The sequence below is a fragment of the Moschus berezovskii genome, chromosome 3 (genome assembly GCF_049115385.1).
Source record: "Moschus berezovskii isolate FMDL1 chromosome 3, NW_MosBer_1.0, whole genome shotgun sequence".
Taxonomy (NCBI): domain Eukaryota; kingdom Metazoa; phylum Chordata; class Mammalia; order Artiodactyla; family Moschidae; genus Moschus; species Moschus berezovskii.
This window is the reverse complement of record NC_142462.1, coordinates 97,717,471-97,784,353: the sequence shown is the minus strand read 5'-3', so window position 1 is coordinate 97,784,353 and position 66,883 is coordinate 97,717,471. Positions and strand designations below refer to the sequence as shown.

General features: G+C 40.5%; 2 protein-coding genes across 3 annotated transcripts; both read right to left on the bottom strand.

Annotated features, from left to right (window-relative positions):
- Positions 1 to 3,256: 3,256 nt before the first annotated feature.
- On the bottom strand, positions 3,257 to 12,640 carry LMOD2 (leiomodin 2). Its single transcript, XM_055421198.2, has 3 exons — positions 12,231 to 12,640; positions 4,985 to 6,340; positions 3,257 to 3,721 (listed from the first exon to the last, which is right to left on the bottom strand). The coding sequence occupies exons 1-3, from the start codon at positions 12,501 to 12,503 to the stop codon at positions 3,695 to 3,697; spliced, it is 1,656 nt and encodes a 551-aa protein (XP_055277173.1). The 5' UTR covers positions 12,504 to 12,640; the 3' UTR covers positions 3,257 to 3,694.
- A 17,397-nt stretch (positions 12,641 to 30,037) lies between these two features.
- ASB15 (ankyrin repeat and SOCS box containing 15) lies at positions 30,038 to 66,416 on the bottom strand. 2 transcript variants are annotated; one of them, XM_055421193.2, is made up of 11 exons: positions 66,283 to 66,416; positions 60,077 to 60,145; positions 51,892 to 52,028; positions 50,174 to 50,226; positions 49,956 to 50,087; positions 48,697 to 48,855; positions 41,337 to 41,582; positions 37,676 to 37,847; positions 35,556 to 36,126; positions 34,884 to 35,037; positions 30,038 to 31,112 (listed from the first exon to the last, which is right to left on the bottom strand). In XM_055421193.2, exons 3-11 carry the CDS (start codon positions 51,996 to 51,998, stop codon positions 30,940 to 30,942), a joined length of 1,767 nt encoding a protein of 588 aa, XP_055277168.1. In that variant the 5' UTR covers positions 51,999 to 52,028; positions 60,077 to 60,145; positions 66,283 to 66,416; the 3' UTR covers positions 30,038 to 30,939. The 2 variants fall into 2 exon arrangements, with proteins under 2 accessions (XP_055277168.1, XP_055277167.1); XM_055421192.2 differs by lacking the exon at positions 60,077 to 60,145 and having other exon boundaries at positions 66,283 to 66,369.
- Between the last annotated feature and the right edge of the window lie 467 nt (positions 66,417 to 66,883).

Below are 66,883 nucleotides of genomic sequence, written 5' to 3'. Positions count from 1 at the left end.
ACAGTGGCTGGCTCACAAGTCAAACCCATCCAATTCTTCTACTGTCCAGTCTGCAGACTAAAGAGAGTATTAACATTTTTTAATGGTTGAAAAAATGTTCAAAAGAAGAATACGAACAACACATGAAAATTACATGAAATTTGAATTCTAGTGTCTACAAATAAGTTGTATTAGAACACAGACATGCTCATTCATTTGCATATTATCTGTAGCTGTTTTCACCCTATAATGGCAGGGTTGAGTAGTTGTGACAGAGACCAAGTGGCCCACAGAGTCTAAAATGTTTAAATATGTTATACAATATTTTAAATATTTCTGGCCTTTTATAGAAATTTGCTAACACCAGTTTTAGAAGATTATGCTTCCTCGGTGCTCACAAAGGACTCTATGCTGCTGTTGCTAAGTCACTTCAGTCATGTCCGACCCTTAGTGACCCCACGGACTGCAGCCTACCAGGCTCCTCCGTCCATGGGATTTTCTAGGCAAGAGTACTGGAGTGGCTTGCCATTGCCTTCTCTGAAGGACTCTATACCTACTACAAATTCTGGAAGGAACGAGGATCCTCACTGTTTGGAAGTGAAAGACTTTCTAATTCAATTTGGTCTCCCCAGCATCAAGTAGAGAGCCTCATCCACAGGAGGCATCTGATAGACACACAGTGCCTGAAGGAATGGTGTCAGTTCCCTCGCCTAGACTTGTAAGTGACATGACAGGCAGTTTTATCTCCTTGTTCACTGCACATCCTCGGTGTCCAGAAGTATTTGGAATGTGGCAGGCGCTCAGAGGACAATTGTGAAAGTTCAGTGCCTCAGTATCAGTGCAATATTTCTGAGTTTTGTAATTCTTAGGTCAGGTCTTTGACTTTTACATCTCCTATTTGACGACTGATGGAAACAAAACCCCACCTTCCAAACCTCAGAGAAACAAAGAAAAGACAGTGTGAACTTCTTACGAAAGGAAGTAGTTAAGAGGTCTTTTCAAGAACATACCGATTTACCCCTGTCTACGGTGCCTCTCAATACACGCACTGCAGTCTGTCTTTACCTCTTTCTCTCCCTCACTTGGAGCAACTGCATCAGGGCAGGTATTAAATCACGATCCTGCTGACACTGAGTTATTGAATACCTGTGGCAGCAGGGCTCCAGACACAGAGTGAGACTCAGCATTTTGGCCCTGTTTCAACCAGGATGAGGTGTACTTCAAGAGATTAATGTGCAGATATAAATCATGGTCTAAACACTTCATCTGGTCTTGGACAGCCCCTCTCCCAGTGAGCTGAACGCTCTTTATAAGGGATGAACTAGCTAGCTTTCATACTGGCTCTGTGAGTTTGCAGGAACGGTGAACTTGGGATTCCTGTTCTGTGCTGAAAAGTCATGACACCTTGCCTGGCTCCAGTGCTGTCTTCTAAAGTCACATTCTAAAAATGCTTTCCTTGAATGAAAAATATGCCAATTTAGTGTCTGACTATATCATACTTGTCTTATTAGGAGCTTTACAATGTTTTGAAGGTTGAGTATGGGGATGTGGATGCTTATTTCCATTTTGTTAAGTGTCTTATCAGTGCATGCTCCTCTCTCCCAAAGCCCAAAAATTTCCAGCAAGGCCAAAATCTGAAGGAGGAGATATTTGTCTCCCAAACACTCTCGTCTGGTGAGAAGGCCTAGCCAGTCCCCACAGCCTAGTACCTCCTGGCAACCCAGGAACTAGCCTCTTCCTCTTACCTCTGCACACCCCCTTTTTTCTGGGATTTATACATGGTTTTATCAAAGGATCTATTTATCAGCAACCATTTACTCCTTTGCTTCATCACGGTGGAGCTGAAAGCTCTTCACATTCAGAAGAGCCCTGTTCTCATGCACACACAGAGGTCAGGGGAAAGGAAGGTCAGTCTTGGCTTTCTGTGCTAATTCACTACACACACACACACACACACACACACCCATGCTTGCCTTTTAAAAACCTATATTTTAGCTTTTTTTTTTTTTTGCACAACAGTAACAAGCACGATTGCGAACACTCATGAAAAAGGGTAAACTACTGAAGTCACTGCTAAAGGAAACTGACATTCCCACTGTCCTTCTAAGCACAGGGAGCCTTAAGACTCTGAGTCCAGATGGAAGCAGAGACATGCGGTGATGCAGAAGGAGCATGCATGGGCTTCTGAAACAGTCTCCTATGCATCCCCAGCCCCTCTGAACCTGGTTTGCCTCGTGGATTAAATGTGAAGAGCACCTTTTAATGTTGTTGTGAAAAGTATACAACTTAGTTCAGAAAATGTCAGTCACTCCCCACACAAAGTCAGGAAATAATTATTAAATGGGTGACCCAATAGCTCACTAGGACCTCTGTCATACTGTGTAGGACACAAAGGAAACATTGCTAATCAAAGATAATACGAAGGACTTCAGAGGAGAATTGTAGCTTTCATAAGCTAGAGTGCAGCACCAGGTGGAATGAAGGTAATCTCTGACAGATCTTTCTCTTATCTGAAAATCCAGATCTTTCTTGAATGACAGAGATGGGGTAGGATGATTGCAAATGCATGTGCCCTTGTCCGTGGATGTGTGTAGTGGACCCTGACTTGACCACTATGTAGGCAGAGCACAGAGACGCACTAAACTCAGGGTCCCCAACCTCCAGGATATAATGCCTGATGACCTGAGGTGGAACTGATGTAATAATAATAGAAATAAAGTACATAATACATGTAATGCTCTTGAATTATCTGGAAATCATCTTCCCCTCCCCCACCCCCTTCCATGGAAAAACTGTCCTACATGAAATCAGTCCCTGGTGCCAGAAAAGTTGGGGACCGCTGCACTAAACTAAAGCTTATCACAGGAGAGCTCAAAGGAGACTTGAGTGGTGACTCTTTAGCATTACTCTCAAGACAGCTCTGAATGCAGGGAGCCTATCTTCCAGGTGTTCTCTTAGCACTTGTTTCATCTCTACCAAGAAACTTTCTAATTTGCCATTTTTTTCAGAAATGGTTAACTTTAATTATAAATGATTGAACAACTTCTGGGTGTCTATCAGCCTTATGGGAATGGGGGAGTGTCTGTTGACATCCTGGGTCCAATATTCATGCCTCTAGGATGACAATGGTCAAGTTGGGTCTTTTCCCAAGCTTTTATTAGTATCTCACTACCAAAAAGAACTTTAAAAGGGTTCTTGATTCCAGACCTTTAGAGAGAGCTCTGATCAGATTTTCTTAGACATGAGAAAACAAAGGCAAATGCTAAGTACCCAAACCTTTTTTGCGGTGAGAATGTAATATGTTTAATATTTAGCAAAGTTACATACACACCTGACAGATGTGATTATCCACTTACAAAAAATATTAGTTTGCTTTTAAAAAAAAACCTTCAATCCAAATTTATTAGGATTACAAAAATAACAGCACATTTCATGAACTCATTACAGCTCAGAGTTACCAACACATCCAGAGCATGTTTAAATAAACTGCTTCTTGTCAATACAAATCTCATGACATAAAAAAGAAGTTTATTTTCATATTTACAGAAGAAACATGCCGGTAGTTTCTGAACATTCTCTTTGGAATTAATGGGTGAGGCTATTTTTAAAGTCAGAGAACATCTCAAATTGAAGAAGGTATCTTAGAAACATCTCACAATACATTTTATCTAATACCAACTGAATAATTCTGCATCCTCTTCTAAAAATCAGGCTTTTATCGCAGAGCTTCTGGAACTTCCACCTACAAAAATAGGGGATTCTCTTTGAATAAAAACAATGCAAATGATAAAGTGAAAAAAAAAAATCTGTAGAGTATGACTTTAGCAGTATTTTCCAGAAAGAACTCAGACGGCTGTGAGTATGTGTATGCTAAATTGCTTCAGTCGCGCCCAAGTCTTTGCAACTCTATGGACTGTGGTCCACCAGGCTCCTCTGTCCACGGGATTCTCCAGGCAAAAATACTGGATTGGGTTGCCATGCCCTTCTCCAGGGGATCTTCCCCAGGGATTGAACCCAAGAGGTCTCTTACCTCTCCTGCATTGGCAGGTGGATTCTTTACCACTAGTGCCACCTGGGAAACCCAGATTATTGCTGGGTGATGTTCAAATTTTTTATTATAAATTAAGTGTTAAGTCACTTGCAAGAAAGAAAGAAAAGAAAGTGAAGTCGCTCAGTCGTTTCTGACTCTTTGTGACCCTGTGGACTGTAGCCTAGCAGGCTCCTCCATCCATGGGATTCTATAGGCAAGAATACTGGAGTGGGTTGCCATTTCCTTCTCCAGAGGGATCTTCCTGACCCAGGAATCGAACCTGTGTCCTGCATCGCAGGCAGACGCTTTACCCTCTGAGCCACTACTGCTGCTGCTGCTGCTGCTGCTAAGTCACTTCAGTCGTATCCAACTCTGTGCGACCCCATAGACGGAAGCCCACCAGGCTCCCCCGTCCCTGGGATTCTCCAGGCAAGAACACTGGAGTGGGTTGCCATTTCCTTCTCCAATGTGTGAAAGTGAAAAGTGAAAGTGAAGTCGCTCAGTCGTGTCCGACCAGTAGCGACCCCATGGACTGCAGCCCACCAGGCTCCCCTGTCCATGCGATTTTCCAGGCAAGAGTACTGGAGTGGCTTGCCATTGCCTTCTCCGTCTGAGCCACTAGGGAAGTCCAATCACTTGCAACTCGGTGGTAAAATTTTTGTCAAGTGATGAATCTGTTTTGGAGACATATACCCTGATTTCTTATTAAGGAAATTGGGATTTTTTTTTCTTCTTTTTTAGGTTGGAATGTCTTAAGATGAGCCTGGCCCTTAAAAGACTGAGATGCCAAGAAGGTGGAACAAGCGCATCTCTCAAACAGAAATGTGCTGTCTCTATTGAGCTGCTCTTGATGCTCCAGATTTGGCAGCCTGCTCTGGCGTATACTGATGAGTGTTAGGTGATTTGGTACCCGAGTGCGGTGGAGGCTGACTCCTACGCTAGATGCTGGCCCCAGTCTGCCCTTGGGTTACTTACCCGCCTGAGCTGTTTTATGCTGCTTCCCCGAATAGCTTCCATGAGATTCTCGTGAGCTGATCTCTGTGGGGTAGAAGGTCGGGAACTGTCTTCCATTTTCTTCTCCTGCACCGACCTCAGGGAATTTTTAATTTCCTTTAGGATATTGTTTGGCTGTTTCTTAGCCTTTTTCCCTTTTTTCTTTTTCTGTCCGTTTTGCAATGCCCGCTGGGCACTCTCCTGCTGTTTGATGACTTCCGCAATGTTGCGGGTGATGAGCTTCTTATCCGGGGGCGGAGGCGGGGGAGGCGGAGGCGGGGGTGGCAGCCTTTGGGGAGCAAGAGGGGGCGGCGGGGGGGGCGGCGGGGGGGGCGGGGGCGGGGCCGGGGGCGGGGCCGCCGGAGACGGGGGCCGGCTCCGCACAGTTTGGACTTTCTTGGGGAGTTTGGGGGACGACCACGGGGAGTGCTTGGGAGACGCGTACGGTGAAGAGCCCGGCGTGCCTCTCTGCCAGACTTTGGTCCTAAGGTTGGCTCCTCCGTCGTACCCCTCCTGCTGTTTCTGCTCCTGCATCCGCTTCTGCCGCTGCTTATCCATGTTTCTGGTCAAGAGGCTGGTCATGCTCATTCTTGGTCCTGGCAGCTCGAAATGGTAGCCCAGCCTCAGCAGCGTGGTGTTCTCCCTCAGCAGCTTGACGATCTCCATCTCCACCTGGCTGCCCATGATATGCCTCTGGTTGTGGAAGCGCAGCTCGGTGAGCACGGTGTTGTGCTGTAGCGCCCTCATGATGGCCAGGATGCCCTTGCCCGTGATGAAGTTGGACTCGATGTTGACGTTGGTGATGTGCCGGTTGACCCGGAGCATGTCCGCGATGGCCGTGGCCGCGCTGTCGTCGGCGCGCGTGTTGGCCAGGCTGAAGGTCTTCACCACCGTGTTGGCCTTGAGGGCCTCGGCGAAGCGGGCGAGGGTCTGCGAAGTGATGTTCTCGATGTTGTTCAGATTGACTTCCGTGGTGTCGGGGTCGTTGTTTTTAATCTTTTCCAGAGCATCCTCGATCACTGTGGGGTTCCCGCAGGGGTGAATGGCAGCCGCGGGGGACTCCGTGTTCCTTCCACTGTGGCCGTTAGTCAAATGTATGTTTTCGATTTGACTTTTAAATGTCTTTGGCCTCGCGTTGTCAGAATGGACACTGTCGGAATGCACAGCTCCGTTCATTCCTTCCTTGTTCGCAGCTGTTCTTTCCTCTCCTTCGCTGTCTTCCTCCTCCTCGTCCTCATCCTCCTCCTCCTCTTCCGTGCTCACATCCTCAGAAACCTCACTGTTACATTCTGTAAAGACCAGCTCTTCCTCACTCTCCTCTTTGTCCTCTTCTGCAACCTAAAGAGCAGAGTATCCTCATGAAGTTTGCCGTTTTAAGCACATTATTAAATTTTACAAAAGTAGCACATGGTTTTGCAATATATACATGTATCAGATCATCACGTTGGTCCCTCCAAAACTCACACAATGTGATATGTCAATTATATCTGAATAAATTCTTTAAAAAGTAACACACAAGCAAGTAAGACAAAACTTTCTAAGAATAAAATGTTCGTCTCCAACTACTAATCTCCCTAGTTCAGGTGACCAGGGTTAACATTTCCTTGCATAACTTTCACCAGCTTTTTCTGTATTCTGCAGAAATTTTTTGTTTTCTGCAAAATAAATATCCAGAATTCAGTTTATGGAATAAGAGTTTGCTATCATTTTGCAGCTTTTAACAAAATAAGTGGGAGCTTCTGCTCTGGAAAACCCTTAATAGCATTTTTATTCTCTTAACTCCCTCTCCTGAATGACTTGACTTCTGGTCTACTTACAGTTTAGCAGATTCAGCCGTCCCTTGGGGAATCACCCTTATGTCCTTCCTTATTTCTCCATCCCAAACATACAAACGACAACAAAAATACATAACACGTTTATGAGTTCCCTTTCTTTTCTTTAAGATTTTTTTTGAGGGGACCATTTTAAAAAGTCTTCATTTCAAATTTTGTTCTGTTATTTCTTCTGCTTTGTGTTTTGGCTTTTTGGCCTTGAGGCATGCGGGATATTATCTCCCTGACCAGGGATCGAACTCACACCTTCTGTATTGAAAGACAGTCTTAACCACTGAACCATCAGGGAAGTCCTTGGGTTCCCTTTCTTAATGTTCAGAAATTCTTCCCCCAGTCTGCCTCCTACAGTCTCTGTGACAGGAGTCCAGAGCCCTCTGCCATGTCCTATGTGAAGTGCATACAGAGGCTGGGCACCTCCCTCTAAGTAGAGCCTGGCATGGAGTCTCAGAGACCATACCACCTGGAAGCTGAGGCTGTCTCTGTCTTTCTTCTGGGGAAAGAAACCAAGGGAGCAGGTCAAAACCCATCTCTATGCAGAAACTCATTCGGGTCACCCTTTGCAGCAAATCAGCTTGAAATCTCATGTTATCACAGGGTTAAATGAGACGGGACTTTAGAAGACACGAGGTGGGAAAGATAATTGCCTTTGGCATTAGCTACATTTCTACCGTCATGTGGAACAGCAGAGAAGTTAGAAAAATCTTGAAGCAAGCCACTGCCTCAGCGTGATGGTCTTAAATTATTTACCAGGTAGCAATCATGAAAGACTTTCAGGCAAACACAGTTTCACTTCATCTTGGTCTTTCCTGTTTACAAGACTTTGTACTGAGAAGTTTAGCTGACCCCCTTTTCTCTCTTCCTCGCTACCTTTTCTGATAAAATAAAAATTTGGCAATTGCTGACAGAGTCTGATTTTCCCTAATGCTATCTTTTTAGTCCTTTAGTTTCTTTAAAGCCCAGAGACACTTTCCTGTCCCCAAAGCCAGAATTCTTCCTTCTACATGGGAATGTTTTTGACCCCAGCCTCCTGCTGCCTGAGGCACGTGAAATGAGCTTTGGAAAACACTGCGCTGGTCTCCTGGTTTGTTTGCCCAGTTGCTGTCACAAAATAGCCTCCAGTTATCCGCTTGTTTGGAGTGGCAGGCACCAAGTGATGGCCTGGGGAAGAGGTCAGCCACTCCTGGGATGGCATGTCCAGTCTTAATTTACTCACTTGTTCAGGAGCAGGAGGGAGAGTGACACTGTGTGTGTGTGTGTGTTTAGCTGTTGGAGGAAAGAGGCCTGTCTCAAAATTCAAGGTATACTGCCTGTCACACCACTGTTAAATGGTACCCCTCTAGTTTTTCAAAGACCTTTAGGCTTTATCTGCAAGAGATGTTTTCCCCTTAAATATATTTGCAGAGATCATATCTGAAACTCTTGTCCAGCAATGAGTTGTCCTGTGACATCTCAATGACATTTCCTCCAGAAAGCCTTCTTTGACATCTCCTCAAATTATCTTTGTGATGTGATCCCACGATGCTGTAACTCCTCCAATAAAGTACCTCTTTAATTATTTGTTTTTTCTCCCAAAAGACTGTCTGCAGGGTGACAAAAAGGATCATGTCTGTTCTCACCTCTCACAGTGCTTGGCAGGTAGTAGGGGCTCGGTAAAATTTGTTAACTGAATGGCTCTAAATTGACATTGGTTAACAGCCTCTGGTGTTAACAGCCTCAGGCTTCCCTGGTGACTCAGTTGGTAAAGGAACCCATCTGCAATTCAGGAGACCTGGGTTTGATCCCTGGGTTGAGAAGATCCCCGTGGTGGAGGGCATGGCAACCCAGTCCAGTATTCTCGCCTAGAGAATTCCATGGACAGAGAAGCCTGGCGGGCTATAGTCCATGAGGTCACAAAGAGTCGGACACAACTGAGCAACTAAGTACAGCACAGCATAACAGCTTCTGAGTCAGGGGAGGTCTTGGAGAAGAGTACGGATGGGGTGGATGGGAGGAAGGTGATTGATTGTCCTGGTTTGCCTGGGGCTGTATGCCAGGAAACAGAGTTTTGCATTCTACCATCTACACAGTCCCAGACAAGCCAAGATGGTTAGCCACTGTAGTTGGGGGACATCTCAGAGAAGAACAGCAGAAGGGAGAAAGGTATCCAGAGAAGAAGGAAGAATGATGTTAAAGCAATCATTGCCCACTTTCAAAATTATTCTCACATTTGGACTGACTGCAGTGTTCCTGATCACCTATCTGCAACTGCCCTGGAGTTAACCCAGATCCTTGCAAGGGCTTCCCTGGTGGTTCAGATGGTAAAGAATCTGACTGCAGTGCATGAAACCTGGGTTTGATCCCTGGGTTGGGAAGATCCCTTGAAGAAGGGAATGGCAACCGCTCTAGTATTCTTGCCGGGAGAATCCCCATGGACAGAGGAGCCTGGTGGGCTACAGTCCATGGGGTCACAAAGAGTGGGACATGATTGACTAACACTTGCAAGAATCAGGGTTGAAAGGTCGGGGGTTGGGTGAGGCAGGGAAGCTTGAGGCACTGAAGGGGGTGATAGGGAGAAGCAAATACGGGTACACTTAGGGAATAAATAGGGCAACGAGAAGAGGGTGGCCAACCATTTCTCCTCATTACTTCCCTGGCACCATTACATGAAGAAGGAGGCGGTAAGCGTGGTTTCCCTTTCTGGCTCTGGTTCTACCCATGAAGAGCTGGTTTTGTTTGTCGTGTTAGTCACTAAGTCATGTCCTACATGTGGTCACAAAGATGTGACCCCATGGTCTATAGCCCATCAGGCTCCTCTGTCCATGGAATTTTCCAGGCAAGAATACTGGAGTGGGTTGCCATTTCCTTCTCCAGAGGATCTTCCCCACTCAGGAATCGAATCCGTGTCTCCTGCATTGGCAGGGAGATTCTTTACCACTGAGCCACCAGGAAAGCCTCAAAAAGAGCTGGCTGATTTTAGACAAATCACTAAATCCCTGGGATAGAAGGTCTCAAGGAAACTGCAGTAGAGTTGAACGGTTCTCCAACCACAGGGTATGGCAAAAGCACCAGGAGGGCTTGTGAAGCCACACAGTGCTGGGCCCCACCCCCAGAGTTCTTCATTCAGCTGGTCTGGGGGAGCCCTAGAATGAGTTGGAAGGTCCCAGGTGATGCTGATGTACCCACATTCTGAGAATCGCTGTCTTTGTGCCAACAGGACTTGGTTTGAATTTCAGCTAGAAGCTGTTAATCTCAAATGAGTTTCTTAACCTCTCCCAGTCTCACTTCTCACATCCAGAAGGTGAGAGTTCAGTGAAGTAATGTGAATGTACTTATTGGCACCTATACCTGACACCCAGCAGATATTCAAGCTCAGGGAGATGGACCTTTGGGTCTCCAAGGCCTCTTGGAGATGTTTAATTCAGGATAAGTTTGTGGAAGTCCAGGTGGACAGAAGTTGTCATTCAATAGGTGTTGAACATGATTTTCATAAATATTTACAGAGCCAACAGTAGCCTGATAAGCATGAGCTCTTCTCCTTCTCATGGTCTACTTTGGGCTGCTCTTCACTGACACTGTCACCCCTTCCCCCACCCACCGCCAGTCAGCTGCTCTGAGCTTTTTCCTGGAGTTGAAATGGATTGACACCCTCCACTGGCAAACTTCTGCTCAGCACTCCTTGTGACTCTAGAGACAACTTGCCAGCAGGGAAAGGGTAGGGGGAGAAAAGTTAACTAGCTGAGAAAGGAATCAAAGTTCATCAACACACAGCCTCTCTAATTGAGCTGATAAGCCATTGGCAGGGCTCAGGGATCAGCAAAACCTTTGGCAGGAGCAGGTGGGTTTCATCAACAGCTGACAGCAGGCTTTGTCCTTTGTTTTCCACTCATCTCAAGACGTTATGACATTAAAATGCCTTTGTTGGGTGATTACTCCAATGGCTGTCTGTCCTAGACATTATGAGGCAATTTTAATCTTTTTTATTAGGGAAAATCTTTAAGAACTGTTAGGAAAATGTGATACTTCCTATATTTGACCAGACTTCTGACACACATTTACACATCAAAAAATAAATAAATAAATAAATAAAAGGCCTTATGTTTGTGGAAGAATTGACCAAGCCAAATCCTGGCCCATTTTGTGTATCCTTCCTTCTCACCACCCACCTTCAGACCCTCAATGCAGGCTGCCGCTGTGGCCTTGGCGAACCCTGGCCTGATTCTGGTGGCCCATTCTTCAATGATTGACATGGACAAAGCTCACACATATCTTGCTACAAATGTGGCCCACACACTCTATCATCAAGATCATCTAACAGTTCCTGGATTAGTACTATGAAAGTCTTGCCATCGGCTTCAGGCCATTTTGATCTTAGATGATTCCAGTAGAGCACAGAGGTTTTAAACTATGCTCCTGACCAGTGTTCTTCTACAAATTCAGGAATTTGTTATTTAATATTCTTATTGCCATAACTATATTTCCAGAGCTTAGTCTTTTGAACTTCCTTCTATGAATGATTTATTTGAAAAATTCAAATTAACTATTTACTGGGCAGAGAGCACGAGCTTAATAGACCTGACCTCTAATATAAACACATTTTCTGGCCTCAGAATCACCATTATAAAACAGGAAGGAATCTTAGAGATCATCCTAGCAGGGATGCTTAACCTGGAGCCTTAGGAGGGTTTCAGGATGTGTACCATCATTTTGAAATTCTATGTAAAATTTTGTATGTTTAGACAAGCACTCATACATTTTCATAGGAAAGTCTTTAACATAAAAATCTCAAAATGGTGTCTGAAGAACACCCTCCATTGATGTGAAAGAGAACTCTGCAGAACTGACACTCTGTTCAAGGTCTTACAACTTCGGTGCAGAGAAGGGATAAGAAATAAGGTCCCCTGACTCTTAGCCCCATATACTACTCACCACCCCATGTTTCCGGGTGTTGGAAAAAGGAATTAGTTTTATTGTAGCCACCATCACAGTCCAAGCAACAGATTACCCACTATTGTCTTTATAGAAGAAAATAAATTTACTTAGCTGCCATATACATTTACATAACTGCCATATATATATATATACATATATATATGTATAAAACAAGAATTATGCCTTAACTTATAACTTAAATTAGACTTTTGTTTGGCAAAATATCTAAACCTGTGCTTTGCTAGTGAATTATTTTCCTCTTGAAGATCCCATCCTTGTCAATCATGGGACCCCCCACTAAGAATCATATAATCCACTAGGTTGTCATAAAAGATGACTATTTCAGCCTGAGAAAAATTTCAATAGCAGGTGCAAGTGGATTATAAGAAAAGCAATGAGGAATGAAAATTTAGAAAAAAATAAAAAAGATTCCTGGGTTTGGGGTTGGGGGATTGGGAATAGCTAAGGAAAAAAATCCGAGAGCCTACCTTTCCACACTCCCCCAGCCTCTCCTTCTCCAAGAGTTTCTGGGACTCCTTTTCCCAATAGGCCATCAGTGCCTCTCTGCTGAATGTCCCTGTGGGGGTTTTCTCGGTCAGACTCTTTTGTCTCATCCCCACCGGGAGGCTGTGATCAGGTTCAATGTCGTCCAGCTCCCTCTCTAGCTCCTTCAGCTCCTCGGCTGACAGGGAAGCCAGGAGTTCATCCTCATCGATGGATTCATATTTGCTAAGTCCTCTCCTGTAGCCAAAGGTAGACATGGTCCCTGCTTTGTCAGACCCACAAGGAGCTTGGGGAACCAGGCATTCAAGGCAGCCAGCAGCAGGCAGGGAGGAGAGTGGGCAGTCTGGTTAGCAACTGGTGCTGGGAGTGCCTGCGATAGCCTTTTAAGAGTGGTGATACAGGCTGTGACAATGCAGAGAGGGGTGAAGGCATGGGCTGTTTTAAGCATCAGACGTCAGCTAGACATTTGAACACAAAGAATGTCACATCAGTGGTGGATGGAGGTCTCAGAACCAGTGGGGATTATTCACATACTGGCCAGGGACATATTTAGCTGAGCCTAATGGCTCATGAGGACAGGCAGACAGGGCTTCAGATAGGAAGTAACTGACTTCTTTCTTTGTTTTCAAACAACAAGAGGGTAAAAATGTATTTCTAAAATGGCTCACTACCACCACCATGGTAATGAAAAGATTCTCTTCTTATAATCTTCTAGGATGAGAAATGACTACACATGCCTTTAGAGTAGTTAGTCTGGTTCTCCTAAAAAACATATCATGGGTGGCATTGATGAGGACAGAAGGTTATAATGATATAGCACTTTTCCATCATCATTGCGTTTTGCAGTTTACAAAGCTCTTGAATGTAATTTTCCTAATCGTAAGTCCTGAGAGATGACTTACATTAATTATCTTCCTTTACAGATTTTGGCAAGTGAGGCTCTGAGAAATTAAGTGAAGTCAGACAGCTAGAAGGGCGGAAGCCTTTACACTCTCTCTCCTCTGCACAAAATGGCTTCCTTCTCCTCACCCCTAAGTATTAGTAAACAACTTGATTCGCAAACAAAACTCCCCAAAAGACAAATAACAATATTGGACAAGATTTATTACGAACTGACACTACACCAGTCTAGTGCTAAGCATTTTAAACATTTATCTCACTTAATCCCACAGTCCCATAAAGTGTATACTATTATCCAGATTCAGAGAGGTTAAGTAACCAGCCCAGGACCAGAGAGCTAAGAAATGGTGGAGCCAGAATTTGCAACTGGATTTGTGTCTGGGCTGAAAACTGAAGAGATGCTAATTTGAAATTATATACTTGCCCGCATTTTTATGAATGTGATGAAATGCACACACAGTTTTCAGGGTTTCATAAATATATCATTCTAGCGTACAAATACATGAACACCTGTTAAAATGTATTTTGTTTATACATTCAGTAGTTGTGAATGTTTCAGTTGTTTCCAGGTTTGGGGAGTTATAATCAATGCTGGACATGAGTTTGAGTGAACTCCGGGAGTTGGTGATGGACAGGGAGGCCTGGCGTGCTGTGATTCATGGGGTCGCAAAGAGTCGGACACGACTGAGCGACTGAACTGAACTGAACTGAACCAATGCTGACCACTTACTGCAAGTCTATGTAGCCACATGTTTTTATTTCCCCTGGGTAGCTAGTTGGCAGTAGTGGAATTACTGAGTTACATGGTAAATTTACTTTTCATGAAACTGCCTTATTATTTACCAAAATAGCTGTACCTATTTACTTTCCCACCAGCAATGAGGAGCACTCCAGTTTCTCTACATCCTAACATGTTTTTGCTGAAGTGTTGGATTATAGCTATTTCAGTGCCTATGAAATAGTATCTCATTATTGTTTTAAATTTCATTCCTCTAATAACTAATGATGTGTGCTGTGTTTAGTTGCTCAGTGGTGTCCAACTCTTTGCAACCCCATGGATTGTAGCCCGCCAGGCTCCTCTGTCCATGGGGATTCTCCAGGCAAGAATACTAGAGTGGGTTACATGCCTTCCTCCAGGGGATCTTCCCAACCCAGGGATCAAACCCAGGTCTCCCACATTGCAGGCAGATTCTTTACCATCTGATCCACCAGGGAAGCCCATAACTAATGATACTGAGCATCATATCATATGTTTACTGGCAATCTTATGTCAACTTTGGTAAGATATTAATTTAAATCTTATGCTCATTTTTAAATCGGGTTGTCTTATTACTAAGTTATAAAAATTCTTTTTGTATTCTGGACTTTATCAGATTTGAAGATATTCTCTGTCATTCTGTGGATTGTCTTTTGAAATGTAAACATTTAATTTTGATGAAGTTCAGTTTATCTATTTCTTCTATTGCTTGAGTTTTTGGTATTATAACTAAGATATCTTTTGCTAACACAAGATCTGAGACTTTTATGCTTTCTTTTAGAGTTTTATAGTTTTGGGTTTTCATAGGTATATTACACATTTTGATTTAATATTTGCGTCTGTGTAGGGTAATGGTCTAAATTCATCTTTTTGTATACAGATGTCCAATTATCTTATGATTTTTTTATTGAATTGCATTGGTGCCTTTGTGGAAAATTAATTGGTCATAAATGTAAGGGTTTATTTCTGGACAGTAGGTTATGTTCTATAGATCTGTGAGTCTATTTATTTTTAAGACAGTACCACCTGGTCTTAGTTATTATAGCTTTGTAGTATTTACTGAAACCAGGAAGTATAAGTTCTTCACTTTTTTTCTTTTGCAAGGATGTTTTGGCTAAGTATTATGGTCTTAACTCATTATGAAATTCTGTCTCCCAAAATAACTATGACTCTTTTCAGTGATACTACTGGGATAATTATGATATTAGAAATGGTGAGTTCATTGTTTATTTAATGACCTTTAGCATATACCTTTGTTGTAGCCTTAGTGATAATACATTTTTTATGTGAAAATAGTTTCGATTTTTGGAAATGACATCAAATATTATACCCAAATCTGATGAATAAGATGAGTTATTCAGCTGAATAATAAATTTTAGGTTAAATATGAATTATGATTACAACTGTATAAAAACCTGTTTTTTTTTAATAAAAAATGCATTAAAATGATAGTATACTTTTGTTTCTTCAACAATTATGTATTAGGCACATATGATATGCTGGCCACTATATAAATTTGAGATGCATAACTGTAAAAAAATGAAATTGTGTTTTACTTTTTCTTTCTTGTTTGTAGTTTTTCTATAATATTTTAATATTATTTTCATTTGACAACTTATTGAACATACACTGCCTGTTAGATTCTAAATTAAGTGCTGGCATTAGAGCATTGAAGAAATACAAAAATAAAAATTCCTTCCTTCATGGAGTTTACAGTCTCACTTCGGGAAACAGACAATATGTAAATAAATGAGTAAATACAAAACGTACAGACAGAAGCTCAATGGAGAGAAATAAAGTGGGGTAAAAAGGAAGAAAGAAGATTGTGCAGGTAATATTTCAAGTAGGGAAGATCTCTGTTTTAATAAGATGACTTTTGAAAAAGATCTGAAGTAAGATCTTGATGCAGGTTATAATACACAGTTAATATGACTATAAATAATGACTGAAATATTTTTGGAATCACAGATTCTCAGCTTTAAAAGGGACTTGGAAAAGCATCAGTCCTCTGTGACTTCTGTAAGTAGTCGTTTAGTGTTTGCTTGAGTACTTTTGGTGAAAACTGTACATTACCAAAAACTCATTCCATTGTAGGAGGGCTCAAATCACTACAACATCTTTCTTTCCATTGTGTTGAAACCGATCTCTTGAAAAATCACCATAAATATATTTTAGTTTGCTGTTTGGAACAATAAAGAATAAATATGTTCTCATATGAGTTTCTTTGTCCAAATCTTGGGTAGCCCATGAATGACTCTGAAAATAACTCTGGAAGAGGAGACATTAAAGTGTTTTGCTCTGTGGCAGCGTCACTGGAAAAAAAAAAAAACCATGGCCTCTCAAACCAATCCGTGAAGAACAGTGGTTGTTCAGACATCCTAGTATATATATTACAAATCACTCTAAATATGATACTAATCACAGCTCATGGATGATCTTAGTACACTGGATCCCTCTTTATGTTTTCTCTGCAGACTTTAAATCCATTGGATAAAATTCTGTTGACTAATTAAACATCACTGCCTGACTCTGTGGCCAGACCTAAGTACGATGAAAAATTTAGATTTCCTTGCAAACTTGTCTGCATCGAGGGGAAAAACCCCAGTCATATGTTCTCTGAGCACCACCATTTTCTTTTTTGGGATTTTTAACCTGATCACATTGTGTTTTCAAGTAGAATTGCTTTTAGAGAGCTATCAGTAGTACAAGCCTTCTGAAGATTTGCATTTTCTCTTTAAAACAATCTCTCTCAGAGGAGACTATTTTCATGCTTCTTGATTGTCAATCAGATATACACTATTTCCGAGGACATCAGCAATTTTGTTTTTAGTGAAAAGGGTTTCTTTTTTCTTTCAACCATTTTTTCCCTTTGATTTCCTCTTGAAAATGCTATTATTTGTTTCTTTATTCAACGTCCATTTACCAGATGTCTGCTGTGTGGATAGGTGCTGTGCTGGAAGCTAGGGTTATAAACAGAAAAATAAAAATTGATCTAGACACTGCTGCCCTCAGGAGCTCATGCTCCTCAGAGAGAGGCAGACAGCTGACAGTAACACAGTGCAGTGACAGCTCCGCTGAGGTGCCAACAAGAGTCGAGCTGTGGAATAAATACAGATGAAGAAGCAAGGCAGCCCACGTGGCTGCAGTTGGAGAAGTCACAGGAACCATAAAGAGATTTCGTGGAAGAGAGAGAAGCCTCTGAGCAAGCACACAAGAGTATGAAAACAAAAACACAAACACAAACAAACAAAACCAGGCATTGTTCAGGAGAGGTGGGGAGGAGGTGGAGCTAGGCAGAAATTGGCCCTGGTTCTTACTTCCCCTGCAACTCCATTTTTTTCCCTCCTAGCCACCACCATCATGGCTTACACCTGGTAGACACATATAGATGTTGAATATTTTATATTTGAAGCATCATGTCTAGGAGTTTTGGACTTTATTACATCTAAAGTTAAGTGGAAATCTCTAACGTTATCCCACAGATAACTTGCCTTCTTAAATACAAGCTACTGTTAATCCCAGCAAGTGTCCTGGTACTAATGGAGACTCAAGAAGAGCAAAATTCAACAGCACCTCCAAAAATCAGCACTACAGGCCCCGCCAGCAGAGCTGGTATTTCACTAAGTAATATTTTTAAGCAGTGATCAGAGACCTCCTAACACCAGTGGTGTTTAACAACTACTTCAGCCTAACCCTCGATAATTGAGGGAGACCCTCTCTTTAAGGTGAATTTCTTGGCTTGTGGCTTATGTACTTTTGGCTCTTAATGTTCAGAAATGTTGAGAGGTCAGTTCAATTCAGCTCAACCTCTCAGTCATGTCCGACTCTTTGTGACCCCATGAACCGCAGCACGCCAGGCCTCCCTGTCCATCACCAAATCCTGGAGTTTACTCAAACTCATATTCATCAAGTCTGTGTTGCCATCCAACGATCTCATCCTCTGTTGTCCCCTTCTCCTCCTGCCCTCAATCTTTCCCAGCATCAGGGTCTGTTCAAATGATTCATCTCTTCGCAGCATATGGCCAAAGTATTGGAGTTTCAGCTTCAACATCAATCCTACCAATGAACACCCAGGACTGATCTCCTTTAGAATGGACTGGTTGGATCTCCTTGCAGTTCAAGGAACTCTCAAGAGTCTTCTCCAACACCACAGTTCAAAAGCATCAATTCTTCGGCGTTCAGCTTTCTTCACAGTCGAACTCTCACATCCATACATGACCACTGGAAAAACCATAGCCTCGACTAGACGGACCTTTGTTGGCAAAGTAATGTCTCTGCTTTTTAATATGCTATCTAGGTTGGTCATAACTTTCCCTCCAAGGAGTAAGCATCTTTTAATTTCATGGCGGCAGTCACCATCTGCAGTGATTTTGGAGCCCCAGAAAATAAAGTCAGCCACTGTTTCCACTGTTTCCACATCTATTTGCCATTAAGTGATGAGACCGGATGCCATGATCTTAGTTTTCTGAATGTTGAACTTTAAGCCAACTTTTTCACTCTCCTCTTTGACTTTCATCAAGAGGCTCTTTAGTTCTTCTTCCCTTTCTGCCATAAGGATGGTGTCCTCTGCATATCTGAGGTTATTGATATTTCTCCCGCCAATCTTGATTCCAGCTTATGCTTCATCCAGCCCAGCATTTCTCATGATGTACTCTGCATATAAGTTAAATAAGCAGGGTGACAATATACAACCTTGACATCCTCCTTTTCCTATTTGGAACCAGTCTATTGTTCTGTGTCAGTTCTGACTGTAGCTTCCTGACCTGCATACAGATTTCTCAAGAGGCAGGTCAAGTGGTCTGGTATTCCCAACTCTTTCAGAATTTTCCTCAGTTTATTGTGATCCACACAGTCAAAGGCTTTGGCATAATCAATGAAGCAGAAATAGATGTTTTTCTGGAACTCTCTTGCTTTTTCCATGATCCAGTGGATGTTGGCAATTTGATCTCTGGTGCCTCTGCCTTTCCTAAAACCAGCTTGAACATCTGGAAGTTCACGGTTCACATATTGCTGAAGCCTGGCTTGGAGAATTTTAGCATGACTTTACCAGCGTGTGAGATGAGTGCAATTGTGTGGTAGTTTGAGCATTCTTTGGCCTTTCTTTGGGACTGGAATGAAAACTGACCTATTTCAGTCTCGTGGCCACTGCTGAGTTTTCCAAATTTGCTGGCATATTGAGTGCAGCACTTTCACAGCATCATCTTTCAGGATTTGAAATAGCTCAAGTGAAATTCCATCACCTCAGGTTCTATTAATTGATTCTTTATGTTCTTTAATAACCCTCATGTTTCAGGAAGAATTTGGTAATTTCAGGAACTGTTCATATTTCAAAATATTTATATGCAAACTGTTATATATAGAATAGACAAATAACAAGGTCCTAGTGTATAGCACAGGGAGTTATATTCAATGTCCAGTGTAATAAGTCATAACAGAAAAGAAAAAAAAGTTTGTATAGGCATTTTTAAAATTTATAACCACAAAGAAAAGTTAAATGAATGTATTATAAGAATATATTTAATAAACCTTTTCATTTGCCCTGGTTTTTGGCTTTATTCTACTGTAAGCCCTTGTCGCTCACAAATTTAATATATGTAGTTTCAGTGATTTGAAAGGACCCCAAAGGGCCAAGATTTACAATAACATGTAATTTGACTGAGTTAATATTTGTGTCCTCAGGAATTTTTTATGAAACCACCAGTAAAAACCTCACTGTACGTGGGGAGGAAGTGGGGTAGGAGAGAGTGTTGTCTCATGGCACGAAAACCTCAACTTGCTCCAAATCAGTAACCTGATTTGCTTCTTTCCACTTCCCCCACCCCAAAGCTTTCACTCTTCTGAAAATGGTCTCCCCATCCGCCTAGTTGTGGAGCCTGTGTGTTATCTTCTCTCACCAACATGATCATATTCAGTCACAAGCTCTTGAATCCTGCTTAACTGTGTGTGCTCCACCTGCTCCCAGTCTAAGCTCCTGTCCACATTTTCCCTGATGCCCGACATCTTTTCCTTTGTCACAGTAGAGCTAGAGTAATGTTTTGAAACCACAGATCTCATCTGGTCATTCTCTACCTAAGACCCTCATAGGGCTCCCATTGTCCTTCAGAAAGAATCTTTCATCCCGCCCTCTGCCCACTCCAGGAAAAGTCCCCGCTCACCTCTCCAGCCTCAACTTGGGTCACTTCCTCCAACCCCCACCCCCAGCCACTCGGGGCTTCTGAACCCTAGGCTGGCTCCCATCCCAAGCCTTTAACATGCTCCCTCCACTTGCCTGCGAGGCCTCTGCTTCCTCCTCCTTGCTCTTTTCTTTTTCCCCTCTGTGGCAGTTACTATTTTATACATTCTTTTTTTTTAATTTTATTTTTTAATTGAAGGATAATTGCTTTACAGAATTTTGTTATTTTCTGTCAAACATCAACATGAATCAGCCATAGGTGTACATATGTCCCCTCCCTCTTGAACCTCCCTCCCATTTCCCTCCCCATCCCACCCCTCTAGGTTGATACAGAGCCCCTGTTTGAGTTCCCTGAGACATACAGCAAATTCCCATTGGCTACCTATTTTACAAACGGTAATGTAAGTTTCCATGTTACTCTCTCCATACATCTCACCCTCCCCTCCCCTCTCCCTGTGTCCAGAAGTCTGTTCTCTATGTTTGTTTCTCCATTGCTGCCCTGCAAACAAATTCATCAGTGCCATCTTTCTAGATTCCATGTATACACATTCAGTTCAGTTTAGTCCAGTCACTCAGTCATGTCCGACTCTTTGCAACCCCATGAACCACAGCATGCCAGGCCTCCCTGTCCATCACCAACTCCCAGAATCCAGCCAAACCCATGCCATTGTGTCCAAGATGCCATCCAACCATCTCATCCTCTGTTGTCCCCTTCTCCTCCTGCCCTCAATCCCTCCAAGCATTAGGATTTTTTCAAATGAGTCAGCTCTGTGCATCAGGTTGCCGAAGTATTGGAGTTTCAGCTTCCACATCAGTCCTTCCAATGAACACCTAGGACTGATCTCCTTTAGGATGGACTGGTTGGATCTCCTTGCAGTACAAGGGACCCTCAAGAGTCTTCTCCAACACCACAGTTCAAAAGCATCAATTCTTCAGTGATCAGCTTTCTTTATAGTCCAACTCTCACATTCATACATGGCCACTGGAAAAACCATAGCCTTGACTAGACAGACCTTGGTTGGCAAAGTAATGTCTCTGCTTTTTAATATGCTCTCTAGGATGGTCATAACTTTCTTTCCAAGGAGTAAGTGTCTTTTAATTTCATGGCGGCAATCACCATCTGCAGTGATTTTGGAGCCCAGAAAAATAAAGTCAGCCACTGTTTCCACTATTTCCCCATCTATTTGCCATGAAATGTATATGCATTAGTATGCGATATTTATCTTTCTCTTTCTGACTTCCCTCTTATAATAGGCTCTAGGTTCATGCACCTCATTAGATTCCTTACTCTTAAGTAACACTCCCAAAGGGAGGTCTTTCCTGATGCCTGAGGTCAGCTTGGTTCTCTAAGTTCCCACAAAGCTTTATTCTATGCAGCATCCCTCTTGGGATCACTTGATTTGAATTTGTCTTCACAGGAAAGGAATTTTTTTCCAAAGGAAGGAGCTATGTCTGCCTATTTATCATCCCCAAGGTCTACTAAAGTTCTCAGGTATTTAAGAAGAATGTTTTTAAAACAAAAAAAAAAAAAGAAAAGCACACAACCCAGAGACTTTCCTGGCAGTCCAGTGGTTAAGACTCAAGGCTCCCAATGTGGGGGTGTGGGGGTGAGGGTACAGGTTCCTCAGCCAGGGCTCGATCTCACATGCCATCTGGCACAGTCTATAAATAAATAAGATAAAATAAAGTAAAAATATAAAAGAAAGAAAAAGTTGGAAAAACAACTCAGATGGGTTCCAGTGTAGGCAGGGTTAGATCCAGGTCTTATGGAGTCTAGTGATTTTACAGTGGTGGGGACCTCTTTAAGAATAACAATATAAAACAAAATTAGTTATAAGAGTGTATAAAACATGGCTACCCTGGTGGCTCAGTGGTAAAGAATCCACTTGCAATGCAGGAGATGCAGGAGACTCAGGTTCAATCCCTAAGTCCAAAAGATCCCCTGGAGGAAGAAATGGCAACCCACTTCAGTATTCTTGCCTGGAGAATCCCATGGACAGAAGAAACTGGAGGGTTACAGTCCATGGGGTTGCAAAGAGTCAGACACGACCGAAGCAACTGAGCAAGCAGAGCTTTTTTCTCTTGAAGTGGCTTACCAGAAATGCATATAGAAAAATGGTACCTAATTATAACCTAGCTTCTTGGCTTTCACACAAAAACCCCCTCAACACTCCATTACTCCTGGGACTCCCAACACTCACAAGGGCCCAGAAGCTCCTGCTTCATGATCAGTCTGCCTCTGAATGTGGCTCCCAGACTAACAAATTAGTCTGACTGGTCACTATGTGTTCATGTCTCACAATGACTTTTTTGTTCGTTTCATGGATGCTTTTTTTATTTAAATTGTTCTCAGTTTGCTGATGAGGAAGCATGAAAATCATATGCTACAGAGTCATTTGCAAAGTTGGGAAACTGAAAATTTCCTTATTTTCACAAGTATCAACTATCTACTGTTAACAAGTTATTCCTAACTTTCACCTTCTCTCTATTTTTGCTCTTTTTTTTTTAAAGGCTTAGCTCATCTCTTTCATTGTACAATTGCCAGGTTGCTTCCTGAACTAGATTTAACCTGTTTCTCACTTATGCAGAAGATTTTGGGTTTTCAACGTCTCCTGTGGCTGGTTGGTCCAAAGGCTGCAGAACGAATGCAATGACCCCTGAGGAAGTGAAGCTTCCGACTTCACTCAGTCTGTCTGCTGGGAGCTTCTCAGATAGCAGGAGACAGGATCCTGGGGGAATGTCAGGCAAAGGTCAGGCCCAGCACAGACAACAACCAAACAGGCCCCATGGATCAGATGAGAACTGGCAATACCCTTATCAAATCTTCTTTCTCAGGCTTGGCAGCTAAGCAAATCTCCCAGCTGTGCCAGCTTGTGGTTGTGAGCATGAGTCAAATTTAAAATTATTAGAGCTATTTATAAAACTAATATCTTGCCATTGTATAACATTTAGTTTACAAAATGCTTTTACGTACAGTGTGCCAGGCAGTCCGACATAGTAATCGGATCTCCACTGAATAATTGTGTTTAGCTGCCACTTACTGCGTGTGAGGCAATGCTTGGTGAAATAGATACTATGCCACCCATTTTATAAAGGGTGAAAATGGGTTCTGGGGTTCTGAGAGGTTAAAAAGTCTCTTTAAGTATACCCAGCTACGATGTGATAATTAGTGTTATGTTCTGTAAGTCCGAGTGCTTCTCATGTTGAGATTTTCCAGTTTGTCATTTCAAAATGTACCAAAATAGAAGACAGATGGAATGAAAGACAGAAATTTTTAATAGCACAGCTAATGCTTTGCCTTGCGTGTAGTAGGTTCAAGTATCCTTTGCTGAACTAATTCAAACACGTAAAAATGAGCCCCGGTGCAAGTTAATAGACAAGCTGATAATGTTAAAATTATAAAGACCAAAAAAAAGTGGTTGTCAGAAAAAATTCAAAAGTGAGGAAAGAATAGCTGAATTTCTTCAATCAGATTTTCCTCCTATGGCAGCTCATAAACATAGAATTCCACTTACAGAAGCGGGAACAGATATGACATATATCATATGAAATCCTGATAAAGGAAATTTTACGTGGGGTATCCTGGAAGGTCTGAGGCTTTCATTCATTTCAGTAACCAGTTAGTTGTAACCCCATGTGTTGATGTGACAGTTTGGGGCAGGTTTGTTCACTGTGTATTAGGAAGAATGATGTGGATGATCGGCCACTCAAGACCACCCAGGACATAGATCTGTTCCCTGGGAGGGCTCTTCCCTCAGGTTTATGACAATTGTCACTTGAGAAAACTCCAGTCCTGCAGGGAAGTGGTAACTGAAAAGGCAGAAGAGCTGAGATTCCACTGTGAAGAGGGGCTAGAAAGGTAAATTCAGTGTCAAAGTCTGGGAATTGTGGGGACACGGTGTGCTCAGTGCTTGAGGGCTGGTGTCTGGTTACTGAGCTTTTTCATCGGCAAATTTCTCAGGAAAATCAGGGCACTGTCTTTTCACACAGACTCACACTTCCTCACTGACATTTCCTTCCTCGGTTGTCCTGGATTCCTGAGATCCACAGCCTTTTGAAAGCTTACCTTCTCTGATTTCCCCTGGAATGCCATCCTACCTCCCCATTTCTCCTGGTTTTCTTTTCCACTGCACCCCCAGGGAATCTGAACTAGTTCCCATGAGTGTTACAAAACACCCATCCATCCCAGGATACCATGATTCCTTGTCAGTTTATGCCCTCACTTGGACAGGAAAGCTTCATTTTTAGCTCTCTAAACTATGTTTTTGTGTGTTTTGTAGATAATAATAGGTGGGAAAGTTGTATTACAAGCTGCATGGAAATGTCAGAGGCTGGTGGAGCAGGCTGTGTTTGGGTTTGAGAGCCAGTGAGATTGGTGAAGGCAACAGGCACTGCCCTTGAATGCTGTGTCCTCATCTGCTTTACATGGTCTTATCAGCAGAGCAAAACTAATAAATCATGGGCTGCCAGGGCAAGAACCAAGCACTTTCCTCTGAGCCAGATGACTCCATTGTTCAGCTGGGCGACCTCAGCGAGGTTGTAAACATGGCACCACCTGTCAGCAAGAGACATGCTCTTCCTAGTTTGTTTTTGTTTTTAAGTGATTTATTCAGATGTAGTTGATGGGCTATAACATTCACTCAAACTTTGTGTAAAGTTCAATCATTATTTTCAGTAAATTTACCAAGTTGTGCGACCATCACCATGACTCAATTTTAGAGCATTTCCTGTGACCTCCCAAAATCCCTGTGCCCACTTGCATTCAACCTTTGTGCCCACCCTGTTGAGCTCCAGGCAACCACTCCTCTGTTTTCTGTCTCTGTATATTTGCTTTGGGTGGACATTTTATGCAAATGGAATCATGCAATAGTGTTCTTTCATGTCTGGCTTCTTTCACTCAACATAATGCTTTTGAGATTCATCCATGTTGTAGTATGTTGCTAAATAGTAATCCATTGTATAGACTGGCCATACTGTCTATCCATTCACCAGTTGATGGACATTTGGATTGCTTCCACTTTTAGGTTGTTCTAAACAATGCTCTCCTGCTGCTGCTGCTAAGTCACTTCAGTCGTGTCCGACTCTGTGTGACCCCATAAATGGAAGCCCACCAGGCTCCCCCATCCCTGGGATTCTCCAGGCAAGAACACTGGAGTGGGCTGCCATTTCCTTCTCCAATGTGTGAAAGTGAAAAGTGAAAGAAAGTGAAGTCGCTCAGTCGTGTCCGACCCTCAGCGACCCCACAGACTGCAGCCTACCAGGCTCCTCCATCCATGGGATTTTCTAGGCAAGAGTACTGGAGTGGCTTGCCATTGCCTTCTCCGAATGCTCTCCTAATCCGTACTAAAAATGATGTGGTGAAAATAACATGGGATTTGAAATCAGGAGCCCTAGACTGCATTCTAGCCCCAGCATTTACTTTCTTAGTTAACTGTAAAAATGATTTCCTTATCTACAGAGTGGAGTTCATTAACCCCTTCACTGTCCTGCTCCTACAGCAAAGGGGGAAGACATATGAGAAATGCTTTGTGAACTGTAAAACACAGGACAAAGGAAAGGCATTATTATTGAAGTAGTCCTGCTAGAACATATTAAATGAACTATATTTCTCTCAAGAATCTTTCCACATTCATAGAACAAATAATCTGTGGTAGGAAGGTAGGAAGTAACTACCTTTTTTCCTTCCATGGTCATTGGGTTCTCATCATTTTCCCTTACTGAACCCTGGTATTTAGGAAGATTTTTAAATGAGTCTTTCTTCAATTTATTTGTATTTTAAAGTCTGTTTTTGATTGTCAAATAAAAGGCTTTGTTTCCCATTGAAGAGAGGGTCTTCAGATATCCTAGAATCAATCATGCAGTTGGACTCAGTACAGTTGCAGTGCAAATTTAATCATTTCACATTTTAATTTAATCAGATTTAATCATTTTAATCTGTGGGCATCCGATCCACAGATTCAGTTTTTTCCTCTTCGGTACCTCAGATGACTCTGAAGGTCAGGCCCCCAATAAGGGGCTTAGGGCCACAGTCGAGTCCAAGTTGAAAGGCTTCTAAAGAGTTAAAGCCTGAGCAAATATTTCCATCCTCCAGACAAAAATTATTAAAACTGGTGCTTCACTGAAACAATATTAAACCAGTTGGGGTAACTAGATCATGAGGGGCTACTAGAACATTCAGGAACATAGATTGTTGACTACTGAATGTCATGTCTGGTTATTTGACTTCCACAAATCATGAAAAAGTTTTTTTGAGAAGCCAGTACAGGCTTTGCTTCAAACAGAAAGAACCTGATACTGCTGTCTCACACCCACTCGATCCTCAAGTAAGTATCATATTTATCACCCTCCACACCTTCTACCTTATCCAACTCTACAGGCTGCTTCCAAGGAGTTTTATCTAAAATCTCATTGGAATCTCCTGGGAAAGAAAGAAAGAGAAATGACTGTCTCTCATCTACTAGAATCTGAAACACAGAATATGAGCACCCGTCCAGTGCCTCTGGTGGAATCCCTGGTCAATCCATCATTAGAACTCAGGTGCTCCCAGTGCCCAGATTCAAATTACTAGACCGTCTCCTTCCGAAAACAGCAAATCCCCAGACATCTCTAGCACTCTGTGAGATTACACAACACAGGCCACTGAGGTCAAATAAGTCTATTTCCTTCTACACATCTTCTCCCTTAAGAAGCCCTTCTTCCTTTTTGATGATCGGGACTTCATAGAGCAATAGCAGATGTGGGGTTTCATGTGCTATGTCATAAAAGACTCCATCTTTCTTTTGGAAGTTTCCCTGCTGTCTCACCCTTTAGTTCTGTTCAGTCGCTCAATCGTGTCCGACTCTTTGCAACCCCATGAATTGCAGCATGCCAGGCCACACTGTCCAACACCAACTCCCAGAGTTTACCCAAACTCATGTCCATCGAGTCGGTGATGCCATCCAGCCATCTCTTCCTCTGTCGTCCCCTTCTCCTCCTGCCCCCAATCCCTCCCAGCATCAGGGTCTTTTCCAATGAGTCAACTCTTTGCATGAGGTTATGCACTGATTTTTCAAAAACCTGCATCAAAGCAAGTGTTACCTAAGAATATTTGCTGTTCAACATTTACACAATTGTCACATCTTATGCACCATTGACGTATGCCTGGAAACATGTTCTGAGACTATTTAAAATGATTAACCCATATTCTTCAGGAGGTACATGGCTTCAGTGAGCTTATGAAATTATTGTAAGTCAGAAATGGAAATAGTATTTAAAGATGACCTACTGAAAAACTAAACAAACCTCACTCAAATGAGAGGCCATATCTGCTTCTTCCCAACCAGAGTTTCTGTATGGTACAAAACAGAATCCACAGTTACCAAAACAGCTATGATCATCTTGGCAGCATGGAAGATGTCATCAAAACCCTATCGTGTTGATTAAACATGATAGTGGTTAAGCAGGCACCATGTAGAATGTTTGGCTTCTCCTGAAGCTCACTGGGGAGAAGCAGCTGTTGCCCTCCCAGATAAAGTGACATATTCTTGGAGAAACAGTTCTAATTAGATATAAAATAATCCTCTTACCATCCAGCTCGCCCCAAAACAAGAACACTGCTAGAAAATTTCAACATGTAATAAGAAAGAGGTTGAATCCACTTTGAATATAGTGATTGTCTCAGTTTCATAGAATATATTTTTCTCCTGCTTCACAAGTATCAAAGAACCACTTTCAACCCATAATAGGTGCAGTGAATTCATATCCTTTCATTCAAGTGTTTCTTGAATATATTTACATAAAACGCACTAAAGAAAATGTCAAACTTTTGTGTACTAGAGTTTATTTAATATCTGAGGTATCTTGAATGTATTTATACAAAAATATAGTAAATATCCAAGTTTTAGTTTATTTAATATCTGAAGTATCATATGGTACACTTAAATCTTTTTTTTAAAAAATCTACTTAGAGTAATATTATAGGTAACAATGCATTTTAGCCACAAGTAGGAGAGCAACAGAGAAATCACAAAATCCCATACCCAAAACATTATAGTTCTAATTAAATACATTAGAGTTTAATCTATATGAAAATATAATCTTTAGGGAATCAAAGTGGTTAAAACTATATGTCTAATTATATAGTTTTTTCATACTTATAGCTAGAGTTAAATACAATTTGTATAGCTCATAAACTAGTGAGATAGTACTATTGAAAGAATATAATAACTCCAGATAAAAATGATTATAAAAAAATCTAAGAATGAATCCAAGTAATTACATAATTAAAGCTATATAACCAATTCAGAGATTCAAAACTATCATTTTACCATGAGGTCACTGATTAATTTTGTCTGGATCTTGTATAAAATAACATTCACTCATTCAATGTATTCAACAAGTAATTTTTGCATTCTTTCTATGCTCTAGGGAATGTGTTTGACCCTAAGAAAACACTGTAAAACAAATCAGACATAGACCCTGCCCTCACAGAGCTTACAGTCTAGTGGACAGATGGATGGGAACATAGGTTTCTGTAATACAGTATGAGAAGTGCTATTCTAGGGCCTCCCATCCTACAGGAAGGGACACCTAAACTGAGACCTGTAGGATAAGCGGTGGAGGGAGGAAGAAGGAGACGGAAAGAGGATTCCAGGCAGAAGAACATACAAAGACCCTGAGGGCCAAGAAAATACAGTCTCTTTTAAAACAGTGGTTCCCAAACCAAAGACCTCAGAGACTTGTTGGGCTAGAATGAAATTTTCACTCATCAATGTGGAAATGAAGACCAAACTGTTAAGTTTTTACAGATAAAGTTATTCAATTTTGATAATCGAGTTTAAGGCAGCCTCATTTTCTGGCATTAAAATGGCCCTTCTTTTATGAAATATCCATGATAATAGATTTTATATATGTATATATATATATATGTATATATAAAATAGATGACCCTATTTTTAAAACAGAAACTAGTGATGGATAGGTAGCCTAGTTGGTCAAGAATCTGCCTGCAGTGTAGGAGACCCAGGTTCTATCTCTGGGTTGGGGAGATCTCCTGGAGAAGGAAATGGTAACCTACTCTAGTATTCTTGCCTGAAAAACCTCATGGACAGAGGAGCCTGATGGGCTACAGTCCATGGGATTGCCAGAGTCAGACATGACTTAGCGACTAAACCACCACCACAGTGATGTATAAAATCACAGTCCAAAGCATTATCAGAGGTATTTAACATGTTTAAAGAGATGGCATAAGGGAAACACCAAGGGATAAGGCTAAGAGGAAGGCAGGGAGTTGGAGCGGATGGAGAACTTTGAACTTTACCCCAAGAGCAGCGGGAATGATTTTAAGCAGGGGAGTGAAACTTGCTTACATTTGTAAAAGATCATTCTGGGATGTTATGTGTAGAACATGGGTTAGAAGAGACAAGATAGCAGAGAGGAGGATCAGTTTGGCAGCACTGCGATATCCCAGGAAGAAAGGAGATAAGAGCTGGTATTCAGGCTGAATCAGTGAAACAGAGTGGAAGAAGATGACTTCACGAAATAAACTTGGATAAGGAAAATGGGATGGTCAAGTTTCATGTCCAAGCTTTGGACTTGGGAAACTGAATCGATAATTGGGTTAATGAGAGTCCCTTGGACTGCAAGGAGATCAATCCAGTGAATTCTAAAGGAACTCAGTCCTGAATACACATTGGAAGGACTGATGCTGAAGCTGAAGCTCCAATACTTTGGCCATCTGATGCAAAGAACTGACTCATTTGAAAAGACCCTGATGCTGGGAAAGATTGAGGGCAGGAAGAGAAGGGGATGACAGAGGACGAGATGGTTGGATGGCATCACCGACTCAATGGACATGAGTTGGAGCAAGCTCTGGGAGTTGGTGCAGGACGGGAAAGCCTGGCGTGCTGCAGTCCATGGGGTCGCAGAGCCAGATATGACTGAGCAACTGAATAATTGAGCTAGAAATGGTAAGAGAAGGAGCCTTATTTATTTTTTTTTTGTGGAGGAAGACAGCACGTTTGCTTTAGGATATGTTGAATTTGAGGTTTCTGTGTATTCAAAGGTCCTTTAGGCCAATTGTCTACACAGGTCTCATGCTCATGAGAGAAAAAGATGAACTTCAGATATAAATTTTACAGTCAAAAAACATGTAGGTTGTAAATAAAACCATGGGTATGGATGAAATTTCCTTTTGAACGTAGCATAAAAAAAGAGAACTTAAGATATGTTACTAAAGAGTTGGTAGGAGATGCACAACATAGAAAGAAGCCAGAGACAAAGTGGTTAGAGAGGTTGGAAGAGAGCTAAGTTACCTGGAAAACCAAGGGAAGACCATTTCCTGGAGGTATAGTAGGTAACAGTGTCTGTCAGATGCTGCAGCAATCAGTTGCAGAGATTGGAGGATGCTCACGGAAAGTAGCAACAAGCAAGTTGATAAGGACCTTGGGAGTGGAAGGAGTAGAAGCAATGAGGGCATCTGCAGAGATAGGGAGGAGCTCTTTTATACAGTGTGGCAAGAAGAGAAAGGACAGAATGGGCCAGCAACTGGAGTTTGAGAAAGTGATTCTTTGTTTTACGAACAAAGGAGAGACTTGGCTCATGGATGCTGTAGAAGCCACTTGATAAGGAGAGTTTGAAGACTTGTTGCAAGCGAAGACAATCAACAGAAATTCAAATGCAAAATATTAACTAGCTTTTAAAAAATCACAATGTAAAGTTTTTTAAAAATGTGAAATATGGTGTTCCCCAAAGAACCCAGGATCCAGTTATAAAATTGTCAATGAATTTAAATATATGTCAGGATGTAAAATGATTCAAAGAAATTCTCTGAGGGAATCTCATTTAAAAATACTTTCAAAGTCACATTTAAAAATATTATTTTAAATTATGGCAATTTTAGCTCTTGTCCATAGAGGTCATACTCTTTAAATAATATGTATCTTTGAATAGTTGGTGGTAGAGAGAGCTTCTCCATCGAAGTTGGCTGGCAGAGCCGCTGCAGCCCCATCAGTCTTCGAATTTTTAACCGACATAAATGCTTTAATGAGCATGGATTCTCTAAAGTGAATGGGAAAAACAAGCAAAAAATAAAAACAATATGAATGAACCTATAAGATACAGACTGTTTTAGAATAATACTAAGTGTCATTCTAAAAAACAAGCATGCACATGTTAGTAACTCGTGACAAAGTAAAATTCAAATTGCAATTAAGCATTCCACACCATTCCTCTAGAATGCAAGCTCCAGGGAGGTAGGCATTTAGTGTGCCTCTGTGTCAAAAAGAGAGCTTGATTTCTAGGGAGTGTTCAACTAGAATATGCTTTTTGTTTTTGTTTTTAACCTCGCCATGTGACATGGGGGATCTTCCTCCCTTGGGGATCAAACTCCCTGCAGTGGGAGCGTGGAGTGGAATCTTAATCACTGCACCATCAGGGAAGTATAGAATATGTTAAATGAATGAATGGACTTGATTAAAGAAAGCAAATGCTCATATCTCCTACTATTTATTTTTTAGAACTGAGTATTTTAGAGATCTATTCCTTCGCTTCTGTTCTCTCCTACCAATCTTTCTGATGAATAGTTATTTGTGAAACATCTGATACAACTGATTTCATATATCCATGATTCAATCTTAGGTTTGTTTCAGTGTATGACACCTAAAAATTTTATATTTTCCAAAAAATCTGCTGTTATTCAAATAACTGATGTTAGTCTTTCTTTTCAACTCTTACTTTATCTCTAGTAACTTTATCTTTAGTATAATTACAGTACCGAAATATTAATCCAGCAACAGGAGTGAGTGAAAAGGCAGCATTGCCCACAGGCTTAGAGGTAAGCTCTGGACTCAGTTGGCTTGGATTAAAATCATATCTCTGCCACTTAAATAGTATTTGTGTTATCTTAGATAAGTTACTTAACCCCTATGATCTCAGCATTCTCACCTGGGAAATGTGGATAACAAAGGGACTTAACTCATAGGGCTGTTTAAATATCGAACAAATTAATTCATGTAAAGCGTTAGAAAAATGTTTGGCACATTGTAATCATTTATGAATGATCACTCAATTCAATAATCAAAGAGATCACATTTCTTGTTATATTTGCAATTATAAATACTCAAGTTATTTTGAAAAAATTAAGACTGTTTTTAAAAAACTATTAAGGCAAAGTTATTATTACTAAAATAGACAGAATAAACCCATCTTTAAAAAAATTTATTTTTTCCTCTAACAGACTCTGCCCTACATATACCTGGAGAAATCCTGACATCCAGTGGTTAACTATACTCATAGCAATCAACTGACTACACTCCAGTTGCAATGATGTGTCTGAAACAACTAGAAAACTTTTTGGTCTTATTCTTACTTGGATTTCTTTTCTAAAGTCACAAGAATTTGTCATTATTTTCCAATACAAACACATGGACAATGTATTACTAATCAGAAGCAAAATCTGTTCTATGACAGGAAGTACAGTATTGGAGAAAGAGCCTATGTTTAAATGAGATGGACTAGAGTTCGAATCCTTGTTTTGTTATTTTTCTGTAACTTTGGAAAATAATTTATATAAGCCTTATAGCTTTTTCCTTTACAATCTCCAAAATATTTTAACTCTTTCATTGTAAAATACAGATAAAGCAACTGTACATATAATTTCTTAAGTGATTATCAGGTGAACATCTGCAAACCTCTCCTAGGTCATGAATAGAACTTCCCCAGTCATCCCAGAATTCCCTCCACAACCCATCCAAACTTCATTCCTTCCTTCCCTGTAAGAAACTACTCTTCAGACTTTTATAGTAATCACTTTCTTTACAAATTTATTATCTTCGTGTGCTATCCCTATAGTACTGACTATATATATATATATATATTTATACATTTTTGATGTGTTCTTTTTAACTCTTTTAATCTGTAGGTCCTTCTCTCCATCCCCTTCTCTTTCTTTTAGTTAATCTTTAAGATCCAAAATGCTGTAGTTCTTCATCTGTCCTGCTTGATTTTGACTTCACTCCTAAGATGGGCTTTTGTTCAGAAGGGTAACTAGCTTCAAGAATTTATAGAGTTCAGACTATTATGTAAATCACCTTTAGCCTTACTTTTTTATTTTTAAAAATTAGCAATGATAATACCTAACTCTTCAAGTTGTGGGGGTTCATGACATGCTTACATACACATTTCAGATACTTCATATAACCTTACCATGTAAAAATAAAAATAACATAAAAATACTAATAATTTAGTCTTTAAACTAGGTAAATTTACTAAGTGTTTTTAATGCTGTAGGCATTATGTGAAGCACCTTACATGTGACATCTCTTTAAATTCCCACAACAACCTTAAGAGGTAAATACTATGCAAGCCCCATTCTGCAGTGGGAAAACTTTGATATAAAAAGAATAAGTAACCATGCTCAAAGTCACACAACCAGTATAACTATCTTGGTTTTCTTATAGGAAATTAAAAAATAAAAAAAAAATCCCCTCCCCTGAATGAAACAAAAATGATAGAATAAACTGTTGCTTGTTTCCATGAAAATATCAGTCCTGAATGACCTATGCATATGTGGCTCAGCAATTCTATACCAGGGCAAGAACAATGTTGCATCCTATGTCAGACCTATCTGACCCCAGAGGTCAATTTCTAGGCTCTGTCATTCACTAGATTCTCTGAGAGTCCTGTTTTAGTTGCCATAAAGTCTATTCTATCATAGAACTCATTCCAGTGGAAGAGCCATGTGAGGAAAATCCAAGCTTATCACCTAATGTGTGTTCAGCTGAACTAACACTCTTTCTAGCCAATCAAATCTCCACCGTTTCTGCCAACTTCTGTCTCTTGTTACCATGGTCAAAACAGTCCAAATTCAGATTATATACCTTAATGTATGAGACTCTGATTGAAACTAAGTGCTTAGATGAACATTTCTTTTTATAGAACTTTATATCTAACAAATATGGTATGTAAATCAGATAAACAGTTCAATTTAATCTTTTTGACTATAAAATATCATCTACTAATTTGCATAAAATTTGCCTGATCGTAAAGAATGGGATATTGTGGTTTTGTTATACCATTGAAGATTGATTTAGGTGTATTAGAGTGCCAGAATATTTAAATATATTATCAGGTTCTAGGATGCTTCTTTAGCCTCCATGAAATTGTCCAAGTAGGTTTTGAAAGTACATTTTTCCAAACTCATATTTTGAAAGAGAAAACATTGCCAATTTATAATTTTTTTTCTGGTTGCTATATGTATTTGGAGTAATTTTAGATGTATTTTTATTGAAACTTTTATAATATGATTCACTTTCATGATTATAACTAAGCTTTAACTTAGAAAATACAAAATGGCCTGCCTGTAAAACATACTTTTTATAGTAGGAATTTGTCAGTAAAGACCCAGAGAGACTAGATCAAAAACGATATTTTAATCCATTCCATTCATTCATTTATTTAGTATTTATTGAGTATCTACTGCTTATGAGGCATTATGCTAAGCCCTGAGAATACAAAAATAAACAAAACAGATCCCTGCCCACATGGAGAATCCTATATTTTATGATATTATAGAAGTTAAATTTTAAAAAGTGAGTTCTATTCAGAATGTTAATATAGTTATGGTATTATTCATTATACAATTAAACAGTTAGAAAGTGTCAAGAAAAAGCAAAAAGTATCTTCTATCAGAGGAACTATTAAGGATGATTTAAGAAAAGAGATAAATCTGAAAATAAGGTAGCACTGAAAAAGTATCAAAACTGACATTAAGAAATTTTTCCTATATACATTCTCCATAAAAAATTTTGTAGGAAAAACTTTTGCTTTTACCTAGTATTTGACGGATTTCTGGCCATTCTCTCTGTACTTCTAGTGCAGATTTCAGTTTAGCACACAGAGGGATATAGTCCATGTAATCTATTAATACACGAATAACACTGCCTACCAAGTGCTTCATCCAGGGGACTGTAATAAACTCACAGAACTGAGAGAAGTAATAAAATTGAAGTTAGTAGCACTTTTAATATACTATATTCATAAACAACTTTGTTCTGACAAATTACTACCTTTGGCTTTTTACATGAAATAAAATTACCCTTCTTGTTATGAACCAAAAAAGCAAAGTAAATGATTGGTTTATGTGAAACAACGAGCCCTGGAGCATGCGTGGCTCTGATGTGACAGTACTCAGCATAATGTGGAAGAACCATGCTATTTTCCATGATTCTTCTTACCGTGTTTCTAGCCCCCAAATTCCACCAAATAAGCATAAGTTATTAATTGCATACATTTTCCAAATTATTCAACATTCAGTTTCCAATTTAAGAAAACTACACTTTTGAGGGCCTAGTTTTATGCTTATTTCCCCATCTCATTGCAAACAAAAACACAAGAAGAAGAAAAATATAAAAGTTGGAGTTGATTTTTCTTCTCTTGGAACATCCCTAAATGAGCAAAATTATGATACTGACCCAATACGAAGAAGAGAAGAGTGTAACTCACCGGGTTATCTTTTATGACACAAGATGTCCATCCTGGCAGTACCTCTTCCTCTATCTCCGACCACACAAATGAGTTTCCAAAGATGTCCCCATGCATGCATTCAAAGCACATCTCCACCTGATAGCCATTATTCAGCAACAGCCTGAGCATTACCTCGTCATTTAGGGCATACTGTATAGCGCTGGGGAAACGAGTGTCATTCACATGCATGAAGTAACAATTGACATTAGCTCCGTGGGCAAGAAGCAACCGGACAATTTCATGATTATTGGCCCTCACTGCCACCAGTAGACAGTTGAGGGGATCTAGATTTGGGTCTGCACCTGCAGCCAGGAGGATTTCTGTGCAAAGAATATCACTATTGCAAACAGCAAAATAGAGTGCAGTCTTCCGTTCATCATCATAGCTCTCAGAAATGTGGTCAGACAGCAGGCTATTGACATCAAAGCCATTTTCAATAAGCAGTTCTAGGCACTGTGCATTTTGTCCATCTGCTGCTGAATGAATTGGTGTTAGCCCACTTTTCTGGATTGCATGTTTGGATGTTACTGGAATAAGATATTTCAGTGCACTAAAAAACAAAAAAAAAAGAATCAAATATCCACATGGCAGGAAGAAAATCAAGAAATGAAATAAACCAGCTTCCGTGCTGGACAAGTGAATACAATTTGATTAGTTTCCTTTATTTTCTCTAGATAACCTTACACAAAAACATTCAGTCTTTCTCCACAGACTTGGTACTATTCAGTTTAGTTTTGATTTAGCTTTCCAGTCTAAATATTCCTGGGGAACCTATTAGATCTTATATATTTGTTTCTAGAATTGTGATTCCTCAGGAACCCTCCCCATTTTTCAATTCTTCTCTGAACAACATTTTATCTATAATCAACCAAGGCTACTTAATGAAGAAAATATCACAGAAAAGTAGGTCCATTCAATGTCACAGATGAATGCTTCATACTGCTGACCATTAATTAGAACCATAGAGTCACAGGAAATTAGAGCCGGAAGTCACCTTGGGCATCTCGGAGTCCAACCCTTTTATTACCAGGAAAGCCATACGAAGACTTGAGAACCGAAATGACTCGTCCAAGGTCACACAGATGCAGAAGAGTAATGACTAGAATTTAGGCCTCTTGAATTCTTATTTGTTATTCCACTTTCACTGCTCCATGAACAATCTATGCTTTAATATTGTCCATGTATATCCTCTCTACTTACTTGAATTATTAGCAACAAGAAGGGTCTTTATTGTTCCATCAATCTTATATGAGTTCAATTGAGATAACTAACCACAGCTTGTATTACTAAGAACCTGTGACGAATAGCTGTGAATTTCACACTTGACTGATGAATTGGAAATGTATGAGAGCCACAGGCAAGGAGAACTTGATCTCTTGTGCCTAATTCAGAGCTACCAGGTGTGAATTTATGAACACTGGGAGTAAATCCAGGTAAACTTTAACAACATGTCACTTCGCATCAATTACTTGTCATTAGCCACTTAACTTAGCCAACGTCACTACTGAAAGTGATAAAGCCTAATGATTTCACAGTTTTTGAATTTATGAAATACATTTAATTGCCAAAAACCATCCTTTCAAGGCGGGTAGTTTATTATGATTATAGATTTCTATTGATGTGTTGGTTGTGGCACATTTTGTGATTTTAAAATATATCTGACCAATTTCTTAAGAAACCTAAATTTATAATGATATCTTTCTATTCAAGGATATATTTTACATTATAATATTTGTTGATGTTGATAAAAATTGGAGTAATACAAATTTTAATCCTTTGCCAAAGGCAAATTTTTTAGAAGCCCTGTAGCCTTCTGTTTAACAGATTTTTTTTTTAAAGGCACATTTGGGTGGCATGTGCAGAAGTCTCACTTATAACTTTCTTCTAAAAGAAAATATCTTTTCATTTGAGTTCAATGTGGAAATTTTCTAAGGTATAAGAATATAAAAGGGGAAAATCAAACAAACACATAGATATACAAAACTTGTGAACATTTTACCGTTTCCTTTTTGGATTTTGGGAGACATATTTAAGATTATACCATAGACACAAATTTGTGTTTTCAACTTGAAGTGATCATGCTATGATATATTACTCACAGGTAATGTCCCTCGTAGGCAGCTCGGTGTATAGGAAGATGCCCTGCTCTGTTAGGTATGTTTCCACTTCCTCCATATTCCAGCAGGAGGGAGATGCAGTCAGGATTGCCCCCTCCTGCTGCCTCAAACAACACCGATGCACCATCGTCCGCCAAAGCAAACACATCACCTCCTGGCAGTATAAAACATGCAGCAGAGTGATCACTGGGCAGATGTCAAGATCATCTCCTTAAAAATAACCTGTTGTTTTCCTTTCTGATTAGGACTTAAAAATATAGAATTAAGAACATCTGTATTCTTGGCCTTTCCGATAAACAATCATGAAGCATGTTTCATTCTATTAGAAAATCTTTCCCTCATTTACATTTGAGAAATCAAGTCAATTTTCATGATAGGAAAATGCTCCCTAAAAAAGGTTGAGTTAAACTTTTAAAGACAATCATTGCTGCTGCTGCTAAGTCACTTCAATCGTGTCCAACTCTGAGTGACCCCATAGACGGAAGCCCACCAGGCTCCCCCATCCCTGGGATTCTCCAGGCAAGAACACTGGAGTGGGTTGCCATTTCCTTCTCCAATGTCATTTCAACAAATATTTATCAACTGTCTTCTATGTTCAAACACCATGCATGATCCAGCAGAAGATCCTAAGATGAATAAGCCTGGCTATATTAAATGGCTCAGAGGGGAAATAACACAAAATATTATCAAAGAACACAAACTGTGTAATATTCAAATGTCATGAGGACCAGAAGGCATGATGTAGGGGAAAGTGGTCTGCTTGAATAATGGCTTTGTTTCTGACTGTGAGAGTTTGGGGCAGGCTTACTTCCATGAACTTCCAACTCCTTATCTGTAAACTACAGTAATATAGCTTATTTCATATGTCTTATTTGATAATTAAATGAGCTGCATTGTGGGGGAAGTTTAAAAATGTTAGTGTTTTCCCTACAGAAGATCCTTGACAATAATGTGGTCCTAGCCTTTATTTGGGCTTCCCTGGTGGCTCAGAGGTTAAAGCGTCTGCCTCCATTGCGGGAGACCCGGGTTCGATCCCTAGGTCGGGAAGATCCCCTGGAGAAGGAAATGATAACCCACTCCAGTATTCTTGCCTGGAGAATCCCATGGATGGAGAAGCCTGGTAGGCTACAGTCCACGGGGTCGCCAAGAGTTGGACACAACTGAGTGACTTCACTTCACTTTCACTTAGCATTTATTTACAGATGAGGAAACTGAGGTCTAGGTGTTTAAGTTACTAGGCAAGGGGCAGACAATGGTTAGGTGGCAGAAACCAGTTTAAGAAGTTGGTGGTTGGTTCGGTTTAGTTGTTAAGTCGTGTCCAACTCTTGTGACCCCATGGACTGTAGCCCACCAGGCTCCTCTGTCCATGAGATTCTCCAGGCAAGAATACTGGAGTGTGTTGTTATTTCCTTCTCCAAGGTAGCTTCCCAACCCAGGAATCAAACTCACATCTTCTGCATTGCAGGCAGATTCTTTCCCAACTGAGCCATAAGGGAAGCCCCAAGAAGCTGGTAGGTATCTCAATTCCTGGTTCTGTAGTTGTATAAAGCACTTGGAGGTTTCATAGGAGGACAGCATCACAGTCTGTTGGGAGGAATTAGGAAAGTCTTCATGGAGGAGGTATGTTAAGACATTAACTTTGAATTGTGTTGGAGGGTATTTCAGATGAGGGCAAGGACCCCACCCAAACCCAAAAAGAGTGAATGGGAGGCATGTTTAAGAGTGTGTGTGTGTGTGTGTGCATCTGTGTGTGTGTGTTACTTGCTCAGTCGTGTCTGACTCTGCGACTCCATGGACTATAGCTGGCCAGGCTCCTCTGTCCATGGGATTTTCCAGACAAGAATACTGGACTGGGTTGTCATTCCCTTCTCTAGGCAATCTTCCCGGCGCAGGGACTGAAGCCAAGTCTCCTTGATTGCAGGAAGATTCTTTACTGTCTGAGCCACAAGGGAAGCCCCCGTGTTTAGGAATACTGCTAGCCTATTTAACAGGAGCACAGGATACATATTAGGAGTAGTGAGAGATAAACCTGGGGAAATAATTCAAGATGGTACAGTGGGGACATGAGAATGATTCAGTAGGCAGAGGGGAGCCACGAGGATTTTTAAAAATATTTACTTTATTTGGCTGCGCCAGGTCGCGGTCTTTGTGTGGCATGTGGGATCTAGTTCCCTGACCAGGGATCAAACCCGGGCCCCCTGCACTGGAACATGGAGTCTTAGCTACTGGACCACCAGGAAAGTTCCCCACTGAGGAGTCTCTGAATAGTTTACTATAGCTCATCTTTAGGGAGAAGAGCTAAGTTGTCATATGTAGTGTGGATTCTCAGGTGGAGAGACTGGAAACCAAGAAAATGGTTAAGAAACAACTACACTGGCCCAGGGAGGATGGAAGACACAGAGCAGGGGGACTGCCAAGGTGAGAATGGGTGAGACAGAGGGACCCTACAGCACATGGCAACTGACTGAACCTGAAAAAGAAGGTGACGGGGGAACAAGAGATAAAATCTAAGCTCTCAGTCTTGGCGGAGAGAAATTATTAAATCAAAAGTGTGAAAGGAGAGGAGTACAATTTAGCAGAAGATGAGTGTGAAACCTTGGTGAGCCATCTATGTGAAAATTTGACGGCCTCTAGAGATAGCCTTGACTAGACGGACCTTGGTTGGCAAAGTAATGTCTCTGCTTTTTAATATGCTATCTAGGTTGGTCATAACTTTCCTTCCAAGGAGTAAGCCTTCCTTACTTTCCTTCCAAGTCAAGGCTATGGTTTTTCCCGTGGTCATGTAGGGATGTGAGAGTTGGACTGTGAAGAAAGCTGATCGCCGAAGAATTGATGCTTTTGAACTGTGGTGTTGGAGAAGACTCTTGATAGTCCCTTGGACTGCAAGGAGATCCAACCAGTCCATTCTAAATGAGATCAGTCCTGGGTGTTCATTGGAAGGACTGATGCTAAAGCTGAAACTCCAATACTTTGGCCACCTCATGTGAAGACTTGACTCACTGGAAAAGACTCTGATGCTAGGAGGGATTGGGGGCAGGAGGAGACAAGGAAGACAGAGAATGAGGTGGCTGGATGGCATCACCGACTCGATGGACATGAGTTTGAGTGAACTCCGGGAGTTGGTGATGGACAGGAAGGCCTGGCATGCTGTGATTCATGGGGTCGCAAAGAGTCGGACACGACTGAGCGACTGAACTGAACTGAGAGATAGCCATCAGGGCCGGGCACTCAGATTTGTATGTCCCCATGCACAGGATTCAAGTGAGTCGTGCAATAGGGGCCTGTTGTGGGCGTTATTGAGGGATGGGGTAAAAATCCGATGCCCAGATACATTCAGGAGGGGAAGAGGAGCCGGTGAGTGATGGAGAAAAGGAGATCTGAGAGGCAGGAGAAACACTGTGCTTGTGCTCAATCACTCAGTCGTGTCCAACTCTGCAACCCCACGGACGGTAGCCCACCAGGCTCCTCTGTGCATGGGATTTCCCAGGCAAGAATACTGGAGAGGGTTGTCATTTCCTCCTCCAGGAGATCTTCTGACCCAGGGATTGAACCTGTGTTTCCTGCATTGGCAAGCAGATTCTTTACCACTGAGCCACCTGGGAAGCCCAGGAGAAACAGCAACATGCAATTCCTTTCCACTTACCTTTGTGGATCAGATGTTCCAACACATCACAGTGACCATACTCGGCCGCGACACCTAACGGGGTCACTCCAAATCCATCTTTTAGGTGGACATTGCCTCCATTGTTTAGTAGCAGAGCTATGATGTCTTTGCGGCCTTGTTTGGCTGCTTCATGCATTGCTGACCATCGCTTCACACAGGGCTGGTCAAGACTGGTGTTGTGTTTAAGCAGAGCAGACACCATGTCATAGGAGCCTCTTTTAACAGCTTGAAGACGATTTTTAAAAAGAACAGTCAACAGGAGACATATAACATGAATCCCTTACAAGGCACTAAACTAATTACAAGATTTAATATCAAGAGAGATATTAGTGACAACTTTTCTTGTATTTTCCATACCCCTCTGTTTCTCGTAACAGGTTTCTCTTGAGGAGTGTAAGCATATAGATGATACTGCCTTTTCTTTAAGACCCTGACCTGAGGAGGGGTTAAGAGTTTCATGGAAAACAGGATGCATGTCACTGAGTTAGGATACTTTGTGTACTCTTTCTAAACTTCCACTTCATCGCCAACATGAAAATAATATCAACTTTTGTATCAGTTAAATAAATAAATTAAATTAAATGTAAAATGCTTAGTATATAGCAGGGGCTCAAAAAAATGATAAACATTATTATTATTATGGTTTCCTTACTTCTAGGATCATGGAGCCACCTGTGCAGATAATGTTTATCAAGCTTTTCTCCCTGTAGAGAGAGCTTTTTCCCACCAAAGTAGGAAATATTAAATGAACACTTTCTTGTCGGTGCTCTGATGAGATGTTAGCAAAAGGAATGTTTAGAATCCAGGGAGGTCAGTTGTTCTTCTTACAGGTGAAGTACATGACAGCTGATGTACTATGTTTTCTGAAGTTCAGTAAATCAGATGTCTCTCTCCCTCTCTTATCTTTTTCCAGTAGCTGAAATTACACTGTTACGTCTTTTTCTCTTTCGGATTGTTACTGATTTCTCCCAGGTTAGATATAAACACTTCTCCAAGATGTAATGCATTTTCCTCTTATCAGTATGTAAAATCTTCATAAGAAACAGAGCAGGATGAAGGTTACTCTGCAACACTTATTCACTGGTTCATTCTTTCATTCAGTTAGTATGTGCTGGCTGTATGGAAGTGATAGTCATTCAGTCGTGTCTGACTCTTTGTGACCCCGCAGACTGTAGCCCACTAGGCTCCTCTGTCCGTGGGGATTCTCCAAGGCAAGAATACTGGAGTGGGTAGCCATGCCCTCCTCCAGGGGATCTTCCCAACCCAGGGATTGAATCCAGGTCTCCTGCATGGCAGGCAGATTCGTTACTGTCTTGGCCACTTGTTAGGTATAGGGGGCAGCAGGAAAAAGCCAGACAAGGTCCTCACCTGGGGAATTTGCCACCTGGGGGTGAAGGCTATACTGCCTTCTGTTTGAATAAAGATTGAAAGTCTGGGCCTTTGCTGGGAAAGACAGAAGGGGATGTGGGGGCACACGGAACAGCCTGGGCAGGTAAGAAGCCGAAGGTGGAAAGGCTCTGAGGCCAAGGCAAGAGAAATGGCTCCAAAAGGCAGAAAAGGAGGATGAGGACAAATTGTCTATTTCACTAGGAGGCAAGCACGCCATCACTGCAGTGAAATTTCAGTTTTTCTCCTGCTCACTGTCTAAAGCAGAGTCTGTTGACAAATGTCTGTCTCTGAATCACCCACCTGCCACTGGCAGCTCTAATTACAGTGAATGAGCTCATCCTAGCTGGTGCTCTTGCGAAGCAAACATCGATAACTTAAACGAAATAAGAGATAATGTGCCCTCATTTATCTTCTTGCTCTTATTCCATTTTTTCTTATTAGAAAAAAAATGTAATAAAATAATGAACCTCTTCTTTTATGATCTGTTTTCCTTTTGTCTGACTCAGGGAACATGTTGATTAGAGATATTAGCCTTTCTTCAAGAAAATAACAGCATATATAAGCCATATTAAACTTGAAATAACTAAAAAAAAAACTTTACTTGTAGTTTAGTTTTTGGAACTAAGAATATATTTTATTTCTCATAGAAATAATAATGAAAATCGTGGGGAACCCCTCTTCCAAGCTAAACCGTGAAGACATCCTTAACCAATAATTGGCTAAAATACTGAAAACTAACAAGGTACAGTCCATGTGTAATGTAACCAAGTAAAATACAAATTAAATAATTTATGAAGTAAAGAATACATTTCACATAATATATGTATCTTTATATGCTTAGAGGAGAGCAAGCCTCAGTTGAAGAGCTAGGGAATTTAAGCGGGTATTTTGCATAGGTTATAGGCACTTTTGAACACTTTACAGTTTGCCGGCACTTTCTTTCTTTAAAAAAAATTTTGTCATTTTCTTTCTGGATTTATGAGTTTTGCCCATCCAGTTCCAGTTCAGTTGCTCAGTCATGTCCTACTCTTCATGAGTTTTGCCCATATAATTTACTTAATATCTTCAGTGATCATCTGACTCATATGACATACCCATAGAGATTTTCTTCTGCAGTACCTAGACTAAGATTGGAAGACTGAAAGAGGAGACGGAGTACAGAGAACATATACCGATTTGTGAGAAGGAAAATGAAATAAAATTAACTGATCTGTGAATGGCAGCATGTTTTGGGAAAGTGGAAAGCAGAGGAGCTGAGTTGTTGGACCAGATAGTTCCCTTGGCTTCCTCTGCACCCTGGGACCCTCTGGCCAGGACAATCATGTGACAGTTCTACAGGAGGAAGGCGACACAAAGTTTAGAGGGATGGGCTGAGAAGGAGTCTGTGTGCAAAAAATAATAACTATCAGATCATCACAAATCAGATATCTACACTCAGCAAGTAACGTAGAACAAGACTGTAGTACATCAAAGTACCATAAGTAAGGGTCAGATGGCTGCTGGGGGAAGAAGGGCCTTTGAGGGACCAAAAGTGAATTTATTTTTATATTTCGAAAGGATATCTCTAGCGTTAAAGAATCTGTCTGCCAACACAGGAGACACAAGAGACGCAGATTCAGTCCCTAGGTTCAGGAGATCCCCTGGAGTAGGAACTGGCCACCCACTCCAGTATTCTTGCCTGGAAAATTCCATGGACAGAGGAGCCAGTGGTCTACAGTCCATAGTGCTGCAGTCGGACACAACTGAGCAACTGAGCACATACAAGGATATTTCATAAATAAAGACAAAGATAATAGTGTCAGATTAAGACAAAAATGGTGTTGTGCATACATTTAAAAAAACAGGACATTCCCCCCTCATCTCTCCTGTATGAGTTAATAAACTATGGGTAGCATATTTCAAGTTGCCCCCAAATTCAAGAAAAAGGAAAACAGAAAGTGTCATGGAAGATCCATTTTCTTATGCACCTAAAAATATGATGTAGGATCCACAATGAATGGCCTGAAGAAGGTAACCCAAGGGGAGTCCCTATCCTCTAGAAATGTGGCTGGTGGGGACATAAGTGAACACCTCCATAATATTTCCTCTGTGAGACTTTCGTTTTATCTATGATGTTCAGTTCAGTTACCATTTGGTTTTTAAAAATATTATTTCTAAGCATTAATTCTATTTCGATTCTTATAATTCAATGATCAAGTTCCTTTCCCACATTTCAGTTATTGATAGAGTAGAGAGACTAACAATTGAGACTTTGAAATGCAGACAAATATTTGATGCTCTGTTGTGGGCATTAAGCAGTAAAGGAAATTTTAAGTGAAGTAAAACGAAAACGAATGAGTGATGATCATGCCTTAGTTGTCCCTTAAAATATTAAGTGGATCGAGAATAGCAAGTAGAGAATAATTTTATTTTTGCAAAGTGAGATAGGATACAAACTCTGGAAGAGTATATCTTTTTTACAGAAATCAAAGACTAGAGAAATAGCAACAAATACAGGCAAATACTCCACAGTATATGCCTTTACAAAAATAATAAGTCACACTAATAGTCGTGAGGCAACCACACGTGATATTCTGTTTAGTATCTGTAGATTCTGCTCAGGAAAAGAGTTCTGTTCATTTTAAAAAGCACCATGTTACTGTGACATAAAGCCTCGTAACATGTACACAGAGAAAACCATATTCTTCTTCAGTACTTGTATTTCCCCATCTCCTTTAGAATCAGAAGCCTCCGAGTTTCAGCTTTTCACAGTCTATTTCATCTATTTCACAGGTAGAAACTAAATAGCCCGGCCTTCCTTGTACCTCAGCGTGACTATGTGACAAAATCTGAACAGACAGGGTATGAACAGAAGTTGTGTACGCTAGCTGTGTACATCTAGGTCATCTTCTTAAAGGCTGAAATTTTCCCACGGCTGCCTCTTTCCTCCTCCCTGCTGGATGGAAAAATGTAACATCTGAAGTCTTATGTAAAGGTGGTATAGCCATCCTGCCAAATCCTGGACCACTCACTTATGAACTGTTGTGTGAGAGAGGAATGAACTTTCTCTGCGAAGGTTTGCAGTTTGCTTGTTCTATGTATCTGTGTTTGTTTGCTTGTTTTGTTATGGAAGCTTTACCTGTACCCTGGCTATAATAATTAGTTTGTCCAGTCTAATCTGAATTGGAGAAGGCTGAAAGCTGCCACGTGGGGCAAGAGTAAAGAAGAAATCAGAGCAGAATGCTCCCGAGATGCGATGACAACATTCATTTAACATTTATGTGCAGGGCGAAGGCCTGTTGCTGATCCCCTCTATGTCCCATGAGTCACAACTATTTCTTGGGAAGTTTCACAGATTCCACTGCTCTCTTATTACCCCATTTACTTTGGATATACACCTTTGTTATTGCATTTATTAACACTTATTTTCTATTTTGATCATATCTAGGCTCTCTCACTAGATTCTTTGAAAGATGATCATCCCACTTGTATTGTGCTGTTCAGCATAGCATTACTATGACTTCTAGATTGGTTCCAAATTGTGAAAGGAGTACGTCAAGGCTGTATATTGTCACCTTACTTATTTAACTTATATGCAGAGTACATCATGAGAAACGCTGGGCTGGAAGAAGCACAAGCTGGAATCAAGATTGCCAGGAGAAATATCAATACCCTCAGATATGCAGATGACACCACCCTTATGGCAGAAAGTGAAGAACTAAAAAGTCTCTTGATGAAAGTGAAAGAGGAGTGTGAAAAAGCCGGCTTAAAACTCAACATTCAGAAAACTAAGATCATGGTATCTGGTCCCATCATTTCACAGGAAATAGATGGGGAAACAATGGAAATGGTGAAAGACTTTATTTTGGGGGACTCCAAAATCACTGCAGATGGTGACTGCAGCCATGAAATTAAAAGACGCTTGCTCCTTGGAGGAAAAGTTATGACCAACCTAGACAGCATACTAAAAAGCAGAGACATTCCTTTGCCAACAAAGGTCCGTCTAGTCAAAGCTATGGCTTTTCCAGTGGGTGGATATGAGAGTTGGACTATAAAGAAAACTAAGCGCCAAAGAATTGATGCTTTTGAACTGTGGTGTTGGAGAAGACTCTTGAGAGTCCCTTGGACTGCAAGGAGATTCAACCAGTCAATCTTAAAGGCTATCAGCCCTGAATATTCATTGAAAGGACTGATGCTGAAGCTCCAATACTTTGGCAATCTGATGCGAAGAACTGACTAATTTGCAAAGACCCTGATGCTGGGAAAGATTGAAGGTGGGAGGAGAAGAGGATGACAGAGGATGAGATGGTTGGATGGCATTACTGACTCAATGGACATGAGTTTGAGCAAGCTCCAGGAGTTGGTGATAGACAGGGAAGCCTGGCATGCTGCAGTCCATGGGGTTGCAAAGAGTCAGACACAACTGAGCGACTGAGCTGAATGGAACTGAACTGATTTTTCTCTAATTTTTTTTGTAAATTAATTTTTTTAATTGGGGGCTAATTACTTTACAATATTGTAGCGGTTTTGCCATGTATTCACATGAATCAGCCATGGGTGTACATGTGTCCCCCATCCTGAACCCTCTCCCATCTCCCTCCCCATCCTATCCCTCTGGGTCATCTCAGTGCACTGGCCCTGAGCATCCTGTCTCATGCATCGAAACTGGACTGGCGATCTATTTCACATACATGTGAAATATACATATACATACTACATACACATATACATGTGAAATATACATATACATACTACATACACATATACATATAGGTAATATACATGTTTCAATGCTATTCTCTCAAATCATCCCACCCCCGCCTTCTCCCACAGAGTCCAAAAGTCTGTTCTTTACACCTGTGTCTCTTTTGCTGTCTAGCATATAGGGTCATTGTTACCATCTTTCTAAATTCCATATATATGCGTTAATATACTGTATTGGTGTTTTCCATTCTGACTTACTTCACTCTGTTTAATAAGCTAATTCTGCATCATGGATGTTGTATTTCCATCTTACACATGAGGAAACTGAGACCCATAACTGCAGTCTCACAGATAGAATTAACATTCTCATGACAATACTGAATTGTATACTTGAAAGTTGTTAAGAGCGTAGATCTTAAAAGTTAACAAAGTTTGCAGCATAAGAAAAAAGTGTGTAACTATGTGAAGTGAGGCATGTTAACTAGGCTTTCTGTTGTAATCATTTCATAGTAATAGATACATCAAATCATGATGTATACCTTAAACTAGTACCACGTTATATGTCAATTACATTTCAATAAAATGGAAGAAAACTACATCTCAGATGCCAAAACCCTAAACTCCACACCTATGTCCCTGAGAGAAAGAAAGGTTGTCTGTGGTCATCTATAGTTAATCTCATCTCTCTCTGCTACTGAAAATAGATGTGCCAATTCTTAATGGTCAACAAACAGCAGGGTATACAAGCCTGAGAAGAAGCTGTGTATAGATAAACAACATCTTCGGGCTTACAATCATTCCTTTGATGTGTCGCAGTGATGACCCCAGTGACACACTTGTGTGCTCAGAATCTGCTGGATCTCCTGCCTTCAAATTTGGTTTCATCATTCTGCTCTGTACCTCATGTCTCTCTCTGGAGTCCCCTTTCTGCCTCTTTGTTTAAGCTACAGATCACACATGCAATATCCCTTACAGGCCGGACCCTACTTAGAGACTATTCCTTCAAAACTGGTATTCCTGGCCTCATAAAATTCCTCATTAGACCCCTTCTGATTAACTGGTGCTGAAAAAGCTTTCATATTTCACCTCCTGGTGGGACAAGAAAACAAAATCATATGGCAGGTGAGATGGGGGTTAGGAAAGGACGTCAGAGAGTGGAAACAGAATTTCACATAATTTTAGCCAATACACGGTGGTTTCCATTAAATACTGAATAAATATTATTTGTCTCAAATTATAAAAGTTCTAGGAAAAAAAGGTCATTTACCAAGCAGAAGGGGCGTCTCTCCTTTGTCATTTTTGGTGTTTGGCCACACTCCTTTCTCTAGTAAAGTTCTTACATTTTCCACCAGACCCGCTTTGACTGCCAAAGTCAAAGGTGTTTCTCCATCAGAGGTCTTGAACTCCCAGAGCGTCTTATAAGATGCTGAGATATGAAAGCATGTGGAAAATTAAAAGTCTTTACTTAAAGGATGTCATATAAAACAGAATGATGCCACATCATCTACACTAGATTGGACAGTCAATTGATGAAAAAGAGGACTAAAAAGAGAAATGATTAAAGTCTAGCTAATGATGGTGAGTAGAAATAGATGAGCATAGGCTTGCCAATCAAGTTGACAGCTAGCAAACCAACATCTGTGTTTCAAGGTGTTTCTTACAAAATATGATAATGGGTGTGACTTCTCACTTCTTAATAAATTATAAACAACTTCCCTAATCCTTTGTATTATTATTTAAATTGAACCAGAAATTGCTTTTTGTCAAATGAAGTCTGTGCCTGTGGGAATGAGAAGTATTTGAATCAATGATGTATCCTATCAGAATATGTTAGAAAAGAAATACCATGCTTAACATCATCTTCTATATCTGTTTAACTATCTATCCTGTCTGTCTATTTTTAACTTTTTGTAGCTGGCTGACCAGCTGGATAGTTAATTATCCAGTAGCTATCATTATCTCTTACAACAGCACTAGGAAGCAACCTTGAAGGTCGAAAAGAAGGGCATTTTCAAAGTAAGATGCTGGGATGTGAAAAACACTGTTAGAATGTAGAAATTATTAATAATATTTAACCTTGGTTAGATATACCACAATAGTTATTCATGTTTGCAAGATGAAAAATTAATGTAATATAAGGACAGAAAATATAAGTATTACTTGTACAAAATAATACTCTTTTGGAAACTATTAACTCAGTTCAAGATGAAAGTTTACAACCAACTTTGAAAAGCAAACTATTTTATATTTAAATCAATTAATTAATGGTGTATATAAACTTTTTAGGTGATAATAACATCTTCCCACCAAACTGGGTCATATTTTTAGAAAGATGTAAAGGGTAAACCCTGCACTCCACAAAATAGGCTAATTTTGTACTCAGTTTGAAGCATGAGCACTATCTTTTCCAAATTGCAAATCACCTTTTATTTTACTCTTTCTTTTGCCTATTATGTTCATTGGGAATACTCCAGAACATCTTCATTTGGGCTTCAGTTTGGTTAAGGTCATTCTACATTTTCTTACCATCCAAGACAACTTCAAGTATCTGCTGAATGGGTTGAACAACAGCTTCATGCAATGGAAACCATCCCTTTTCATCAGCTTCATCCAAAGCATGTTTATATTTCACATACTCCTGGAGCTCAAGAATGTGACCTAAAATAAACACATGGGCTGATAACAAATCTCTCAGCCAGGTGGAATCTCCAATCCATTCTACTGAAGGTGATAAATCCATTTACCTTGTTGTATGGCCTCCACAAGCTTTCTGTTCTGATCGCTTAGTGGTACAAATCTACCAGGGAAAGAAATACAAGCCATATTTGTATTCATGGTATACTCCAAGGAACCAAAACATTCATTTAGGTTTTGCACATATGTTTAATAATCAGGATCTTCAAGAAATGCACACAACTGATGTTATCTGCTTTAAAAATGTAAATGTCTAAAAGTCAGACACAGAGAAAAGTAGAAGGTTAAAACATTGTCTCTGAAATTAATTATAGGCAATGAAAAAGGGATAATAGCTGGAGTCAGAGATGGAAGAGCTGCTTTCAGATGTTGTGATTTTGTGATTCTGAGGAGGCCAGCAGTGTCTTTGAACAGTGGTTCCTGCATCAGTAAAATGAGAAGATTATATAGGAAGCTCTCTAAGGTTTCTTCCAACTTAAAAAATTCTATGCTCAATAAAGGTTTCTTGTTTTGAATTTAATAATGGCTAATTAATCGTTGCTTATTTGGGAGCATATGCTCCATATTGCATGTTAGTCTTTAATCAAGTGTGAAAAGTAGTGAAAAATAGGCTGAGCATTTACTGAACAAATTCCAATCACTGGCCTGGGAGGTCATTGTCAACCCTCATAGAAATTCTCTGATGTGTGTTTATTCAAAGGTGACTAGGTATTGAATAGCAAATTGATTTAACTCTATTAAAGCAGAAAAATCCACTGGTATTCCAGGGTTGTGAATGCCTTCCTAGGAGATAAGGGAATAATGAAAGAGACCAGAAATATAAATGTTAACATGTCTGTTTTTTAAAAGCTCAAAAGCAATCATTTTATAGCACTGAATCTTTTCAAAAGCACTACTAATTTCAGAATACAGGAGTCTAAATACTATAATAGAATTTAAAGGTAAACTAAAGTTTAGTTTTGTCAGAAGTGTGTGCTGCTCAAAACAAAAATCTATTTTGGCAGTTTTAGATGCTGTAACTCTTGCCAACATAAAACACCAATTTCATGTATGATTTGTTAACTGCTGTCACTTTGCTGCTGCTAAGTCACTTCAGTCGTGTCTGACTCTGTGCGACCCCATAGATGGTAGCCCACCAGGCTCCGCCGTCTCTGGGATTCTCCAGGCAAGAACACTGGAGTGGGCTGCCATTTCCTTCTCCAATGTGTGAAAGTGAAAAGTGAAAGTGAAGTCGCTCAGTCGTGTCCGACTCTTCGCGACCCCATGGACTACAGCCTACCAGGCTCCTCCTTTGCCATATATTATAAAAGCCTTCAACTCTTTTCCCATTCATTAAGCTTATAGGCAGGTGAGTTAGCATTATTCTTCATATTTTAAAGGTACAAAATGGAATATATTACTTATAAAGGTTGCCTGAGTCAGTAGCACAACAGATTCTGTATACGTATCTATACGTTAGTCATATAAACAGTGGTTACAATTTCATTCACATTATTTACTGTCCTTTTTGATTCCATATGGATTGGGGAAATAGGCAATCCTATACAACTAAATTGAACTGGGAATTTCCTATCGAGGTAGTCTCATACTTCACAGGAGATGGGAATTGTAGAATCAGATGGCTAAACCTGTGCACAGCAGTTCTTGTAAAGGTATTGGATTCCCTGCCACAAAAAAAAGGTAGAGGGGTCTGGAAACATCATTTATTTTATCTTACAAAAAATGAATGCCATGGAGTTTAGTTGAGGATCATCAATTTGAATGTTACCTTTCAGGATAAAATACAGTCTTGCTGGCTTCAATAGATTCTTGAATACTGAGCTGAACATCATAACTTGTAAGATGATCTTCATCAGGGTCATCATTAGCATCCATGATGGGATATAATTTTGAAACAGGCAATTTCTTATTATCAGCAAAAGCCACAGAACAGCATATAGAGTCAACATGAAAGAGGCAAAATGAAAAATACATTCACCTTTCCTCATTTAAAAAGATACAGATGTAGTTAACGTTTAATTTATATTATATATGTATAAAATGCCCATTCTAACTTTTGAAACCTTTGATTACCTGCCCTTTAAGTGTCTGCGTTTTCTGATTTTTTACTTTCTTTTGAGTAATGACTACAGTTGGGCTTGGAATGACTTTTTCTACATTTCTGACTTACACTAATTTGGCCCATCATTTCCTCAAGAAATTGCTCTACATAACACACAAGAAGTTTAAAACTCCAAGAAGACAGACGAAGGAATAAAGAACAATTAGCCTTTCTCTTTGCTGTTTTGTTGCTAAATTGTGTCCAATTCTTTTTGGATCCCATGGACTGTAGGCCACCAGGCTTCTCTGTCCCTGGGGTTTCCCTGGAGGAATACTGGAGTGGGTTGCCATTTCCTTCTCCAGGGGATCTTCCCAACCCAAGGATCTGTCTCCTGCATTGGTAGGTGGATTCTTTACCACTGAGCCACTTGGGCAGTCCTTCACATTCTTTACTTTTTCTTTATTCTCTGTTCTCTGCGTGTGCTTTTTCACTGATTTAGTTCTTTCTACTCCCAAAGTGGTTTGAGTGCCTTGAATTGGAGTTATTTCTGTATTTGCGTTCAACTCCTTCTACCAAAATCTATATTCTTTGAGGTGAGGGGTTCTATGTGACTCATCTCTGCATCACCTACAACTCTAGAAGGTTCTTGGCATAAGGAAGCGTCCCAGTGAACATCTGTTGAATTAAAGTTGAGAGAACGGAACGTCACAAATGTAGTGACCGAGCTCTGCCCTCAGGAAGTTTGATGGTGTACATGGAGAAGACACAAAGGTAACTTTAAATAGAAGGCACTGACAACTTTCAGCACTGTTCTTCCTGAGAAAACACTGTGTAGTCTCACAATGAAGTGAACAGCTTTAAGAAGTCCAGGACTTGAATACAGGAGAGGATTAATCTGATAAAAACAGCCTTATGCACTTGAAGAACTTCCTCACTGACCAGATGAGTTTGATAGATCATGTGGCTCTCTGGATGCTCCCAGAAATCCACATTTATAACTTGGGCTACCTGTGTTCCTGGCTGTAGAAAGATCCTTTCTCACACCTTGGCATAAGGGTATCCCAGAGTGAAAAGGTTGGCTTGAAGCTCAACATTCAGAAAACAAAGATCATGGCATCTGGTCCCATCACTTCATGGGAAATAGATGGGGAAACAGTGGAAACAGTGTCAGACTTTATTTTTTTGGGCTCCAAAATCACTTCGGATGCTGATTGCAGCCATGAAATTAAAAGACGCTTGCTCCTTGGAAGGAAAGTTATGACCAGCCTAGATAGAATATTAAAAATCAGAGACATTACTTTGCCAACCAAGATCCATCTAGTCAAGGCTATGGTTTTTCCCGTGGTCATGTATGGATGTGAGAGTTGGACTGTGAAGAAAGCTGATCGCCGAAGAATTGATGCTTTTGAACTGTGGTGCTGGAGAAGACTCTTGAGAGTCCCTTGGACTGCAAGGAAATCCAACCAGTCCATTCTAAAAGAGATCAATCCTGGGTGTTCATTGGAAGGACTTATGCTAAAGCTGAAACTCCAATACTTTGGCCACCTCATGTGACGAGTTGACTCACTGTAAAAAGAGTCTGATGCTGGGAGGGACTGGGGGTAGGAGGAGACGGGGACGGCAGAGAATGAGATGGCTGGATGGCATCACCGACTCAATGGACATGAGTTTGAGTGAACTCCGGGAGTTGGTGATGGACAGGGAGGCCTGGTGTGCTGTGGTTCATGGGGTTGCAAAGAGTCGGACATGACTGAGCGACTGAACTGAACTGAACTGAATGCAGTTATGGATGCTGAAGTGCTAATGTAAGGGAGTGGTAAGGACCTGCTTTATCCAGTGAGGTTTTGATGTGGAAACTGGAAAACAAGAAGCCGAATTAAGACTGACTTCTTGCTTTTGAAGAAAGCAATCAAAACAGAAAAACTTCTGGACTGACTTATTTAATTTATTGATGGCTGTTTCAGTTCTCCCTAATCCATGTTTCAACCAAATAAGAGCCACCATGAATGGGAGTGCAGGTTGCACACTGCACAAGTGCTCCTGGCTGATAAAATCTGGCCAAACCTCCCCTACATGAGCTGTGCCCACTGACAGGCCGCTATGCACAACCCAAGGAAGCAGCATTTTTCTTCATTTGCACCAAAGGGCTTATAGTCTGTGGGATTCCCGAAATTAGTCAAGCATTTTTTAACACCAGAAAGTTAAACAAAAAGTGGCCAAGTTATTTAGTATTTTAGATTAAAAAATGAGGAGAACAGACATGACATCTTTTACCATCTAGTCTTCAATCCTCTCCCAAAGTGGAAGGACCTCAGAATTTAGTTACTCTCCTTCAGAAAGAATAGGGATACCATACCCATGATATTCATGAAATTTTATGCAGCTACTATTTGGTTCACATTTTCTTTTGCCTTGTTTTACAGGGAAAGTTCTAAGGTCTGACTGGGTCTCAGTATCATTTGAACAGTTAAAATTTGGGTCATTTTAACTCCATGGCCAGATCAGAGACCAGCCCTCCTATAGATTCCCCATTTCTTCCCTAGCACTGTTCTATTACAAACCACTACTATTGACTGGCCCAACTCCTCTGAAGATAAACACAAAAATGTAGCTTATCTCTCATTGTCTTATTTCTTTCAGATATCAAATTAGAGGAGTATGTGTCTCCCACTACAGTTGGATCAATTGCTTTACCTTATAAAGAGAAACTTTAGCAAGTATACACATCAAAATAGTTCTACAGCTGCTACGTGCTATGTTGCTTCATCACGTCTGACTCTTTGTGACCCCATGGACTGTAGCCCAACAGCCTCCTCTGTCCATGGGATTCTCCAACCAAGAATACCAGAGTCGGTTTCCTTCCCCAGGGGATCTTCCCGACCCAGGGATTGAACCCATGCCTCTTACTGTCATTGGAACACGTCTCTGCATTGGCAAGCAGATCCTTGACCACTAGTGCCACCTGGGAAGCCAGTTCTACAGCTAGGTTGGTTGATGATCACAGGAAACTATTTTGAACCATAGTACTTTTCAAGCCAAAATGTATTATCTATGTAAAATTTTACATTGTCCAGTGTGTTATCAAGGGGGAAAAGTCACAAATAGTAATCTGTGGGCAATTTCCAATACACAGTTGATTGATTCTTGCTTTGCCTTTTCTAGTTCAAACCCTAAGGACAGTTCTATACATGCTGACAGTCAAGGTCTTGGACCTGCGAACAGACTGCACATGAACTCAATGGCATCATGATTTTATTATTGTTTATTATTGTTCTGCACCAGTGGCCCTACTATAACCTTGAAACAGAAAGGGGAGAAGAGTGATAATGTTTGGAGGATGTCCATGAGATAGTAATAGCACTCCACTAAGTATGTCTCTCACACCAGGGTATCTTAGCAACCTTAATAGCTTGACATGTGGGCTTGGGATCCTATTCACCAAATAGACTCAGATGGCATTTTTAAAAATTTATTGCTTATTGGTTCATTGTCTATCTCTTCCTCCTAGAATGTAATGTAATAAGAGCAGAGAATTAGTCTACCTTCAGAGACTAGGAAAGAAGTATTTCAAGGTACATGGACTCTAAACATGTGTTGAAAGAATGAAAAAAATGAATGAATGAGTTAATAAATGAACTTAACATAATCTGCTGCTACTGCTGCTGCTGCTAAGTCACTTCAGTCGTGTCCGACTCTGTGTGACCCCATAGACGGAAGCCCACCAGGCTCCACCGTCCCTGGGATTCTCCAGGCAAGAACACTGGAGTGGGTTGCCATTTCCTTCTCCAATGTGTGAAAGTGAAAAGTGAAAGTGAAGTCGCTCAGTCGTGTCCGACCCTTAGCGACCCCACAGACTGCAGCCTACCAGGCTCCTCCATCCATGGGATTTTCTAGGCAAGAGTACTGGAGTGGCTTGCCATTGCCTTCTCCGTATCATAATCTAGGCTCTGCTTTATTCTTAGAACTAACCATTTTCTGTATGGAGAGTCTTTATTCTGATGGGAACAGTTTTTAAGTCTCTATTGAATTTGTTATAATACTGATTCTGCTTTATGGCTTAGTTTTTTGACTATGAGGCATGTGGGATCTTAGCTCACTGACCAGGGATTGAATCTGTACACTTTGCATTGGAAGGCGAAGTCTTAACCATAGTACCATCAAGGAAGTCCCTGGAGTCTTTATTCTAATTAGATTAATTTGATTACCCACTCTGTGTTAGGCTTCATTTTTCTCCCTTCTGTGCTTTTATGTCTTATGTCTTATCTCACTTCATTCACAAGGCCCTCCCAGCTGTTTCACACTCATGTTCCCCATGGCCTCAAGCCTGGCTCCAGCCAGTCCTCCTGTGGAAGTCTTTGGTGAATTCTTCAATTCCTCTCTGGCCCTCTTTATCCCTGAGTATCTCCGCTTATCCAGTGTTTTCCAACTGAATTTACAATCATTTTGTATTAGTTTTGCAAGTTCTTTACATTTTTGTATTTTGTATTCTCACCAGGACTATTAATTTTCTGAGGGGAGAAAAGTCTACTTGTCTTGTTTATCTTTTCTCTCTGCTCCCACTCCTAGTCAACTATAGGAAATGGCCGTTCTCATGGTCACTGGAAAATAGTTGCTGACTCATTACTGCCAGACAAGTCCTGAGTGTCTTCAGGCAGCAGGACTGGATGATGAAGTTAGATGTATGGCATCGCCTGTCGCCTTTCTCACTAATGTCACGTGGTGATGGGGGTATTGCACAGCTCTGCGATTAGTAATAGGATACAGAGCCTCTTGCCTATTTAAATCACCAGCTTAACGCTAAACCTGCTTGAAATTTGGGCTTCCAGTATGTGAGATCTCACAGACTCCTTATGGCAACAGTTCCCAGACTTTTTGGCACCAGGGACTGGTTTCATGGAAGACAACTTTTTTTTCACAGCCCAGGGCTGGGGAGATGGTTTGGGGATGATTCAAGTGCGTTACATTTATTGTGCCCTTTATTTCTGTTTCTATTGTTATTGCATCAGATCATCAGGCATTAGATCCAGGAGGTTGGGGACCCCTGCTTTAGAGAACTGAGCTGCTCTGTGAAAAGTTCTTTTAAATGTCTTTTAACTACTACCAAGAAAGAAATTATCTAAAACTCTTAACTGTTTTGTGGGCTTTCCTGGTGGCTCAGATGATAAAAAAAATCCACCTGCAATGCAGAAGATTCAGGTTAGATCCCTGAGTTAGGAAGATCCCCTAGAGAATAGAATGGCAACCCACTCGAATATTCTTGCCTAGAGAATTCCATGGACAGAGGAGCCTGGAGTGCTACAGTCCATGGTCGCAAAGAGTTACAACTGAGCAACTAACACACAACAACAACTGTTTGGTATCTCTAACAACAGCGGGATCTCAATGGAGAGAAAACTCTTGCTGCTACATGGAGCAACCCCCATCTAAAACAAGCTGTCTCCAATCTTTTCCTGAAAGCTTTGGAAGAAGTGAAGACCTGTGTGCAGGTGCAGCAGGGTGTCAGGCAGACAATCAAAGGACCATCAGTGGAATGGAACCAGAGACATCAAGATGCAGAGGAGGGCAAGAGGAGAGATATCTGTCCCCTGCAAGGCTTTGTTTAAAACTATTTAAATAAAGCACCAGCCAGCAGTCTGAGAAAGGGCCAAATAACATTTGACATTCTCTAAGACCTATTCTTGAGAGTCCCTCTTCTCCATCTAGATAATTAATTGACTCTTTCTAGATAGTTTCTCAGCCTTGTTTTGGAAAAGCCCACTAGTGAAATTTAATTATTCTTGAAGTAGTTGATATATGAAATAATTGGGGGAATCCTATTGGAAAGTTAGCCTTTTCACTTAAGGCACTGGTTGATCTTGCTTTGGCCACTAGATAAGAAGAGCCAACTCATTAGAAAAGACCCTGAGGCTGGGAAAGATTGAAGGCAGGAGAAGGAGACAACAAAGGATAGGATGGTTGGATGGCCTCACCGACTCAATAGACATGAGTTTGAGCAAGCTCCGGGCGACAGTGAAGAACAGGGAAGCCTGGCAGGCTATAGTCCATGGGATCACAAAGAGTCAGATGTGACTGAGTGACTGAACAAAACAACTCTTGCTTAGAGTCAGGAACATGCTTGATGAAAGCAATGGATTCTCTCTCCAGAGGGATGTATGTCACTCAAAAGTTTGCATAAAATTGTAGGGCATTTATGGGGTTCTCTGAAGCCCATTCTTGTGTCCCAGTTAAAGAACTACTAAATTAAGGATTTCCAAATGCATTATTCAGAGACCAGGAATTATTAGTTTACTTTCAGAATGGACTGAGTGAAATCCTAGACTTACTGGGAAAAGGGAAAGTTTGGTGATCATGTAAGTTTTAGAATAACTTTGGTAATCATAAAAATGGTGGTTATAATAATAGCCATAAATTATTGAGGGCTTGCTTTGTTTCCACACCATGTAAAGCATTTTGTCTCTGCTGCCTTGCTTTAAACCCTCCAGTTCTACTTTCTAGGTATTAGAAATTCATCGTGCGTAAGTGGAAACTTAGACTTCCTGAGGTTAAGAGACCCACCCATTCTCACAGAGCTGATAGGTAGAGTCTGGACACAGAATGGTACCTTCATTTTAATGTCTTTTCAGAGCTGCAGGAAAAAAACTCACACTCTGCTGTCCTTAAAAGAAAGCACTCTGATCTTGTCAGCCAGCTCTTGATGACAATAACTTCCAAAAATAAAACAAAGCTTCCAGGGACACATGAATCTTTATTGTTGACTCTGTGCAATAAGGCTTTGTGTTGCTTAGGGGGGATGTGGTGTCATAAACTTGCTTTCACTCTGTATTCTTTTCTTGGAGTCTAAACATTACTGTCTAAAAAATTGGATCAACATTCCATTTGGTGCCTGCCTGAAGTGGCCAGGGGCTTGGGACAATGTTACAGGATATGAGGCCAAGGTGAACACGGGTATATGATGCCTCTTGGCACTGAATTCTCTAAACCACCCTCAGTCCATGATCCAGGCTTCTCCTCTACTGCTGATAAGTTTGTGAGGCCTCTCAGACCTTCCCCTGAAACATGGGAGCTCCCAGAACACGGGCTCAAGGTTCTCCTTTTACTGGGACCAGAGCCAATATAACTTTGTCCCCTGTGAACTGTCTGGTTGGCTTATTTCCAATTACATTAAGTCCTTACACCTCTCACTCACATGCTCTGTCTGGGGCATAAAAACCATCTCTGTGGGTCCCAAACAGGGCTGGCCTTAAGAGTTCCCAGAGTGGACAGGTGCTTCCATGATGCAAGGAAGGACTCTGTGTTCATAAATATCACCCTGCACCTGTCACATCAGTGCAATTCTGTTACATCAGGGAGCAATTCTGTCCTTTGTGGCTTATTGTTCCATCTTCTGGTTTCCCCTTTTAAAACGCCAGTAGCACCATACTGGCCTCCAGTGTAGAACCAGGATCTCTTGGAATAGTTGCTGAGGGTTGAATGGGGTGGAGAAGATGGTAAACGATCTAAGACTGAATCTTGGTGGCTTCCCTGATGGCTCAGACAGTAAAGAAAATCTGCCTGCAAAGCAGGAGACCTGAGTTTGATTCCTGGGTCTGGAAGATATCCTAAAGAAGGGAATGGCAAGCTACTCCAGTGTTCTTGCCTGGAGTATTCCATGGACAGAGGAGCCTGGCAGGCTGCTGTCCATGGGGTCACAAAGAGTTGGACACCACTGAGCGACTAACACTTTCCCTTTCACTAAGACTGAATCTAGTGGGAGGTAACAGGAAGGGATAAGAAAAGGGCAATGCAGTAAAATTTGGGTTTGTTTATATAGGGCTAGCCCAATTCCAAATGCTCTGAGGTTCTGCTGTTTGAAACAGGGGCGCGAGGGCAGTGGGGGAGGCAGTGCTGATACTCTGAGGACATTTTCTTTTACCTTGAAACTGCTATGATCCCAGAGAAAATCATCTACTGGAGATTCCAGAGAGAATCATCAGGATTCGTCCTACGAGAAAAGTAGCTTTAGTTCAAAGGTATTTTCACATTTTGGTTTTGTGAAGGTTTCACAGTTAGTGTATGCAAAACAATACTCATTTTCATTTTTATGCACTTTGACCGTTCATTTGTATAATTCTGAAGACATACAGGAAGGAAAGTTATGACCAACCTTGATAGTATATTAAAAAGCAGAGACATTACTTTGCCGACCAAGGTCCGTCTAGTCAAGGCTATGGTTTTTCCCGTGGTCATGTATGGATGTGAGAGTTGGACTGTGAAGAAAGCTGATCGCCGAAGAATCGATGCTTTTGAACTGTGGTGTTGGAGAAGACTCTTGAGAGTCCCTTATACTGCAAGGAGATCCAACCAGTCCATTCTAAAGGAGATCAATCCTGGATGTTCATTGGAGGGACTGATGCTAAAGCTGAAACTCCAATACTTTGGCCACCTCATGAGACGAGCTGACTCACTGGAAAAGACTCTGATGCTGGGAAAGGTTGGGGGCGGGAGGAGAAGGGGACGACGGAGAATGAGATGGCTGGATGGCATCACCGACTCTGTGGACATGAGTTTGAGTGTACTCCGGGAGTTGGTGATGGACAGGGAGGCCTGGCGTGCTGTGATTCATGGGGTCGCGGAGAGTCGGACATGACTGAGCGACTGAACTGAACTGAACTGACAGAAATAAAAATGAGTAAAATGTTGCAACAGTTTTGTTTTTTATTTGGTGACTACACATGTTTGCTTCTTCAGAATCCTGTAGTACAAAGTGGCAAATCAGCTTTATTAGGCTCATTTCAGTAACAGAGTCAATAAGTCCCCAAGAGATTTCAGGAGGAGGTAAAACTGTCAGAATTGGTTCCCAACACACAGACACAAGTAACTTCTAGCTACAAATAATAAGTCACAGTCATTCCCTCTCCATGATATTTGTCTTTTCTATTAGAGAGAAATCCTATGGATGACAAGGAGGCCTAGACCAGTCCAAACAGCATCTTTCTTAACAGCACAGCTAGTTCTGATGAAATATACACACACACCCCCCTTAGTCCAGATGATGAATGCTACTTTTATGTTGCCTTAAAATGTCTTCAGGGCTTCCCTGGTGGTTCAGTGGTAAAGAACACGCCGGCCATGCCGGGTGGACTACAGTCCGTGGGGTTAAGAGTCAAACACAATTCTATGACTGAACAACAACAACAAAATACCTTCAATATTTTAGAAATGATATAAAAAGCCAAAATAGACATATTTTTCTCTAGACACTATGATATCTAATATGTAATTAAGAATTCACTAGGTATTTGCTGAATGAATAAGAAATTGAATGATCAAATACACACTCTTAGAATTAGCAAAAGGATAGATCAAGCTTGTGTTTTTTCTCCATGTCACACATGTGTTTTTGCCAAGTTCACATCCAATTTTGGGACTGCACTAACTTAGGCTTAATTTCTAGGTAAATACACTATGAAAAAGCCTGTCATACTAGTTTTCTTTATCTCTAGTTCCATATTACAACATTAGACATTTTTACTCCATCTTACTGATTTCCAAAGCAATTTCAATTGTGACAGATGGAGGAAGATGGCAGACTACCTTTTGAAAGTGATGCAGAGTAGGAGGGAGCTTTAGGTTTACAATTATGTGGATTTCTACAGGAATATAAACAGAGAATGGATAAGAATAGAGCAGGCATGACCTGTGAAGAGGCAAATTATTCATAGATGTGTCCTTTTCACAAGCTGACATGATAACTTGATCCTGTTAAAGACTCATCCTTTTATCTGTAATTCTAAATCCAAGAATCTATTTTACAGAGATTCAGAGATGTGGAAAAAGATTTGTATGTGAAAATGTTCATCTCAGGCATAGTTAAACTGCCAAATCATTAGAAACAATATAAAATGTCCAACAAGAGGGAATTTGTAGAAGATATTATTGTGCAGTCAAGCTATGGAAAACTATAAAGCCATTAGCATTCATATCCTTGAAGAATACTTAATACTATAGATAAAAGTATCATATAACAGAATGAGGTTCATGTAGTCAGATATGACCAGACACTTTGAGGGAACTAAGACTGACTTTATCGAGCCAAGTCTTACAAAGTCTTCCAGAAAACACGCCTGTTATCTGGTTCACAGGGTGAACCTTACAGGTGATAAGATAGGTTGCTTCCTGGCAGGCCAGACTTTGGGAGGTCGAGAAGAGAGAAAATTGCCCTCATTTATAGTAAAGCACAGAAGGAGGATCCATGCAATGTGGGAGATCTGGGTTTGATCCCTGGGTTGGAAAGATCCCCTAGAGAAGGGAAAGGCTACCCACTCCATTATTCTGGCTTGGGGAATTACATGGACTGTATAGTCCATGGGGTTGCAAAGAGTTGGACACAACTGAGCCACTTTCACTTCACTTAATAGAGAAGAAGGAGCAGAAATCTGAAAGACTGATCCATTTACATGAGTTATCCAAGCAAAGGTTTCATCACCTAAGTTATTGTGCCATCTGCATGAGACCAAATTTTTTTTGCACTAATCAGTGAGTAGCAGCTCCTGGGGATGGTGAAGCCAGTTACAGATTATAAAATAGCTGCACTTTATTTACACAATTTTATTACACAGTTGAGGTGTAGGGTGAGTAAAAAACTTCTGATTACATTAATTAGCCACAATAACAATAAAAATAACATCTTTAGACCTTAATAAAAATGTACATATATATGCATATATCTACTTGCACATATACAAAAACATATATTGTTATTGTTGTTTAGTCAATAAATTGTGTCTGACTCTTTGCAACCTCAAGGACTATAGCCTGACAGGTTCCTCTGTCCATGGGATTTCCCAGGTAAAAATAATGGAGTGGGTTGTCATTTCCTCCTTCAGGGGATCTTCCTGACACTGGGATTGAACCTGCGTCTTCTTCATTGTAGGCAGATTCTTTACCACTGAGCCACCAGTGAAGCCCAAATACATATATACATACACATATATTCTCTCTCTAAAAATATTTGTTCCTGAAAGGTTTCACTGAACAGGGCAGAAGTTCCTGTTTGTCCCCATGCATGCTCAGATGCTCAGTCATGTCAGATTCTTTGTAACCTCAGGGACTGTGGTCTCTTTGGTGCTCATCAAATCCTTTTCCATTCAAAACTCAAACAATAACGAGTCATTGCATTTCTTCATATGTTATTTTGAAATCATATACAGGCTGTTGATTTCTTTCTGCTGGAGACAGTAGTTGAACCTGACCTACTGGCTTAGCTGCCTTCTTAGCTGTGTCTGACATGTTTCAAGGAGTCAAGAAACATTACCTGTTACCCGTTATTATTCTGTGACTGAACCCCTCTGGAACAAGGAAGTAGAATTCTAAGGATTGTCTGGTGGTTTGAGCTCTAATCCTTATCTTAAACAGGTTCTCTGGCACACTCATTATTTCCGGGGCTTCCCTGGTGACTTAGGTGGTAAAGCGTCTGCCTGCAATGTAGGAGACCCGAGTTTGATCCCTGGGTCGGGAAGATCCCCTCGAGAAGGAAATGGCAACCCACTCCATTATTCTTGCCTGGAAAATCCCATGAAGAGCCTGATAGGTTACAGTCCATGGGGTCGCAAAGAGTCAGACACGACTAAGCAACTTCACTTTCTTCTTTCCTTCTTTTCTCTAGAATCACCAGACTTCAGAGCTGAAGACCATTAGGTAAGCCCCACTTGTAAATTCCATTTACAGATGCTGTCTAGAAATTGTCCCGCCTCAGCTTGAAAAGCAAAGTAGCAGGCAGATACCTGTACCCCACACAACCCTTCATCTTTGGCCAGCCTTAACAATTAGGAAATATATCGAACTTGAATCCATCTCCTCAAACCAGTATTCTGTACTCTTAGTTCTATTTTTCAGAGCCACGCTGAGAAAATATTTGTCCTCTGCCACTAGCAGCCTCAGGAAGGCTGTCAGGTCTCCACTGAGCCTTCTCCACCCAGGCCTGAACAACTGTTCCTCCTGTGAAGAGTTTACCTCCCTCCACCATGTTGATTGCTTTCCTGTAAACACACTCGTTTATCCATCTCTTTGTAAAAGCAGCTCTGGACCATAGACTATGAAGGCAACACAACAGCTACAGTCAGACCAACACAACATTAAGTGACTGTGACCACTTCCCTTTTGCTGGACACTGAAGAGGTGTTAATTTAACCCAAGATCAGATGAATTTAGGGCTCTCATGTTACAGAGTTGATTTGGATTCCTGTTGCCCTAAATTCTACATGTCATTTTTCCCATCCACATTATTGCTGCACAATTCTGTACAGGACTCTTTATTTAGTCCTATTACATTTACTTCTTTCTTTTGGATTTGACCTTTATTTCAACCAGCTAAAAGAAAATGCATTTTCTATCCTCCAAGTATTATTGTTCTATTTGCAAGTCTTCTGTGTCTACCTGCTCCATTAATAATGATAAATGTTGAACAGAAACTGGCGTAGGACAGAGACCTTCAGGTTGACGTTGATCTATTATTTAGCACCCTTCAAGAAAGGCTGTTTATACATTTACAAATCCTCCCAAAGACTCCACATCTAGTATTAATGTCTCCTTTTTGATAACAAGACCGTCATCAAGAGATGCTGTCAAATATCTTGTTGAAATACAGATACGTAGTATCTACTAAGTTCTCCTTCTCCACCGAGACAAAAAAGCAAGTGAGGAACACTGACTCACCAGTCCTCAATAATTATTATTCATTTTTCTTAGGAATTTCAGACCATCCTATTTGTTCATTCAAAAATATTCAATATCTGCTATATTTCAGGCACACTGCTAGACACCAGACAATAGGATCCACGCCCTAAGGAGTCTGCTGCCTTTAAATAATGCATTCTCCCCAGAAACAACACCAATAACTGCCCTTCCTTCAAAGGTTTAGCAGAGAGTCAAGCACACAGCAGGTCCTCAATAAATATTTGTTTTACAAATTTAATAATTATTATAAGTAACATCTATTAAGTGCCTACCTGTGACATGCATTACGTTAAGTATGCTAAATAGATTATGTCATATAATTTCTATGACACATTTTCCTCCCATTTTACAGATGAGGAAACTGAGGCACACAATGGTTAGGTACTTTGTCCAAGCCTGAATATCGACTGAGTGATGGAGATGCAGATGTGAACCGAGGCATTTGACCTTAGAGGTCACACAGCTTGACCTTTGCACTGTAACTGATGACTCAGCTACTCAGAATTAATACCAAAGGATCTTATTCTATAACCCAAATATTCATAAGCCTCAGAAAAAATTTTCTAACGAGTTTAAGCAAGCAACCAGCAAACTACCAAACAACTCTAGTAAAACTACAAATATTTTAGGCATATTTTCATTTCATTTCAAAACAAGGTATTCCCATTAAAAACAACGAAGTGTAGAATTACGATATTTTAGGACAATTATACAATGTTCTCAGCAAAAAGCATGTTAAAGTGTTCTCTGTGCACACTGCTGCTGTTTCCTAGGAACCATTTTATTTTAGATGTAGAATGTTCCTTAGAAATTATCTGTTCACTGAAGAACCAGATGAGTGATGGTCTCAGATAAGTTCTAAGGACTTTCCAGCCTTCAGACTCTATGATTGAACTTCCAGAAATGAATTTACAATTCTACTGAGTTCTTTTGTTTTCCATCTGACTTAAAAGAATTTAAAGGAATTTTTATCTGAATATAAATTAATTTTTAAAATTTAATTCATTTTTTGTTATAAGTGATTTTAAAAAGCCTTGAGAGAAATTTAATTATTCACAAAAATAATTTAAGTTTTTTCTCAGAAACCAAAGCTAGCAAAGACATTCCACAGTGTATATATTGATACTTATAAGCATATTCATTCTTGATCTGCTTTACTCATGATACTATTTTTTATTAAGCTTAATAATTATGCAATTGAGTTAATATTCTGTAAACAAACAAAACAACCCTGGCTTTATTCTATAATTAAAAAGGCCATTCACAAGCAAACCCACAAGTGATCAATCAGAAAGAAGGTAATGAGAAGTGATCACAATATGTTTCCATCTCTTCAAAATATTCCCAATACTAAACTACTGAAGCTAGTTGATGAAGTACAGATCAAATATTTCATAATCTCACCTTTTGGAATGATCGTCTTGTCATTCTTATCCAGGGCCTTGCCTTCCTAAATCAGAGGAAGTGCCCTGGAGCCAATGTGTTCCTCTGTGTATCTAAAATTAAGTACCCAGTTGGTGGCTAAATTAAGCTCTGACCTTGTACAACTGAAACATGAGTGATTCCTGGCACACGGTGAAGTGTTACCCACCACTTCTCTGGACCCTCATCACAAGAAGCACAGCCACATAGGTATAATAAGATTATCCAGATCCTCATTGGTTCAAAGAGCTCTCATGAAAACAAACGATCTGCCAACCCAGGGTCCTTGCGGAAGGAACAAAGCAAACCAGCTAAGTAAAATTTAAAAATACTTTAAAATCAGTGGTTCAAGAAACAAACCTGTGACTCTGTGTCTGCAGACTCCAGTCCACTTTTAGTCAATTTCAACACACATTATTTCTCATTCATCTTTCAGATTCATGTCAAATCTCACTAAATACAACCTTCTTGTTGTAGGAATCTACTGGTTTTGATTTGATTTGCATTTCAAAGCTGACAGTCTGATACACAGATGGGGATATGATATGCAATGACATCTAATCTGATCAAGACTTTTAATGTC

Coding starts and splice junctions, on each gene's coding strand:
- LMOD2 (XM_055421198.2), bottom strand. CDS start 12,503: ATGTCTACCTTTGGCTACAGGAGAGGACTTAGCAAATATGAATCCATC. Junction 6,341..12,230: donor GGCTGGGGGAGTGTGGAAAG/GTAGGCTCTCGG, acceptor TCTGCTCTTTAG/GTTGCAGAAGAGGACAAAGA. Junction 3,722..4,984: donor GCATAAAACAGCTCAGGCGG/GTAAGTAACCCA, acceptor CTATTTTTGTAG/GTGGAAGTTCCAGAAGCTCT.
- ASB15 (XM_055421192.2), bottom strand. CDS start 66,306: ATGACAAGACGATCATTCCAAAAG. Junction 48,856..49,955: donor ACTTGAAGTTGTCTTGGATG/GTAAGAAAATGT, acceptor TTCATATCTCAG/CATCTTATAAGACGCTCTGG. Junction 35,038..35,555: donor GTGTCATAAAAGATAACCCG/GTGAGTTACACT, acceptor TACTTCTCTCAG/TTCTGTGAGTTTATTACAGT.